General features: G+C 36.3%; 2 protein-coding genes and 1 pseudogene across 2 annotated transcripts; 1 reads left to right on the top strand and 2 right to left on the bottom strand.

Moving 5' to 3' along the window:
* Window positions 1–7249, bottom strand: part of LOC141693931 (CENP-B homolog protein 2-like) — an 8804-nt pseudogene extending 1555 nt beyond the window's left edge.
* A 33467-nt stretch (window positions 7250–40716) lies between these two features.
* On the bottom strand, window positions 40717–46567 carry LOC141693772 (GPN-loop GTPase QQT1-like). Its single transcript, XM_074498935.1, has 10 exons — window positions 46276–46567; window positions 45239–45283; window positions 45055–45134; window positions 44507–44581; window positions 43076–43179; window positions 42807–42963; window positions 42622–42709; window positions 41709–41781; window positions 41493–41623; window positions 40717–41067 (listed from the first exon to the last, which is right to left on the bottom strand). The coding sequence occupies exons 1-10, from the start codon at window positions 46365–46367 to the stop codon at window positions 41007–41009; spliced, it is 906 nt and encodes a 301-aa protein (XP_074355036.1). The 5' UTR covers window positions 46368–46567; the 3' UTR covers window positions 40717–41006.
* A 926-nt stretch (window positions 46568–47493) lies between these two features.
* LOC141691932 (uncharacterized) lies at window positions 47494–48186 on the top strand. The gene has a single exon (XM_074496680.1). It carries the CDS (start codon window positions 47494–47496, stop codon window positions 48184–48186), a length of 693 nt encoding a protein of 230 aa, XP_074352781.1.
* The last annotated feature ends 23903 nt before the right edge of the window (window positions 48187–72089 follow it).

Here is a 72089-nt window from a genome sequence, read left to right as displayed (position 1 = left end):
TGCTAAATTTTATATATAATTGCCTCTATGTTGCGATATTTGTTAGTGAAATTTACAACATTCTTGAAGAGAATATTAGTTATTTAGAATTTAGCATAATGGTTAACGAAAGTGAGGTTATCGTTGGTGGTGGTAGCGGTTCAGGTGCAACTGCTGGGGCCATTGATTGGACCACCTATAGTTTCCCACAAGCTATTGAAGTAACCGGTTTATCGCAGAAATTCAACGGTGGCATTGGCTTTTCTTGCTGGCTGAAAAGGATGAAGTTGTGGCTGACTATAAAGGGTCTGTGGCCGGTTGTGGAATATGAGAAACCAGTAGTGGATCAAGAGAAGGATGACACAGTTAAGGCTTTTGCGAAGTGGGCTGAGAAGGATGGAGTGGCTAGGGCGGCCATTCTGGCGTCACTAACAAACACTTTGTTTGATGTCTATTCTTCTGATGCCTACTCCGCAAAACTCTTATGGGAGAAGTTGGACCAGACACATAATACTGACTCACAAGGTCTAGAAAAGTATTATGTGGCAAGGTTCCTCGAGTTCAAGCTGGTGGACAATAAGTCCATGACTGAGCAGGTGCATGAGTTTGAGATGATAGTGCATGCTTTGAAGGAGTCTGGAATGAACCTCCCGGAGAAGTTCAAGGTTATGAATGTGATTGAAAAGCTCCCGAAGTCTTGGGAAGAGTTCTCTCTCTCCCTGAAAAGACAGAAGGGAGAGATCACCTGGACCAACCTTATGCTGGACATCTCAGTGCAGGAACAACACAAGTCCAAACAGGGACATGTGATGCCAACTGAACACGGTACCTCGAAGGTAAACATAGCAACTGTAGGACAGAAGAGGAAGGCTCTTGCTAAGAAATCTAATAGTAATCAACCTAAAAGTGACAAGGATAAGGCCAAGAAACCCAAGGCAAACAAACCATGCTGGTCTTGTGGGCAGGTTGGGCACTGGAGTAAGGACTGCCCTACGAAGAAAGCGAAGAAAACCGAGGTAGCGCAAGCGAATGTTCTGCTTGGAACCACAAGTGGGCCTGTAGTGAACATGGTCGTTGGTGAGGCTACGGCTTCTGAAATCGACGTTGACCGGTATGTATCCTACAACCCTGTAATATTTTCTACCTATCTGTCAAATGAATGGTTGATAGATACTGGAGCTAATGTACATATTTGTGCTGATATTAGTTTATTTGTATCTTATCAACAGAGTCATAGCCTGACTGTGAAGATGGGGAATGCTAGTGCTGCTCAAGTACATGGAGTTGGAAACGTGGATCTAAAGTTCCCTTCAGGACGTATTCTATCTCTGACGAGAGTGCATCATGTTCCCGACATGCGTAGAAATATAATATGTGGAAGCTATTTAGTTTCTAGTGGTTTTGAAATTTCGTTCAAATGTAATAAAGTAGTTCTTATTCACACTGGTACATTCTTTGGTAAGGGTTACTTGTCAAATGATTTATTTGTTATTAATGCGGATCCCGTTTTGGGAAATTTGAATAATAATGTTATTCCTTCTGTTCACTGTATTGAATCCTCGAATATATGGCATGCTAGACTAGGTCATTTAAACTTTGGTGCTCTTAAGAACATGATGAACTTAGAGTTGATACCAAAACATACCATAGAAAATAATTCTAAATGTCAAGTATGTGTGTCTGCTAAACAAATAAGAAAACCTTTTCATAACGTTGTTAGGGATCCAGACTTGTTAGATTTAGTACACACTGATATTTGTGAATTTGGTGGTGTGTTGACCAAGGACCAGTTTAGATACTTCATTACTTTTATAGATGATAGTAATAGATACTGTTATGTTTATTTACTTAGACATAAGGATGAAGCACTTAGTAAATTCATTATATATAAAATTGAAGTAGAAAAATAAACCAATAAGTTACTTAAAAGGTTGAGATCTGATAGAGGTGGTGAGTATACGAGTAATGCTTTTAATGAATTTTGTGCAAACAATGGTATAGTTCATGAAGTTACTCCACCATACACACCTGAGTCTAATGGGGTTGCTGAGTGAAAGAACAGAACATTTAAAGATATGATTAATAGTATGCTTATTAACTCTGGGTTGCCTAAATACATGTGGGGGGAGGCTCTAAATACGGCTTGCCATATTTTGAATAGAGTCCCTCTGAAACACATGGATAAGACACCCTTGGAGTTATGGAAAGGCAGGATGACTAGTCTTAAGTATCTTCGTGTGTGGGGGTGCCTTGCTAAGGTGCTTGTTCCTGAACACAAGAGAAAGAAACTAGGTCCAAAGACTTTTGACTGTATCTTTCTGGGCTATCTTGAAACCACTACAGCTATGAGATTTTTAGTGTTAAAATCTGACATAGATGGTATAGTGGCAAACACGATAGTTGAATTTCGAGATGCGACATTCTTTAAGGATGTTTACCCTATGAAGACTGGAATACCTGAAATGACTTCTGAGGAAGATCCTACTCACACATCAAGTTCTATTCCTGATCATGTGGAAAAGATGACAAATGTGGGGGCAGAACCTAGTAGTAGCTCTATTCCTAAGGAAACAGAGGAACCAAGGAGAAGTAAGCGTGCAAAGGTAGTCAAAAATTTTGGAGGTGATTTCATCACTTACAATATCGAGGACGAACCTTTAACTTTCCGACAAGCTATGGATTTTTATGAGTCAAGGCACTGGAAGGGCGCTGTAAAGAGTGAAATTGACTCTATTATTTCTAATGGAACATGGGAGTTGGTTGATCTCCCTCCTGGGTGTTCTACTATTGGGTACAAATGGGTTTTTAAAAGGAAGTTGAACCCTGACGGCTCAATAGACAAGTACAAAGCTAGACTGGTAGCTAAGGGTTTTAAGCAAAAGGAAGGAATTGATTACTTTGACACATACTCTCCGGTTGCAAGAATGGTAACAATCTGAATGCTTATAGCATCGGCTTCAGTCCATGGTCTTATCATCCATTAGATGGATGTAAAGACGGCTTTTCTTCATGGTGAACTTGAAGAAGAGATTTATATGGATCAGCCTGAGGGATTTGTTGCATCAGGCAATGAAAGGAAAGTATGTAAGTTGGTCAAGTCCATCTATGGCTTGAAACAAGCTCCCAGAGATTGGCATAAAAAGTTTGATGAAACTGTATTGCCTTTCAGTTATAAGATTAATGAAAGTGATAAGTGTGTCTACACTAAACTTAAAGGTAATGAGTGTGTTATTTTGTGCCTATATATGGATGGAATTTTACTGTTTGGAACCAATATTGAGATTATTAACGAGACTAAAGAATTCTTGAAAAGGCATTTTAAAATGAAGGATATGGGTGAGGCAAGTGTGATTCTTGGAATCAAACTGATTCAGTCCATTGAAGGAATAACCTTGACTCAATCTCATTATATAGAGAAATCTATACTTGAGAAATATGGCTATTCACAGTGTAGAATCGCCAGTACACCCTATGATTCGAAAGTTGCCCTTGTCAAGAATACTTCAGGAGTGCTTGTGTCTCAGTTAAGGTATTCTTAGATTATTGGGAGCTTGCAATATCTTGCTAACTGTACTAGACCAGATATTTCATATTCTGTGTCTAAATTGGCTAGATATACAAGTTGTCCAAACAGAACTCATCGGGATGCTCTTGATATAGTACTTAGATATCTAAAAGGCACAATGTACCTTAGTTTATACTATAGGAGATTTCCTAGTGTGCTTGAAGGGTACAGTGATGCAAGTTGGATAGCTAAGAAGTCTGGTTCCAATGGAGTGACTGGATACGTGTTCACCTTGGCTGGTAGAGCAATATCCTGGAAGTCAAGTAGACAGACTATAGTTACTCGGTCTACTTTTGAGGCTGAGTTGTGTGCACTTGATGCCACAGGGACGGAGGCTGAATGGTTACACGGACTTATGTCTGCAATACCTGTAGTAAGCAGACTGTTTCCTGCTATTGCTATTCACTGTGATAGTCGAACAATTATCGACAAAATTAGCAGTAAAAAGCATAATGCTAAAACCAAGAGACACATCCAAGTTAGACTTAAGTCTATAAGGGGTTTAGTGACTGATAGGATCATAGCTATAGAGTTCATAGGAACTCAGAATAATATAGCTGATCCTCTTACTAAAGGACTGGAACCTACAGTGGTCCTTAAGTCAAGGTTGGGGATGGGACTGTTAACCCATCATAATTCATCAACAGTGGGAACCCAATACACATGAGAGGAGATCCCTCGAAGTGTATTCAAGGGGTAATAACAAGCTGTAAGGATGAATTGGTAGTACCTTTGCTACATAGATGATATTATAGTATATGAGTCTATCCCCTGTAAACCTAGAAGGTACTGACACTGCTAGACTAGCAAGAGTGTTAAAACTCTGAATGGGGTCAAGTCATTTGACGAGATAGAGGCAGTATATCTCTGGAGATGCCCGGCTAAGTGAATATAATTGTGTGGTCGCAATTAAAGGATAGGGTTAATCCTTGAAGCATTCGACGAACAGGATCGAGACATGACCATTAATGTCTCAAAGCCGTAGATTGGCACCATAGCCTTTGACTTGTCGTCGTCTATGGAATATGGTTATACTAAACGGATTAAGATTCAAGGTGAAACATTCCATCTGAATCCGATAGCCATTGAAGTAGAGGAATTAGGAGGGTTCAAACCTGGAAGGGTACCGACTCTGAAAAACAAGTCATGATGGGAAATTAATCGCATTTCCATATGGATTTGTGGGGGATTGTTAGAAAATTAGGATTTTAGAGCTTAATTTAATTATGTTCTTGATGTTAATCCTAAAATCTAATGATTGGAAATTGTTCAATGATATTTGAACTTAAATTTTCATGTATGGTTTTAAGAATTTTCTTAATGAAATCCATATGAATTGAGAGTTGAAAGTAGCTTGGAAAAGCTTGGAATTTTGAGAATATTTGTCCCACATTGAAATAAATAAAGGGGGTTGTGTGCTTTATATGGTATTACCCACATGAGTAGTATACAACTACTAAGGTGTGTGATGATCCATTGTGTTGTTGTGTGCTTCACACGCACACACACGCGCGCCGCCGCTCCGCCATGCCACGCACCGCACCGGACAGGACCGGACCGGACCGGACCGGGTCAGGTCGAAGGGCGATTTGGGCGAATGTCTCGGTATCTCGCGTACGCGAGGCGACCTGGGCGAGGATTTTATTTATTTGAGAATTAATTTTAATTTGAATTTATTTATCGGTGACTGGATTATTATTATTATAATAAATTGCTGGGCTGGGTTTGATACTGAATTGGGCTAAGTCACTTTGTTAGTGGGCTTAGTCTAAATACATTGAACCTGGACAAATAATCTGATTTGTAACTGATGAATTAAAATTAAATCTGATAATAATGTGGGTGTTAAGTGAAAAAACTGTTACAAATAATTCAAATTCAAAATCTGATCAGTTTTGATTTTTTAAATTAATGGTGCAATTTAATTCAGACATTAAAGTGTGTGGAACAGTTTCATTTTTCCTCTCCTATAAATAGAGGCTAGAGTGAATGTATTTTCTACACCACACAACATTCTCTTCTCTTCTCCCTCTCTGCATTTCTCTCCCAAAAACACAAGTTCGAAGTGCTGTTGTTATTTTCCGGCGATGGAGGTGCTGGTCGAGGTGGAGGTTTTGTTGCTGCTGTTAACATCAACTCCGAGCTATTTTATCCTGGTGGAGATATTGCACGCATCCCAAACGCAGCAGGTATGGGGAAATATTCTCTTCGAGAACAGCCAGGGCTTCGAGCAAGGCCTGGTGACTCAGCTGTGATCGTATTTTCTTGGAATTTAGTATATGTGTACCTTTATTTTCAGACACGTTTGAAAGCTATGGTTTCGGGTACATCTTCGTTTTTCTCTTCGTTATTTCAGTTACTAATTTTGTTTACATGCATGCTTTATTTTGTTAACTGTGGTCTTTGCCTGGACTTGCTAAATTTTATATATACTTGCCTCTATGTTGCGATATTTGTTAGTGAAATTTACAACAGATTGATCATAGTCTCGAGGTCTTGAGTTTCTTCATCAAAAGTGGGTTCATCCAAATTTCTTGCAACGTCACTAGCTGAACGAATTTTATAGTGTCGAAAACAATTCGCTATTATTTCTTTCCGAACATCTATCGTCCAAGCTGGGATTGCCAAATTGATAACATCAAGGACATTTATCTTCCCTGGATCAGATTGTCCTACCTCATAACCTTCCAATATTTTACGATAAAACCTTCTACGATAATGCATCTTGAAAGCCCTTATTATCCCAACATCGCAAGGTTGAATCTTTGATGTCATGTTGGGTGGCAAGAAGAACAATTCAACATTTCTTAGCCCTTCAATATTTTTTGGATGTGCTGGACAATTATCCATAACAAGCAGAACTCTTCTACCATGCATCATTTGGTCAAATGAACGAACATATTCATCAAAAATCACACTAGTCATCCATGCTCTTTTGTTAGCTCGATACTGACAATCCAAGCTATTCATGTTGACATTCTTGAAGCAACGAGGCTTTGCATATTTCCCAATAATCCATAGAGGGATTTTTTCAGAGCCATCTTCATTGCAACAAATAACTATCATAAGCCTTTCTTTATCTTGTTTTCTTCCTTCAAGTTGTTTTGTTGCCAGTGAATGATCAGCTTGTAGCCTATAAAATAACCCAGTTTCATCCATATTGAAAACATCTTTTACAGGGAATTGATCAATTTTCTCCCGAATTGATACCAATTTCTGCTCCATGTCTTGTACATCAACAAACTCACTCTCACCAAAATGACGAAATGACTTTATGCCATGCCGCTGCTTGAATTTTCCAAGCCATCCTATAGAGAAGTTAAAATCTGAATCATCGTGAGGGTACAAGAGTTTCATTATTTCTCTTGCCTTCTGCAAAATTAATTTTCCTGTGATATTCACACGTTCTTGATGCCGGAGAAGCCACTAATAAACAACTTTCTTCATGTTAGGATATTTTGCTGGTTTGTGTCTTTTGATCTTTGCGCTTCCCTCTATTTCAGCAGAGAGATACTCATCTGATCGCTTAAGTGTGTTTAATATTGTTCCTTGACTAACTTTTAACTAAAACTTTCCTTCAAGCCATCTCTGCAAGTCTTTTTGGGTGCTTGCAGGAATATCTATCTTGTACCCACACAACTCCTTACGTATTTGATCTGACATAGTTGATTTTGCAACACCTTTTAGATGAGAAGCCATCTTGTGAGATATGTTTTAAATACTATAACACGTTCATGTAATTTATATATGCCAAACTTGTTTGAGAATACATTGAAAGCATTCATTAATCTTGTTTATATTAATTATACAGTACAATTTCAAAAGTCATTGTTAATTTCCCAAGGTTAGTAATTACGTTGAATCCCAAGGTTCGTTGATTTTAAGAGGTATGTACATTATAATAGGTTAAAAACTCTTTAAATTAATAATTATTAATTTATCGATAAATTAATAACTCTCTAAATTTATAAATTTCTTCGGTCCCGACATTATTAATTTATAGAGTTTTTACAGTAGAAGTAATGCAAAAACAACCAATTAAAAAGTAAGAAAAATAAGAGTAATGCCTTTAATCCCCTGGCTATCAACAAATGAACTATACTATTTAATCCCTAAAAATTATGTGTTCCGCTTTCTTCTTCTATGTTGGCTGGTGCAGAAGACATGCAATAGAGTTAGTAATTTATTGATTTCTTTGTTTGGGGGCATTCTCGTCATTTGGTTTTATGTCTTTTTAAGTATAATTTGACAGTATAATGTTTGCTTTGATTCGTTTAAAAAAATAATTGATGAGAAGAGGGGTTCGAGCTATTATTTTCGTGATTTGGAATTTAAGTATATAATACACTAAAATAATCGAGAATTCTAATCTAATTAGCAAGACACATGTCTTCATTAGTTGGCTCTGTTAATCCTGAATGAATGTGCATATTAAACTATTATACTTACTTTTCCAATTTTTTAGTTGCAGGTAATAACTTGGGCATGATAGTACAAAAAGCAGGTACATGCATAATGTCTCTGATATTTTTACAGAAATTCTAATTTTTTAAATTTTAGTTTCCCATCTTTTTTGTGGTTTGCGTGGTATAGTGAGATATTTTACACTTTCTTTTACCAAAATTTTTGTCTCTTGATTTAACAAATTTTTTATAGGACTAATTTTGATTTTGTTTACTTAGAACTTACGATCTTTTCATTTTCATATTATATTGTTATGATACTCAAAATTCTAAAATCTTATAGCATTCAACCCTTCTATTAGGGGTGTGCATGGTGCGGTTTTTAGCAATAACCGTAGCCAAACCAATACATGCAGTTCGGTTCGGTTAATTATTATTAACCACCGCCAAACCATTTTAAACGGTTTTTCGGTTTCGGTTAACCATTCATCGGTTTCAGTGTTTATTCGTTTTTTATTTGTACGATTTTTTGTAATGTGTTAGAAAAAAAATAACATCAACTTAAATGATAATATTACATTAATCACAAAAGATTTGTCACTTTAGAATTTTTTTAAATAAATTTGATATATTTCATAAAATTATTTTTTGGATGTATAATTCATATTATCTTAAATAGATACGAAATATATTGTGTGAGCCCGTAGGGTTTATCCTGTGCGCACCCGAAGGGTAGCGGCTGAGGGATACCTACGATAAAAAAAATTTCACGACAATGAAAAAAGAGTATATATCAAAAGATATGATAAAATCGATTATATAGATATTAAAAAAATTATGATTTAAGAGTATTTACATATTAATCTTAATTAATTTATGGTATTATACTGTACAATTATACTAATGTCAAGTAAATATTTATGGTATCTTATCATACTAATGTTAAGTAAATATTTCATTCATAAAATATTATAAACGGGTTATGATAATATATACATGTATATATACATAATATTATATATATATATAATATAGCAGTGCGGTTAATTTCGGTTCGGTTTTGATTGAAAATCGGAAATAATCAAAACTGAACCGCTAATTGGGTTTTTGTCGGTTCGGTTTTCTTTGGGTTTTTTAGTGGTTTGGTTTTTTTCGGTTTGGTTTATCGGGTTTTTTCGATTATTTTTTCTGTTCACCCCAACCCTCTATTGCTATTGTATTTTCTTCAGGGTTATAAAAATGTATCTTCAATTTTTTTATCAGTGACAGGTGAAAAAGTTTGCACTACCAGAAAAGAAACACTATTAGTATTGGCCACATAATGTGCTCATCCATCTCGCTTCTCTACCGATGACAAGTACTCGAGATAAAGAGTTCTTCTGAAAAAGAGATTTGGTCGAGAAGGCGGTTCAAATTATTTTTTATTTATATCGTAACGCTGCCTGAAGCGCGACACGGGATATTTTGCGGCGCTCTAAAGTCATTTCAATCTATTTTTTTAATTTTCTTAAAATTTTAGATTTTTAAATACTAAAACATAAAAAATATCATTTAATATAGAAGAAGTAGAATATATGTTGGAGTTTATAGGGAAGAGTAGTTAGAATTTATTGTGAATAGATATAAATAAAGTTTTATTTGAAGTATAATAGATATTTGAATTTATAGAAAAAGGAGAGTTTTGAATTTGTACACAAGATAAAAGTTCCTTCGGAATTAGAATAGGTATCCTAATTTTGTATAAAAAAATCGAATATCATATATAAAGTTTTTGGGTTTACGAGTGCACATTCAATTAATAAAACAAAAAGTAAAATACAATAACAATCTGATTCTAAAAGAATACACAACGTGTATCAATAAATCATCGTAGTTATTTCATTAATATGCTGAAAAAGGTACGTTTTATTTTTCCGGTCTATAGTACTCATCAATATATCACATATTATATATACATACATAAATACATTTTAACTCATTGATGATACCATCTATGGCTGATCATTATTCTAGCCCAATATTAGATATTTTTATTTATAAGGAGAGATATTTGAATTTATAGTAAAAGATAATAATTTTTATCTTAATTATGGTATTTTTTATAAATATTGTGTTTGATGGAGGGGTGGATCAAACTAATGCTTTTTAATTTATAATAATCTTTTATTAGTATTGTGTTTGACGGGATGAAGGCTCAAACTAATACTTATCTAAATTTTAATATTTTTTTATTACTAATGTATTTGACGGACGAAGGACTCGAACTAATTTTGATCTAAATTATAGTAAATTTTTACTTAGTATTGTGTTTGACAGGATGACGGCTCAAACTAGATTTTATGTAAATTATAAGAAATTTAGTATTGTGTTTGACAGGAGTGCGGCTCAAACTAATTATTTTTATTTAAATTATAATATTAGTTTATCTCAAACTTTTTAAAAGTTTCGTAACACCGCCTCGAAGCGCAGATTTATTTAGAGTCCGGATTTTAAAGAAAAAGTTATCATTATTTATAAATAAGAGAGGTTCATATCATTTTTTAACAAAATATAAGTCTGAAAAGATATGTATAATTAAATGCAGGTAGTTTGAATTTATAAAGAAAAATATATCACGATTTAAGAAAAATGAGATGTGAAAGTTTAGGTACCATCCTCTTTCAATTAGAAAACACATTCATATTTATCAGAAATTAGGTTTTCGATTTTATACTTGACAAGGATACGTATTTAAAGTAGACAATTTTATATCAATATTGTGTTTGTAGGGAGGGCGGCTCAAACATTTTTTTTAATTATAATATTAATTCATATCATAATTTTAAAAAATATGAGATATGAAAGATCTTAATCTGTGCAAAGCTGAAGCCGGTGAATGAAGCTGGTGAATAGATTATAGTTAGTGCTTACAAATACCATGCACGAATTGAAATCCATGTGCAAGTCAATTGTCACTCTTTTCATAAAATTCATGTATTCAATTAAAATTCACATGTTTCCTAATTTATAAATGAAAGAATTTTAAATTTAAAAAAAATGTATCATTATTTATTAAAAAAAAAGATTTCAAATTATTTTAACAAATTATAAATCTAAAAATACATGTATAATCAAAGTAGAATAGTTTAAGTTTATGAAGAAAAAATATATTACTCCCTCAATCTTATTTTTGTTGTCTACTATTATCATTTTTCTCTGTCCCAAAATAATTATCCAATTTGATTAATATGATAAAAGAGTGGTGAATAAAAGGTGTGTAAAAGATAAATAAAAGGTAAAAATTGTTGTTGTAGTTTTACTTTATGGCAACTATCATTCTACTTAATTTGATTGAATAAAATTTGAATTTAAGTTGATGGACAAAAAATAAGACGGAGGGAGTATTATTTAACAAGGATGAGATGTGAGAAATTATGTAACATCCTATAAAACTGGAAAACATATTCATATATCTATCTATCTGTACTATTATATTAAAGGCAAAACAATGAAAGTTTGGTTGTTAGTCGGGTTGTCACCGTAATTATAGTAATATTTAAAATAAAACACTCTCATAAATGAATTACTATTCATAACAGATTATAATATGTCTAATAATTTTCGTTATATATATATATATATATATATATATATATATATTCACCCGGTCGGGCTAAACAAAATTATACAGTAGAAACTCTTTAAATTAATACTCGTTAAATTAATAAACTCTCTAAAATAATAAATTTGTCCGGTCCCGTAAAGGTAGAGTTAGGCTACGAAATACGAGAACAGCCATTAAAGGCCTTGAGCTCTCGAACCTTAGTAAGAAATACAGTAATTAATAGACCCTAGTTTTTAATCCATAACATTTGGCGCCGTCTGTGGGAAAGCACAACAACAACCATGGCGAGAACACGGAGATGAAGCAACGCCCTTGAAGGAGGAACACCAGCGGGGACGACCCAAACAATTTCGTCAACAGTGGAGGTACCTCCGCATTCAACCTATGCCGCCACCCAAGGAGGAGCCCAGGTAGGGGCAACTGAATCTCAACTCCAAGGGACTTTCCCCCAGCTCCTCAAGGGACGAATCCCCAACTTCAACAGCTGCATACACCTGTGAATTCTCGACCCGTTGGGTATGAGTATTCGACTATTGTGACCAATAACCCCCCTTATGGGATGCCCCTTTACCCCGAGGTTGGAGGAAGTGGACATGCTGGACGGGGTGAAGCACGGGGGCAAACACCCCCTACATACAAGGTTTGGATCCTATCCCGGAGGATCAGGAATTTTCTGGTCCTTATACTGAGAGAGACTCCGAATCTTCGGATGATGAAGTGGCCTCAAGAAGGAGACGTGTTGGCAAAGAGTCGATGCCTGATGGTAACCAACGTCCCAGGAGCACCCGATGGACGAATTCCCAAGAAGAGCGGGAGAGAATCAGGGCTCATGAGGATAAGATTCAAAGGCTGAAGCGCGACTTGGAGGCGCACCAGACCCCCAGACCCCCACTACCACCTAGGGGGAGAAATCCTCCTCCAATCATAGACCTGGATGGTCCGTCACAAAGAAGGATTGTTGTCCCAAGAGCTGATCCAAGCAATCTTCTTCCCCTTGGAGATCCTGATGATCCTACTCCACCATTCACCGAAGAGATAATGAGTGCCCATATCTCAAGGAAGTTCAAGATGCCCACTATCAAAGCTTATGATGGCACTGGAGATCCCGCTAATCATGTCAGGACATTCTCTAATGCACTGTTGTTACAGCCCGTGAATGATGCTATTAAGTGTCGGGCCTTTCCTCAAACCCTGTCGGGAATGGCTCAAAGATGGTACAGTCGTTTGCCCCCGAACTCTATTGGGTCATTCAGAGAATTAAGTCAGGTTTTATTAAGCAATTCATCAGCGGGAGAGTGCATGAGAAAAGTTCAGCATTCCTCATGAGAATTGTGCAGGGAGCGTGCAGGGAGCGAAATAGTCCTTGAGAGACTATCTCAATCATTTCACCAAGGAAGCCTTGAAGGTCCCGGATCTTGATGACAAGGTGGCTATGATAGCACTGCAGCAGGGAACTAGGGATGAGTTCTTTAAGATGTCATTAGCCAAGCGCCCTCCTGAAAGTATGTTACATATCCAAGATAGGGCCGGGAAATACATCAAAGTGGAGGAGAGCATGAGGAAGACAATAGTGAATAACGAGCCCGCTGGTGGCAGGAAGCGAAAGACTGATATGGAGTATATTTCTAAGGACAAGTATCCTAGAACTAAGCAAAACACTGATTCGACCCCGAAGAAGGGAAGACCTGGGCAAAATTTCACTGAATATGCTAAATTGAATGCTCCTAGAAGCCATATCTTGATGGAAATTGAGAAAGATAGAGATATTCGTTGGCCTAAACGGGCCGATCCTACCAAACTAGATAAGAGCAAGTATTGTAGATTTCACAAGGATGCAGGTCATGACACTGTTGAGTGTAGACAATTGAAAGATGAAATTGAGTTCCTCATTCGAAAAGGAAAATTGAACAAGTACACTGGAGATGGAGGAGATAGGAACAACAATGTGAGAAAGAACTTCGATGATCGGAGGAGAGATCAAGACGATCAGGGGCGAAATCCCCATCCTAGGGGATCAGTGATAAATATGATCTTTGGAGGATCACGACCCCGAGGTCATGTGATAAATACAATCTTTGGGGGACCAACTGCTGCTAGTTTATCCAAGAACTCAAGGAAAGAATATACTAGAGAAGTCATGCATATTGTTGGGGAAGCCCCGAAGAGGGCTAGGACAGGAGTGACAATGGCATTTGATGATTCTGACTTGGAAGGTATGAAATTTCCTCATGACGACCCGCTTGTCATAACACCGATAATAGGGAACACCCCAGTGAAGAGGGTCCTTATAGATAATGGAGCCTCTGTGGATATCTTGCTTCATGATACCTTTTTAAGGATGAGTTACAATGATTCTCAATTGACCCCAACTGATATGCCAATATATGGATTTGCAGGAGTGGAGTGCCCCGTAGAAGGGATAATTAAGTTACCAACAACCATAGGTCAGGAACCAAGGCAAGCAACACAGATGTTGGACTTTATGGTGGTGAAGTCTAGTTTAACTTACAACGCGATCATGGGCAGAATAGGGATAGATGCCTTTAAGGCAGTCCCTTCCTCCTACCATTCAGTGATAAAGTTTCTCACCCGGAATGGGATTGGAGAAAAGAGAGAAGATCAAAAGATGGCAAGCAGTTGTTATGTGGCCTCTCTTAGGGCAGATGGAGTTGGGGGCAGCTTCTGCCTATTGAAGATCTGGATATCCGAGAGAATGATGAGAAAAGAGGGAAGCTAACAGAAGACTTGGTTTCGATTTCTTTGGCTCCCGAGGATCCTGAGAAAGTGACTTTCGTTGGAGCCACACTAGAGGATCCCCATAGAGGGAAGTTGGTAAAATTTTTGCAAGAAAATAGTGATGTGTTTGTATGGCCGGCAGCTGATATGCCAGGTATAGACCCGGAACTGATCACTCACAAGCTGAATGTGGATCCAAATCGGAAGACAGTGAAGCAAAAGTAAAGAAGCTTCGCTCCAGAGAGGCCAAAAGCTATTAAACAAGAAGTAGAGAAGCTCTTAGAGGCCGGTTTCATTGAAGAGATTCAGTTTTCGAAATGGTTAGCAAACCCTGTGATGGTGAAGAAGGCTAATGGAAAGTGGAGAATGTGTGTGGACTTCACTGATCTAAATGATGCATGCCCAAAGAATTGTTTCCCGTAACCGAGGATAGATACGTTGATAGATGCTACTGCTGGTCACGAGATGCTGAGTTTCATGGATGGATTCAGTGGATATAATCAGATCAAGATGTATAAGGATGACATCCCAAAGGTATCATTCATCACTGACCTTGGTATTTTTTGTTATCTTGTTATGGCGTTTGGTCTCAAGAATGCATGAGTCACCCATCATAGGTTGGTAAATAAGATTTTCAAGGATCTTATTGGCAAGACCATGGAAGTTTATGTTGATAACATGCTAGTCAAAAGTCTAGTAAAGACTGACCATATAACCCATATGAGGGAAGCTTTTGAGGTCCTGAGATACCACAAGATGATGTTAAATCCTGCAAAGTGTGCTTTCAGAGTGGGATCTGGAAAGTTTTTGGGATTGATGGTCTCCAAAAGAGAAATCGAGGCCAATCCAGATAAAATAAAGGCAATTCTGGACATGGAGCCACCAAAAACTATCAAAGATATTCAAAAGCTCACTGGAAGGGTTCCTGCATTGGGGTGATTCATCTCCAAGTCTGGGGACAAGTGCTTCAAGTCTTTGAAGAAGGATAATGAATTTGTATGGACTGAGGAAAGCCATAAGGCATTCGAAGAATTAAAGAAATATATGGTCCATGCCCCGTTGTTGGCCAAGCTAGCTCTGAATGAAGTTTTATATTTGTATCTGGCCGTTTCAGAAAATGCCTTGAGCGCTGTATTGGTTAAGGGAGAGCTTAAAGTCCAGAAACCCGTATACTATGTTAGCAAAATTCTGCATGGGGTTGAGTTGAATTATTCAACTATTGAGAAGTTTGCTTTACCTTGGTAATGGCTTCAAGAAAGTTGCGTCCTTATTTTCAGGCTCATCAGATTGAGGTGCTAACAAATCAGCCCTTAAGAAATATTATTCATAGTCCCAAGGCTAGTGGGAGGCTAATTAAGTAGGCAATAGAGTTGGGAGAATTTGACATCAAGTATAAGCCACGAACGACAATAAAACCCCAGGCATTGGCTGACTTCGTGGTGGAATATACCATACCCAACCAAGAAGTCGGGGGCAGGAAGATACTATACCTCCAAACACAGAAGGTGATAAAGGGGATAAAGAGAAGGAAGTCAAGAAAAAGGAATTGGGTCTTCTATTTTGATGGAGCATCAAAAACAAATTCAAGTGGAGCAGGGCTAGTTTTGCAAAGCCCCGATGGGTTCCTGATTGAATATGCTATGAAGTTAGAATTCCCAACCACAAACAATGAAGCAAAATATGAGGCTTTGATAGCTGGCCTCGACCTAGCAGGGATACTAAGAGTCAAAAACTTGAAAGTCTGTGGAGACTCGAAGTTGGTCATATCCCAGGTGAAGAAAGAGTTTGAGGCGAGGGATGATACGATGGCTAAGTATGTCCGCCTAGTAAGAGCTGTGATGACTCAATTCAATGAGTGTCATATCGAGCACATCCCAAGGGAGGAGAATGTTAAGGCGGATGCATTGTCAAAGTTTGCTTCATCTGAGATAGAGGAAAGTTCAGGAAGTGTATACTTCCGCGTTTTGAAGACACGAAGTATTGATGTTAAGCTTGTAGCTCTTATAGGGCTGGGGACGTCATGGATAGATCCCATTAAGGCCCATATTCAAACTGGTTGGCTGCCGAATGACGTGACTGAAGCACGGAAGTTGGCTGTTCGAGCACTGAGATACTCCTTGATCGATGGGATTTTATATAAAAGATCTTATGTGGTTCCTTACTTAAGATATCTGAGGCCCGATGAGGCACTCTTGGTTCTTGAAGAAGTACATGAAGGTATCTGTGGGCAACATGAAAGGAATATGTCCTAAGTCCAATCATGTATTAGGATTTAGGAATAACTTCCTGTGTAATCTGTTTTGATTTCATTGATATTAATAAAAGACTTGTTTTGTTTTTATTACGGGCTTTATCTATTTAAGTGTTTAAATAAGATATACCATAGTTTAGAATAAAGCTTTTTATGGATTATGATGAGATCATAATAGTGAGACCTAAAAGATGATAACTCTAAACTTAAATAGTTCCTGATCATAGGAGTACTAACTGGTAATTAATAATCCGCAAAGATCGGTACATACTATGCTTGCTTCATTATGAAGGATGTCTGTTCTCATAGACATTTGTGTGGTGACACTATAGCTAGTATGTAGGTGCTTATTATAGAATAAGTTCACTGAACATGACTCGCACAGTTGAACAACTGATGGAGTTCACTCACGTGTCAGCAGTTGTTCACATAGTGATAGTTGTACAAGTATCCTTAGACTTGAGGTCATCATAGTCATCTTGTGTACACTGAACTATGCTTTGGTTTAGTTCTTAGTCTCCGGGGACAATTATTAGGGCTCTTCTGGGTATAGGAATTTATACACGAAGATAGTGTATGATCAATAAAGGATCTACCCCTTCCAGTGAAGGAAGCGAATGTTCAAGGCTGATCCACTTATACTAGTTCAGGAATCTCTGGCCAGAGTGAATGAAATTAGAAAGGAGTTTCTAATTTGCATAGAACTACGCATAGTAAATGGTAAGCAAGTGATTAAATTAGATAGGCTTGACACGAGATCCATGCCTTGTATTTAATCGGGACATTGTAGGGTAGAAGGAGTTTATTGTACGGTAACTATTCACTGAATAGGTTCTTGGTATTCTAAGCAGTGAATTCATATTATCCGGATAATCGCGATATGCTGAGAAGTATCCCTCACGATGTAGAATAAATGTGATTAATTAATTAATCATATTTAATAAATTAGAGAATTTATATAAATAATGATAAAATAGTTTTATTATTATTTATTTCTACTACCGGCTTAATATTGAACCTACAGGGTCACACCATAAAAAGAGAATGATTTAATGGTGGAGGAATTAATTAATAATGGCTAATAATTATTTATTTGTGAAATAAATAATTAATTGGCAAATTTAATAATTGATTAAATGAGATTTAATTGATTATAAATTAATTAAGAAAAGTTCTTAATATTATTAATTAAGGATTTAATTTTTGGAAATTAAATCAAGAGAGAGAATTATTTCTAAAGTGTTTAAAAAAAGGATTAATAATTAAAAGGTGTTTTAATTATTAATGAGAATAATAAATGGGATAATAATAATAATAATATTTATGGGAAAATTTCAGCTGAAAATTTTGCCTATAAATATACTATTATAGACCCTATTTTTATTGGAACCCCAAAACCCAAAAAGTTTGGAAAATCCAATTCTCTCCACCTCCTTCCTCCTCCTTCACATCATTTTCTTGGTGGATACCGGTGGAGTGCTTCACACTTGAGGAGCAACTGCTAAGGATCTCTGATCATTGTCTCCGAATTATTTTAAAGGTTAGATTCGATCCCTATGTTTTTACCACGATTTATATGATTTTATTTGGATTTTATATGTGTAAAAGTGTTTTGCCATGCCCCGCTGCGATTAAAAATCCAACACAACACCTGGGGGGCAGAGCATTGGCTCACAAGATAACCTGTTTAGGCTTCTATTGGCTAGAGATGATGGCCGATGCCAATGAGTATGTGAAGAAGTGTGATCGTTGTCAGGAATATGCACCTGTCATTCGACAACCCCGCGAGATGTTAACCTCCATCAACTCTCCCATCCCATTTGCCATGTGGGGAATGGATATACTTGGACCTTTCCCCCTGGCCACGACACAAAGGAAGTACCTGATTGTAGCCATTGATTATTTTACTAAATGGATTGAAGCCAGACCTTTGGCCAAGATCACGACTAAGCAAGTTGCACAATTCCTGTGGGAAAACATCATGTGCCGATATGGAATTCCTCGTATCCTAGTCACTGATAATGGAACACAGTTCAACAATAAGGAATTTAAGAAGTATTGTGAGGAGAATGAAATTGAATTGCGATTTACCTCTGTGGCTCACCCGCAAGCCAATGGGCAAGCGGAAGTGGCAAATCGAATAATCCTGGATGGACTAAAGAAGAGGATCAAGAAGTCAAGGAATAACTGGGTGGATGAAATACTCCCGATTCTATGGAACTATAGGACTACTTGTAGAGTCACGACTGGAGCAACTCCCTTCATGTTAGCATATGGGACAGAGGCGGTTGTTTCTGTAGAGATATCACATTTGTTTCCCAGAATCCAAGCTTTTAATGTTGAAGAAAATGAGGAGGGGAAGAGATTAGCCCTGGATCTAATTGATGAAGTACGAGATGAGGCGCATGCAAAGATAGTGGAATATCAGAAAAAGGCTTCGTTCTACTACAACCTAAGGGTTAAGGAAAGGTTCTTCAAGCAAGGTGACTTGGTTCTAAGGAAGGTGGAAGCTTCCGGTCTTGGGTAGAAAGGGAAACTTGCCCCAAATTGGGAAGGACCATACAAGGTCAAGAGTGTTCAAGGAAGAGGAACCTACAAGCTGAAGACTATGGATGGTTTTGAAGTCCCAAGAACCTGGCACACACAGAACTTGAAGGTTTACTATGTGTAAAATGGTTGAGCACGATTCTCACTTGTCGAGATGACAAGTAGGTTTAAAAGCACCTTGAAGCTTTGCTTGCTTAGGATTTTTATAAATTTGATAGAAGATATGTTTAATTTTATCAGGGTTGAACCCATCTCATGTAAGGTGTCGAAAATACCAAGTTATAATGAAAAACATTCAGTTTGATCTAGCTTGTTGGATTGTTATATTATGAAAGACAAAACCAAGTTATAAACTTGAGTTCGGAAAGTTGGGCTATGTTTGAATCACTAAGCAAAATGAGTAAAAACATCCAAAGTCAATTACAAAGTTTGAAAATGTCTGAAGAAAAGAAAAATACACAATACAAAGAAGTTAGGCCTTAGAAGGCTCAGATTTTCAAAGCCACTGTCTAAAGTCTCCTCAGACGTCTCCTGAGTTGGTCCCTCGAAAGTTTCTTCAGAAGTCTCCGCAGAGGTCTCCTCAGAACTACCCTTAGACGCCTCAGATGCCTTTGGGGACTCTGGTTTTGGAGTCTCTTCCTCCCTGGTCTTCTTTACAATAGGCTCGGCCTCTTCCTCAGAAGAAAATTCATCCTCTCCAGAGCTAGATTCAGGCTCCTTCCTCTTCTGGCTTTGGACCTGGCTTCCTGATGGCGCTCTAACTGAGGACGCTGAAGTACTCTCCTTAATAAGTTCATCTAGCTTGTCAGCAACGCCTCCAAGTGTTGGGACCTTCATAGGACAAGGGGAGGGAGCTTGCTCAAGAATCTCAGGAAACTCATCCTGAATAGCTTCTACAACAGCATCCCAACCTTCCTTATAGATGACTGGGTGAAGGAGGGCATCATGCTCTACCATTAAGTCTTTGAACTCTTGTGTGTCCATCCAGCCATCGAAGGCTTTGTCCTTTTGAGCCTTAGGGATCACAATCTCAGCCCGGGCCGTTTCCAGATCAGAAGTTCAGGAGGCAAGTTGGGCTTTGAGAGTCTCTATTTGCTGGTTAGCCTCCTCCAGCTTCTTGGTTGTATCCTCCAAGCCAACCTTCCAAGCCTTAGCTTGGTGAAGCGCCCCTTGAAAATGGACGTTCGCTTATAAGAGATAAAGAGAAAGTAAGAAATAAGGAAAATCATGACGGAAAGCTATGGATAACAAAAGGAAAGAGACGTACCATTTCCAGGGCCTGAGCACCGAAAAGCTCGTTAGCCTCCAAGTCCTGTTGAAGGACAAGATCGTGATAGTCTATAGGGGAAATAGACTGGATGAACCATTCCTGGGCAAGTTTTGTATTGTCAACAATCGAGTCCTTTCCCCGGATTCCCTAGGTAGGCTGGAAGAAGGCCCTGGTTTCTATTTTGTACGCAAGGGTTGGCTGGGGCCTTCCTCATCTCCTTTTTTTGCCTGAAGAAGGAACTCCGGGAAGCGATTCCCAAGGTGCGATCCTTGAAGACCTTTCCGGCATGCTTCATCCTGGTCGTTTCCAGGTCTTAGGCTTGGTAGCCTCTTCGATCCTCTCAGCCACTGCAAGAATTAAATAAAAAGTGAATTGAGAAAATAGTAAAGTAAAAAGATGGGAAAACTGAAAATAACTAGAAAGGGAAGAAAACGTACCTTGTTTAGGAACGGGAGAAAGGCCACGCTCCACAAGAGCGGTCTCTCTGATGAGATCCCAAGAGTGTGATGTCCCATTATCCTGGGTAAGGAGGTTGAAGGCCCTGGTCTCCTCCTCAGTTAAAACAATGTCGTTCGGGCTCCCATCCACGGCTTTCCCAAAGGACGAGCGAAAGAGAGTCCCCCAGTCTCCGCCTTCCCAGAGAACATAAAGAAATTCTTTTTTCCACCCCAAGTTGTAGTCGGGGATGCATTTCCCATTCACTATGTGAGGGACGGTGGGGCGCTTGTTCAAAGAAACCCACCCCGGATTCTTGTCAGGGATGTTCTTGAACTAAAAAAATTTTCTGAACACAGCGGCCGAAGTAGGGACGTTATGCTTGGCGTATTGCGATAAATAGAAAAGAATCAACCTCCAAGAGTTTAGAGGGAGTTGGGAAGGGCTGATGCCCACATCAGCTAATAAAACCGGAATAAAAAGATGAAAAGAGAGTCTGATACCTGCCCATAAGGTGTCCCTGAAGACACATAAAGCGTCTTTCTTCCAGTGACAGGCCCTGTCGGCCGGACCCGCAAGAACCAACTTGAAGGGATCTTTGATCTTGAAGAAAGATCTCATCTTTTCCAACTCCTTTGGATCCCAGAAAATATTAACGTGATCATGCGCAGCCAGGTGAGTGTCGGACGTGTACTTGTCCCCTCGAGTGTTAATCATATCAATCAAGGAAGTGTACCTTGATCGAATGGGGAACTCATTGGACTTCTTGGCCACATTCATTTTAGCCAAACGGGTCATTCTCTTATTTGCCATCTAAGAAAGAGCAAAAAAAGCAGATTTAGGCATAAATCAAAACATATGAAAACGAGAAAAGCAAAAATAATGCAAGAAATATACCTGGGAATTTGTAAGAGCCGGAAGAGAAAGCGAGATAAGGCTTAGAAGACTTTGAAAAAGACCTTGGGTTTCTTTGAAGAAGAAGAGAGCTCAAGAAGCAAGAAATGATAAGTGAGGAAAAATGACTCACTTCACTTTCTTATATAGGCAGCCAAAGAGAAGATGAAAAGGTGAAAAGAGGCCCATTAGGTTGAAAGCCCAAAGACAAAGCCAAGTTCTAGGAACTTTCCAGAATATTCCAGAATATCCTTGATAAATCTTAAATAGGATTTGGAAAGATAGAGGCCCAAATCAAGGCCCAAATCTAAATAGGATTTGGAAAAATAGAGGCCCAAATCAAGGCCCAAATCCAAGTTGGATTAGGAAAATCCCAATAAAGCTAACTCATTCAAATAGACCAAGATTGAGGTTGAGTTTGAGCTCGTGAATCCTGTTCGAATTCTTTCGAGTAGGAGCCAGAAAAACACCCGCCTAATATACAAGGATTGAGGTCGTGTTTAAGGTCATGGATCCTGTTCGAATTCTTTCGAACAAGAGCCAGAAAAACACCCGCCTAATAGACAAAGATTGAGGTCGTGTTTGAGATCGTGAATCCTCCAGGAAAATACCCATCAAAAAGACCAGGATTCAGGTCGAAATCCTGGTCGTGGATCAAGCTCGAAATCTTTCGAAAAGGAACAAAAAAAGGTCATGAATTTCGACCAAGACCCAGGTCGTAAACTCGACTAAGATCCAGGTCAAAATCCTGGTCGTGAATCCTAGTCGAAGTTTCACGAGCAGGAGTCAAAAGGTGGCATGAAAATCGACCAAGACCCAGGTCGTCAACTCGACTAGGATCCAGGTCGAAATCCTGGTCGTGAATCCTAGTCGAAGTTTCACGAGCAGGAGTCAAAAAGTGGCATGAAAATCGACCAAGACACAGGTCGTCAACTCGACTAGTTACCAGGTCGAAATCCTGGCCGTGAATCCTAGTCAAAGTTTCACGAGCAGGAGTCAAAAGGTGGCATGAAGTTCAACCGAGACCCAGGTCGTCAACTCGACTAGGATCCAGGTCGAAATCCTGGTCGTGAATCCTAATCGAAATTCTTCGACCAGGATCCAGGAGCTGGCCCAAAATTCGACTAGGATCCAGGTCAAATTTTTGACTAGAATCCTAGTCGAAAAAGGGCTGAAAATTTCTGAAAAATTCTGAAAAATCCCCGAAAATTAGGGAAATTTTGAAAATAATTTCAAAAATTATTTTTTGATAAAAATATTCTTGAAAAATTAAAGAAGTAATATATGTGAGTATCAGAATATCCTTGAGAACTAGGAAAAAATTCCTGAAAATACCAGAAAGTTCTTAAAAAGAGGGAAAAATGTAAGAAAATAATAGGGAAATTCTAAATAGCAACCCTAAAGCCGTAAGCAAGGCAAACCGTTGTAAATGTGTAGGTGGCTCCACACTTTACGTAAAAATGATACCCTATAAGGGAATAACTTTACTTCTGCGAAATCTTTTTACGATTTCCCAGAAGTTGGGGGGCAAATAATAGGGAATAAAATAAATAACCCTGATTGCGTAATTAATATCGCATTAATTGGGCTGGTTGTTAAGCCCATTAGAAAAGGCCCAAGACCCTTGATAGGGGCCCAAAAATAGCCTAGGAATATAATAGGTTTTAAAATCAATTAGACCATATTACGGTCCAATAACAAAGCCCAATTAAAAAGGACCCAAAATCCTGAATATTAATCAATTTCGTAATTAATTAATAAGGGATAAATCAGCTGTCAAGATGAGTCCCAATGAGGGCATAAATCCTTGTAGACCAGCCTCCAAGGGACCTAATAGGATAAGGAATCAATTTTCTACTTCCTAGGACTCCAAAGTCCATTCTAATTATGAGACTTGCCCACCAAGTCTCCTAAATATAGTCCAATTCAAGGACTCCCCACATCTATATAAGGGGCCTTACCCCACAAATTGGAACTACATTTTTTGGCTTGATTCTCTAGATTATAGAGATACGTAGGCATCTCGTAAAGGCAGAGTTAAGCTACGAAACACGAGAGAAACTATTAAAGGCCTTGAGCTCCCGAACCTTAGTAATAAATACAGTGATTAATAGACCCTAGTTTTTAATCCATAAAATGATAGGAAATAAAATAAATAAACCCTGATTGCATAATTAATATCGCATTAATTGGGCTAGTTGTTAAGCCCATTAGAAGAGGCCCAAGACCCTTGATAGGGGCCCAAAAATAGCCTAGAAATATAATTGGTTTTAAAATCAATTAGACCAGATTACGGTCCAATAACGAAACCCAATTAGAAAGGGCCCAAAACCCTGAATATTAATTAATTTCGTAATTAATTAATAAGGGATAAATCATCTGTCAAGATGAGTCCCAGTGAGGGCATAAATCCTTGTAGACCAGCCTCCAATGGACCTAATAGGATAAGAATCAATTTTTTACTTCCTAGGACTCCAAAGTCCATTCTAATTCTGAGACTTGCTCACCAAGTCTCCTAGATCTAGTCCAATTCAAGGACTCCCCACATCTATATAAGGGGTCTTACCCCACAAATCAGAACTATGTTTTTTGGCTTGATTCTCTAGATTACAGAGATACGTAGGCATCTCGTAAAGGCAGAGTTAAGCTACGAAACACAAGAGCAACCATTAAAGGCCTTGAGCTCCCGAACCTTAGTAATAAATACAGTAATTAATAGACCTTAGTTTTTAATCCATAACAGTAAGATCGATCGAAAACTTATCCCAAGTTCTGACCAGATCTAAATTTACTCTTTTTGACCATCTAAACTATGTTTTCTTGAAAACCTCGAATCACAGAAGTTGAAAAAAATGAAAAGACCTTTCCGTAAAGTCCAGAATCAACGATTCCGACTTATGATAAATTTTATAATAATATTACAAGATTGCTGATTTTTATGGCTTTTTACCCTACGAATTTTAATATTAAAAATGAGAAAAACGAATGGAATGTATCTATAACGCTATAAAACCCTTTTTCTCAACCTATAAGTTATACATATTAAAATATGATTCAGATTTTAGGTCCATTAGTCTATACCAATTTTAAATTCTAATATTAATCAAATTTTAATCCTTTTTTCTCTATTATTCCTATTTTTAATCTAATTCTAAAAATTACGGGATATTACTTACAAACCTCCTTAAAAAGAACACGGTCCCCAAATTCACAACAAACTCATACATCTACGACTGCTAATCTCTTATAGGTCAAACTTAAACTATGGTCCACGGGATCGCATCTTAGGGAATGTACTAGTCTTATACATAATACTAGGGCTGAGCAGAAAACAGCATGCTCTTGATACCAACTGTAACATCCCAACTTTTCAGACTATTAAATCTAAATACAAAAACTTAAATAAAATAGATTCTTATCCGATAATTCAAATATATCACGAATGTCAAAGCAGCGGTCAAACTTTATTAAATCCAAAAACCATAAAACGGAGACGCAACTCCACAAATTTGATAATAATTGTCTAAACGGATATCAAATTTATTCTTATGGCATGAAAGTATTTATTCTAATCAAATAGCAGGAAACTAATCAGCACATATCTCCACAATGTTCTCATTCCTTATTCTTAATATGCTCCAAATATTCCAAACCTTAAATTTTAAAAGGTGTGAGTGTTATGGATAGAAAACTAGGGTGTATTAATTTTTGTATTTATTACTGGGGTTCATGAGCTTCGAGGCTCGATTTGACTGCTCTTGTGTCTCGTGACTCGATCTGCCTTAACAAGATGCCTACGTACATTGCCGATTGTCAAGGATCAAGTCAAAAAATATAGTTCTGATTGTGGGGGTGAGGACCCTTTATATAGGTGTGGAACACCTTGAATTAGATTAGATTTAGGAGACTTGGTGGGAAGTCTCAGAATTAGAATGGACTTTGAAGTCCTAGGAAGTAGGAATCTGATTCCTTATCCTATGAGACCTATTGGAGGCTAATACACAAGGTTGCATACCTTTATTAGGACTTTCCTCAATAGCTGATTTTTCTCATATTTACTAATTACGAAAATAATAAATATTCAGGGCTATTGGGCCTTCTTTGTTCCATCAGACCTGATCAATGTGTTTACCTTATTGGTCTAAATGTCATACATATGGCCTTCTTTTAATGGGCCTTATTCGTAATCCTAATCAAATATAATTAATGCTACAATTATGGCATAATCAAGGTTCATTTTATCCTTATCATTTGTCCCCCAACTTCTGGGAAATCATTTTAGATTTCGCTGAAGTTAAGCTCATTTAATCCCTTACATGGTTTTATTTTTAACGTAAAGTGTGGAGCGACCTACACATTTACAACAATCTTTGCCTTTTTTCAAGGCTTCAGGGTTTTTATTGGGGCTTCCCTGTTATTTTTTCACCTTATTCCTATTTTTAAGAATTTTCTGGTACTTTTGAGATTTTTCCCTTATTTCCTGGGATTTTTCCTTAATTTCTTGGATTTTTCCCTAATTTTCAGGAATTTTGATTTCAGGAATTATCCTAAATTTCCCAGGAATTTCCTGTAATTTTCCATAAAATCTGGAAATTATTCCTTAATTTTCAGGAATTTTTTATAATTTTTCTGAGACATTTTTGAACTTCTCAGGAAATTATCCCAGGATTTATTATTTTTTCTGAATTTTCCTGAAATTTCCATTTTTTCTCTCTTTTTTTCTTCTTTTTCCTTCTCTTTTTCTTCTTTTTTCTTATCTATTTTTTTAGACCTATTTTCGACCAGGAATCCGTTCGACTAGGATCCTGATCGAATTATGCTCCTCATGGCTCTGATCGACACTCCATTCGGTCAGGATCGTTCGATTAGGATCCTGATCGAATTCTGTCGAGAATTTAACCCTGATATTACAGTTCTGACCGAATTAAGCCAACCAAATTCCTGGTCGTGCCCCATTTCGATCAGGGTTGTTTGATCAGAATTCCTGACCGAAATTCGGTCAGGATTTATTTTGTTGACCTCAGTTTTGACCGAATTAAGGACCCTAAATTCTTTATCGAAGCTTCATTTGACCAAGACCTTTCGACCAAGATCTTGGTTGTAGTTCTAGGTCAGAATTCTTTATTTCTGACCGAATTATTGGCCAATAATTTCTGATCAAAGGTAACGTCGACTAGGATCGTTTGATCAAAATTCCTGACCGAATTTAGGTCAGGATATATATATATATATATTTAAATTTTTCATATCTTTTTGGCCTACCCTTTTTATCTGGGTTTCAGGATTAGGCTTTTTATCATGGGCCTTTTCCTTGGGCCCATGTTTATAGGCTTCCTTTTCGGGCCTAATTTTTCTAGGCTTTTTGTTGGGCTCGAACATACCTCCTTGGCCTATTATCCATGGGCTTTTTAGCCCAAAATCATCCAGAACATTCTGGAAACTTCATAACATATATTTATAAATCAACTTTTTATTTTCCAGGATTTTTTTATTTTCAAGGAATTTTCTAGATCCTTCTAGAGTTGTCCAGTATTTGGGCCAAATGGGATATTGCCGGTTAAAATTCATGTTTCACCGGCCCATAATCGGATAATGGGGGCTATATAAGGGGGGAGAGTGCAGTGAGAATTCATATTTCACATTCTCATTTCTCACTTTCACAAACTCTCATCCTCCCTCTTAACCTAAATATTTTCCGGTTAGAAACCGGCCTTTTCCGGCCTCCTTTCTCCTCCTCCCTCGGCCTCAAGTTTTCATCTACCTCCATTAATGGTAGATAAGAATTCTGAAAGGGAAGCTAAGATCGCTTCTGCTTCCAAACGAGGTAACGATATCAAAATTCGCTCTTCTTATATGTCGTTAATATACATAATTAACACTAGGGGGATGAATACCCATCTAATGTTCATTTAGATTCATTTGACTATTATAATAAATGGTACAATGTAGATGTTATCAATAAGCTTAACACACTCTATAACATTCATCCCCCTCTTAGGATAGTTCCTGCTGAAGGTGGCGATCGTGCATGTCACTGGAAGCCCGATACTTTGTTCATTTATGCAGATACCCTTACTGCGGGGATTAGGTTTCCTTTTCATGAGTTCATTCCTACTTTGTTAGCAGACTTACAAATTAATCCTTGTCAGCTTCCTCCTAATGCCTGGAGAAACATTTTATGTTTCATGGTTTTGTGTCTTAGAAGTGGTTTCCTTCTGTCAGTAGCTGTGTTTAGGAAAAAAATTCAGTGTTACAACAGTTCCCAAAACTCCTGTGGCTGGGATTATATTAGACAAATGCCCAAATATAAACAAATTTTTAACAGTGCTTTGATTCCTGATAATAACCAACACTGGAGGGATAGATTTGTCGGACTTAAGTGGGAGAATGGAGACTGGGGCACACTCTTTAGATCCTCATTTGGGAAGGTCAGCGATGGTAGCCTCAAATCCATTCACCTAACTCCCGAAGAGACTATCATATATAATGAGCTCATAAAGGATAACGGCAAAACTCCCAACTGGACTTTGTTAGATGAGTTTTCTCTGATCCATCCAGGGGCTTTCCTCAGTTTCTGTGCAGGGTAATTTTCTTCCCTTCTTATTTTCACTTTCTTTCATGCATTATTGAAACCACTTATTTTTATTTTCCTTCATTTTTGCAGCCGCCAAGGAAATCAATGAGGATAACTTGCCTGTCGTTGAGGAGACGGCGATAATGGAGAAGGCCCGGCTTGCTAAGTTGGATACACGGGGCAAGGCACTGGAGCCCAGTTTTCTTAGGAAGCATAAGGAGCCTATGGTGGAGGCTTCTTCCCAGGGGAACTGAAACCCCAGCTGCTCCTGGTTCCAAAGCTACTGGCTCTTTCCGACCTCTTTGGGGCTTCCGTTGAGGGGATACCGTGGTTGGATCCACGAACCATGCATAGGATTGGTCCTACCACTCCGTGACCCCTAAGGACTTCAATGATATTGTGGCGGGTCCAGATTTGGAGAGGATAAAGCTTATGGGTACTCAATCTTGGTCTCGGTATGGTCTTTCCTCTTAAACTCCTTTTTCTGTTATATATATTTGTAGCATTCTCTAGCCTTACGCTCTTTATTTATCGTTTTGTTTCAATCTAATGATTATTTTTAAGCGGCTGTGAGGCAAGACGAGTCGTGGAAAAAGGCCTCAGATAATGCGAATAATGCCCTCAGGAGGCAACAGAGGAAGTATGATGCGCTAGAAAAGAAGATGAAGCGCAGGGAGGAGGAGCTAGGAGAGGCAAATACCGAGCTGGTCACTCTGAGGGCCGAGAAGGATAGAGTGATTGATTCTTATCTGGACACGGAGGAGTTTACTCAGTCCATGCGGGTTAGGGACAACACAGTGTTCCCTGGGTTTTTTAGGATTGGCTGGGACACAACCCTTGGGACCGTGAACGAGGCTTGTCCCAATAGTAACCCAGCGAACTACGTGTGCCCCGATGATGAGATTCTACTACAGAAGTTTCATACCCGTGTAGTTGTCTCAGATGATATCCCTCAGGACTAGCTTCTCCCTCCTCCAGAGTCATCTTCTAGGCCTACAACAGTTGATCTCAGCTCTTCATCCTCTGAGATCGGCACTGCTGAGATGTCCAGTGAGAGCGAAAGAGATGACGACATGGATGCCGAGGGCACCTCTGCTCCTTAGAGTTTTTATTAGCCCTGCGTGGCTTTGTTATTTATTATTCATAACTTATATCAGTCTCTTTTATTTATCAAACTTTATGCTTTTTATTTGAATCCATGCACTTAGTTCATTTACCATAACTTTGTGTGAAGTAGAAACTTAATATCACATTTTGGAAATTTTATAAATTTCGTAAACTTTTAGGATTCATCCTTTACACAAGCCTTGGTAAAACTAAAACTTGAAAATAATAGTCTTATAAAACCTAAAATCCTAAGCATGCAAAGCTTTCAGGTGCTTTTAAACCTATTTGCCATATTGACAAATGAACATCTTTCCCATCATACTTATACATAATAGACTTTCAGGTTTTGAGCGTGCCAAGTTCTTGGGAATTCAAAGCCATCCATAGTCTCCAGCTTGTAGGATCCTCTTCCTTGAACACTTTTGATCTTGTATGGACCTTCCAAATTTGGGGCGAGTGGTAGAAGCTTCCACCTTCCTCAGAACCAAGTCACCTTGCTTGAAGAAGCTTTCTTTCACTCTTAAGTTATAGTAGAAAGGAGACTTTTTCTGGTATTCCACTATCTTGGCATGTGCCTCATCTCGTACTTCATCAATTAGGTCCAGGGCTAGCCTTTGCCCTTCTTCATTTTTTTTAGCATTGTACGCTTGGATTCTGGGAGACGAGTGCGATATTTCCAAAGGAACAACCGCCTCCGCTCTATATGCCAACATAAAGGGTGTTGCTCCAGTTGTGACTCTACAAGTAGTCTGATAAGCCCAAAGTATTGGGAGTATTTCATCCACCCAATTATTCCTGGATTTCTCGATCCTCTTCTTCAGCCCATCTAGAATTATACGATTTTCCACTTTCGCTTACCCATTGGCTTGCGGATAAGCTACGGAGGTAAACCGCAACTCGGTCCCATTCTCCTCGCAATACTTCCTGAACTCTTCATTGTTGAACTGTGTTCCATTATCGGTGACCAGGATATGGGAAATTCCATATCTGCACATGATATTTTCCCACAGGAATTGTGCAACCTACTTAGTTGTGATCTTGGCTTAAGGTTTAGCTTCAATCCACTTAGTAAAATAATCTATAGCTACAATCATGAACTTCCTTTGAGCAGTGGCTATGGGAAAAGGCCCAAGTATATCCATTCCCCACATAGAAAATGGGATGGGTGAATTGATGGAAGTCAACATCTCAGGGGGTTGTCGAATAATCGGTGCATGTTTCTGACAATGATCGCATTTCTTCACATATTCGTTGGCATCAGCCATCATATCTGGCCAATAAAAGCCTAAACGGGGTATCTTATGTGCCAGTGCTCTGCCCCCCATGTGTTGCCCACAAATACCTTCATGTACTTCTTAGAGAGCCAAATGTGCCTCATCAGGTCTGAGACATCTTAAGTAAGGAACCACATAAGATCTTTTGTACAGGATCCCATCGATCAAGGAATATCTCAGTGCTCGAACAGCCAATTTTCGTGCTTCAGTCACATTGTTTGGCAGCCAACCAGTTTGAATATGGGCCTTAATGGGATCTATCTATGATGTCCCCAGCCCTATAGGGGCTACAAGCTTAACATTAATGCTTCGGGTTTTCAAAACGCGGATGTATACATTTCCTAAACTTTCCTCTATCTCTGATGAAGCGAACTTAGATAATACATCTGCCTTAGCATTTTCCTCTCTTGGAATGTGCTTAACATGGCATTCATCGAATTGAGTCATCACATCCCTTACTAGGAAGACATACTTGGCCATTATTTCATCTCTTGCCTCGAACTCTCCCTTGACCTAGGATATGACAAGCTTTGAATCCCCACGGACTTTCAAGTTCTTGACCCTCAATGTTTATTCTAGGCCGAGCCCAGCTATCAGAGCTTCATACTCAGCTTCGTTATTTATGGTTGGGAAGTTTAACTTCATGGCATATTCAATCAAGAACCCATTTGGGCTTTGTAAAACAAGCCCTACTTCACTCGAATTTGTTTTTGATGCTCCATCAATATAGAGAACCCGGCATTCCTTCTCTTTAATGCCCTCTTCTTTGTCTCTTTTATCACCTTCTGTGTCTTGAGGTATAGTATCTTCCTGCCCACGACTTCTTGGTTGGGTATGGTACATTCCACCACGAAGTCAACCAATGCATGGGCTTTTATTGCCGTTCACGGCTTGTACTTGATGTCGAATTCTCCCAATTTTGTTGCCCATTTAATTAGTCTCCCACTGGCTTTAGGACTGTGAATGATGTTTCTCAAGGGCTGATTTGCTAGCACTTCAATTTTATGAGCTTGGAAGTAAGGACGCAATTTCCTTGAAGCCATCACTAGGACTAAAGCAAACTTTTCAATAGTCGAATAATTCAACTCAGCTCCGTGCAGAATCTTACTGACATAATATATGAGTTTCAGGACTTTAAGTTCCTCCTTAACCAATACAACGCTCAAGGCGTTTTCTGAAACGGCCAAATATAAGTACAAAACTTCATTCAGAGTTGGTTTAGCCAACAACGGGGCTTGAACCATATACTTCTTCAATCCTTCAAACGCCTCCTGACTTTCCTCGGTCCATATGAAATCTTTTACTTTCTTCAAGGATTTGAAGAATGGCAAGCACTTGTCTCCAGATTTGGAGATGAATCGTCCTAAAGCCGCAACTCTTCCAGTGAGTTTTTGAACGTCCTTTATGGAACGTGGTGGTTCTATATCCAGGATAGCTTTTATTTTATCGGGATTGGCCTCGATTCCTCTTTTGGAGATCATCAATCCCCAAAACTTTCCAGATCCCCCTATGAAAGCGCACTTTGCAGGATTTAACATCATTTTATGATATCTTGGCACCTTAAAAGCTTCCCCCAAATGGGTTATGTGATCAGTCTTCACCATACTTTTGACTAAAATGTCATCGACATACATTTGCATAGTTTTGCCAATAAGATCCTTGAAAATCTTATTTACCAACCATTGATAGGTAGCTCATGCATTCTTAAGGCCAAATGCCATAACAAGATAACAGAAAACACCAAAGTCAGTGATGAATGATACCTTTGGGATGTCATCCTTATGCTTTTTAATCTGATTATATCCACTGAATTAATCCATAAAACTCAGCATCTCATGACCAGCGGTTGCATCTATCAATGTATCTATTCTTGGTAGCGGGAAATAATCCTTCAAGGCATGCATCATTCAGATCAGTGAAATCTATACACATTCTCCATTTTTTATTAGCCTTTTTTACCATTACAGGGTTTGCTAACCATTCCGAAAATTGTATCTCTTCAATAAAACCAGCCTCTAAGAGCTTTTCTACTTCTTGCTTAATTGCCTCCTGTCTTTCAGGGGCAAAGCTCCTTTTCTTTTGCTTTACCGTCTTTCAATTTAAATCTACGTTCAATTTGTGAGTGATCAGTTCAGGGTCTATGTCAGGCATATCAGTTGCCGACCATGCAAATACATCATTGTTCTCTTGTAAAAACCTCACCAACTTCCCTCTAAGGGGCTCCTCTAGTGATGCTCAAATGAAAGTTACTTTCTCAGGATCTTCGGGAGCCAATGGGATCTGGACCAAGTCGTCTGCTGGATTTCCTCTTTTCTCGTCATTCTCACGAACATCCAGATCTTTAATACGCAGAACCCACCCCCCAACTCCATCAGCCCTAAGAGAGGCTACATAACAACTCATTGTCATCTTTTGATCTCCTCTCTCTTCTCCAATCCCGTTTCGGGTGGGAAACTTCATCAATGAATGATAAGAAGAGGGGACTGTTTTGAAAGCATGTATTCTCGTTCTTCCCATGATCGCATTGTAAGTTGATATGGCCTTTACTACTACAAAGTCCAACATCTGTGTTGCTTGCCTTGGTTCCTGACCTATAGTCAGGGGCAACTTAATTATTCCTTCCACGGGCACTCGACTCTAGTGAAACCATATATTGGCATATCAGTTGGGATTAATTGAGAATCATTGTAACTCATCCTTATAAAGGTGTCATAAGATGTCCACCGAGGCTCCATTGTCTAAAAGGACATTCTTCACCGGGTTGTTCCCTTTTATTGGTGTTATGACCAGAGGATCGTCATGAGAAAATTTCACACCCTCTAAATCAGAATCATCAAATGTCATTATAACTCTGTCCTAGCCCTCTTTGGGAATTCTCCGACAATATGCATACCTTCTCTAGTATATGTTTTCCTCAAATTTTTAGATGAACCAGCAGCAGTTGGTCCTCCGAAGATTGTATTTATCACTGGCCCTCGGGGTTGTGGTCCTCCAAAGATTGTGTTTATCACCGGTCCCCTGGGTTGGGGATTTTTCCCCTAATCATCCTGATCCCTTTTGCGATCATCGAAGTTCCTTCTTCCATCATTATTCCTATCTCCTCCATCTCCGGTATACTTGTTCAACCTTCTTTTTCAAATAAGGAATTTTATTTCATCTTTTAGTTGCCTACACTCATCGGTGTCATGACCAGAGTCCTTGTGAAATCTACAAAATTTGCTCTTATCTAGCTTCGTAGGATCAACTTTGAAGGGTTTAGGCCAACGGACTTCCCTATCTCTTTCAATTTCCATTAAGATTTGACTTCTGGGAGCATTCAGTTTAGCATATTCGGTGAACTTTTGTCCAGGTCCTCCCTTCTTCGGGGTTGAATCTGTATTTTCCTCAGTTCTAGGATACTTGTGCTTAGCATTATATTCTAGGTCAGTCTTTCGCTTCTTGTCACCAGCAGGCTCTTTATTCACTACCGTATTCCTCATGCTTTCCTCCACTTTGATATACTTCCCGGCCCTATCTTAGAGCTGTAACATACTTTCAGGGGGCGCTTGGCTAATGACATCTTGAAGAACTCATCCCTAGTTCCTTGATATAATGCTATCATGGCTACCTTATCATCAAGGTCTGGGACCTTCAAAGCTTCATTAGTGAAACGGTTCAGATAGTCTCTCAAAGACTCATTTGCTTCCTACACAATGCTCATGAGAGAAGCTGAACTCTTCTCATGCACTCTTCCACTGATGAAATGATAAATGAAAGCTTGACTCAAGTCTCTAAAGGACCCAATTAAATTTGGAGGCAAACGGCTGTACCACCTTTGACCCATTCCCGACAGAGTTTCAGGGAAGGCCCGACACTTAATAGCATCATTCACGGGCTGCAACAATAATGTATTAGAGAATGTCCTGACATTATTAGCGGGATCTCCAGTGCCATCATAGGCTTTAATGATGGGCATCTTAAACTTTCTTGAGATATGGGCATTCATTATCTCTTCAGTGAATGGTGGAGTTGGATCATCAGGATCTCCTAGAGGCAGAAGATCACTCGGGTCAGCCCTTGGGACAACAGCCCTTCTTGGTATTGGACCATCCAGGTCTATGATTGGAGGAGGATTTCTCCTCCTCGGGGGTAGTGGGGGTCTTTGGTGCACCTCCAGATCGCGTTTCAGCCTTTGGATCTCAGCTTCATGAGCCATGATCCTCTCTTGTACTTCATGGGCATTCGTCCCTTGTGCAGTTCTGGGGCGTTGATTAGCATCAGTCATAGGTTCTTTACCAGCACGCCTCCTTTTAGGAGCCAGATCGTCATCCGAATATTCGGAGTCTCTTTCAGTGTAAGGTCCAGAGAATTCTTGGTCCTTCGGAATAGGAGCCAAACTATGTATGTAGGGGGTGTATGTCCTTGTGCTTCACTCCGATTAGCATGTCCACTTCCTCTAACCTCGGGGTATAGGGGCATCCCGTAAGGGGGTTAGTGGTCACAATAGTTGAATATTCATACCTAACAAGTTGAGAATTCACAGGTGCATGTACCTGCTGAAATTGGGGATTCGTCCCTTGAGGAGCCGGGGGATTCGTCCCTTGTGGAGTCGGGGCATTCGTCCCTTGTGGCTGAGGCTCAGTTGCCCCTATCGGGGTTCCTCCTTGGGTGGAAGCGTAAGATGAGTGTGGGGGTATCTCCACCATTGACGAAATCATTTGAGTTATCCCGGCTGGTGTTCCTTCAGGGGCGCTTTTTCTACTCCGTGTTCTCGCTTTCCCACAGACGGCGCCCAATATTATCGATAGAAAACTATGGTGTATTAATTGTTGTATTTATTACTAGGGTTCGTGAGCTTCGAGGCTCGATTTAACTGCTCTTGTGTCTCGTGACTCGATCTGCCTTAACAAGATGCCTACGTACCTTGCTGATTGCCAAGGATCAAGTCAAAAAATGTAGTTCTAATTGTGGGGGTGAGGACCCTTTATATAGGTGTGGAACACCTTGAATTAAATTAGATTTAGGAGACTTGGTGGGCAAGTCTCAGAATTAAAATGGACTTTGAAGTCCTAGAAAGTAGAAATCTGATTCCTTATCCTATGAGACCTCTTGGAGGCTAATCCACAAGGTTTCGTAACTTTATTAGGACTTTCCTTAATATCTGATTTTTCCCATATTTACTAATTACGAAAATAGTAAATATTCAGGGCTATTGGGCCTTCTTTGTTCCATCAGGCCTGATCAATGTGTTAACCTTCTTGGTCTGAATGCCATACATATGGCCTTCTTTTAATGGGACTTATTCGTAATCCAAATCAAATATAATTAATGCAGCATTTATGGCACAATCAAGGTTCATATTATCCCTATCAGTGAGCTACAAAACTCAGCAAGTACAAATTGACCAACTTTTTAACAGAAAAATAATAGGTGTTCTAATAAAATAATTTTTTTCAAAACAATAATAACTTTGTAAAATAAATCCTACCAAAATTTTATATTTTAAAATTTAGAAGTTAAAGCATAACACAACAAAATTTAAAACAGAGCATAACAGAGTAAAACAGAACGAAATGATAATTCTTATAAATACCACAATTTTGATCTACGGCCACACTTTTCCAATAGCCGACATCTTATTCTTATTCTTAATCTTTATACCACATTTTGACAGTGGTCGGCATCTAAAGTTCAATAATTATGCACCCTTAATAGGTATCTAAAGTTGCACACTTGTGCTCCTAATAAGGGTATCTAAGACTAGTTCCGGAACTATAGCGTAAATTATGAACAGGTTCAAAAACGTAGAGACTACAATTCTAAAAATTCTTGAATCTTATTCTTATATAGTTTGAAACAGAATTCTTATATCTTATACGAAATTCGAAATCAAGTATCAAAATTTTTTCTCAAAAAAATATATAATATTATTATCACCACAAATAAAACATTTTATGAGTCATATCACTTGCATCATTCATACGGTTTAACTTAGATTTAAGTATTTGAATGTTACAAAAGATATTAAAATTTAGTGATTGTTGATATTTAAGTCCCTTCCATGGCCATCTAAGTTGATTAAAAGGAATGTAGCAGTGCTTCAATGGATGACACACATAACGCTAATAAAAGTCAGTGATAAACTCCAATGGATGACACATATTGCAACAAAGAAATGTAAGGCAGTGAAATCCCCACCGGTGTATCAAATTACACCTATGAAATCAGTGTTTGTCTCCTCCAGAATCTAACTCACATGTTCCACCAACAACAATAAGTCAATACTGCAAGGTAATAATGAGGAAGAAAGAGTACAACAAAAATATCACAAAATGGGTGCCTACTTTTTCAAAGTAAGCAGCCTCATCCTATTTAAACATTTTTAAACAACCAGGAGAAAGTACTTGAGTTCAAACCGTGTATAAAAATATATAATTTTATGCTTTTTCACTTCTATAATTGCGAATATAGATAACTCCATTAATATTGGTAGTGAACCATATTCTATATACAACAATGTATGAACATATATAGGCATGGTCCTTAAAATCAATAAAGGTTGAACAAACAAAATGTCAAATATATGTTTATGATATATTAAAGTTCGTAATTGCATGTGCAAAATAAAACTTCAAGACCCAAATGTGATAGACCTGTTAGGATTTGAGCCCGATGTGTAAAGGGGGAGATTGTTAGGATTTGTCCCACATCTGACAAGTGTTGAGTCTGATGTGTGAAGGGGGAGATTGTTAGGATTTTTCCCGCATCGTTTGTGTGAGGGCAGATTGCTAGAATATAAGTAACCGGATAACTCCATTAATATGAGGTCTTTTGGGAGTGATACAAAAATAAATTTGTACGAACTCGGCCCAAAGCGGACAATATCATACTAATGTGGAGTTAGGTCTGCTTAACAAGCCTAACAAGATCATATAATTTTATAAAAACTTACCGAGGATGGTAGATAGTACCAATGCACTGGTGAGGTGCTAATTAATAACGGTCCATGATCGCTTCAAAAAATAAGAAATAGTGGAACTCAAGATAGTGATGAAAGAGTCTAGGTGTACATGTGGACATGAGCGTCAATGACACCATCTAATGAAGTGGTCGTGGATGATAATGACGAGACGTGTGGCAAGCGAGATATAGTTATTGATAGTAAAAAAAATATTGTTCACACATGGTGAAGATGGATATCATAAAAAGATTTATTATGCGGATTATAATAGGTCCATTAAAAAAAGCGACAGAATATCAGTTCAAAGGATTCTCTTCACACAAAGATATGTTAACATTCAAAAAAAATTGTATTTGTGTCACCAATGATGACTTTTGTACCTATATAAGGGGTGCCATATATGATATATATGATGGTGTTTTGACCATTTATGTTGGTGTTATATGTCGTTGATAACATTTTTGTGTCACTTTATGTGACTTTTGAGTTGGAAACAAAACTATAGAGGCATGTTAATGGATATCTTCTTTACTCTCGTGAATATTTACTCTCGTGAATCAGATAAGTCTCTTTTTGCTATTAATGTTATCTTTAAGGCATTTTTTCTTATAATTTAATATTTTATTGTGTAGACTCGTCAAAAACTTAATTAGTTTTAATGATGTTTATCAAATTGCTGGGGAGCGAGGAAGCTTTCTAATGGAGGTGATTTCGTCATTGGGTATTATCTTCTTAATTATTTAAGTCTTATTTTCTAAATTTTTGGTAACATCATGCATGACCTTCGATTATAAAATATGTTAGAAAATATATTTTTTTTAGTGGAAGATATGTTAACATTATTTACTTACGATTTTTAATAAGTTCACCTATTATGTATTTCATATCAAAGGAGAAAAGAAGAATACTTTCAAGTAAAACTCATGCTGAGGCTTTAAGCTTTAAAACTGCTATAATAGTTTAATTATTTAAACTTTGTTTCATGTGTAACCATATATATTATTGTACAACGTTACCTTAACCTCATATAGTTGATAATTTCTCTATTGTAATTTGTCTTTTTAATACTAAACCCATGTCAATTTACATGCGTACTAACAAAAAACAGCTTTTCAATTTCTTTGCTAATATATTGGCTAGTAATAAAAAACTCTTTTTAATAAAATCTATAAAATAGTACAAGAAGCATTACTTTTTAAATTTTGACAAAAAAATATTCTCTAAATTCACACATACACCAAAATTAAATAATAAAATGCTCAAGTATTTGTCCAACTTTATATGCATATAAAAATCATTGAAAATTGAAAATAACATTATTTTCACAAAATATACTCATTTCAATCAAAACGTCACAAACTACTAACTTATTTTAATTAGAAAAACAACAATATTGCCCCCAAGATACCAACTCACCAATCTAGGCTACAACTAAACTAGATACATCTATTAAATATTAAATTTATTAAACTCAACTAACACCAAAACAATATAAATCTCCTGCCTTAACCTAAATAACCACCACAAGTTACAACCTTGCCTACAAATCTACAATAAATATCATCAACGCTATTGCATTATGTATCGATTATTTACCAAATCACCACCTTAAGGATTATTTACCAAATCACAACACTTAACATCCACACACTTAGCAAGATTATATTATATTTCATATTAGATTTATTCTTATTTGGCAAATCTTATAAGTTACTTTATTGGCTTATAAGCCCCAACTTATAAGTTGAATTTATAACTTATAATAAGTTGAATGTTGGTAATGATGTACTTTTTCTTAACTTATTTTTAATTTTTCATTTTTTTTATCAATTTTAATTTTAGAATATATTTTTATAAATGTTAATATAACTTAAAATATAAGAATTAAGATAATTATATATATAAATTATTTATTTTAATTCATTTAAATAAAAACAATTCTAACTTATAAGTTAAATTATCCAAACACTTTATATAACTTATAAGCATTTATTAACTTATCACACTTTAAGTTATAAGTTACTTATTTTAAAATTTCACAAACGGACACTAAGTTATATAAATATGTAATGTATATTAAAATTATTATTAAAGTTAAAAATATTAAATATAAAATAAGAATTTTAAAATATATATTAAATATAACATAAATATATGTATGTATTAAGTGTAGAGTTATTTTCAGGTTTAAATTAGGCAGGAAGTTGAGATATGTATGTTTTTAAATTTTAACTAATGGTTAAAAGATTAATAAATATAATAAATATGGAAGGCATAAGTAAAATTATTATTAATAGGTGACATGATTAGAGGGCTACATTTTCAATACTTCCACCCCAAACTTTTCACGTAACTTGTGGTCAAGATTGCACATGCTCAAATTAGCTTTTGTTGAGCGTTAATATTACTCCCCAGGTCCCTTTTACATGTTTATTTTATTTTTTAAGTCAAATCAATCACTTTTTGACTTAACATTAAAAATGATTGATTAATTATTTTTCAAATCTAAAATTTATATTTTAAAATAAACAAAATGACCTCTCCAATAATATATTTATTATTATTATTTTAGTTATATATTAAATATAAATTTTTGTTAAAATTTGATCAAATTGACCTATCAAAACTCAAATGGGACGTGATTGTGATTATTTTCTGGAGCACTTTAATGGTCTAGTCATTCAAATATGTTATTTTTATAGTTTAGGTGTATGCTGCTTTTCCTCAAGAGTCTGCTTGTAATTTCATCCTTCTTTCTTTCATTAGCTGGCGATCATTTTAAAATATATTCTAATTAATTATTATAAATAATCTCTTTATCTTTTTTCTTTTAATAAGTTCTTAAAATAAGTAAATATCTCTTATTACATGTTTTTTTAAAATGACATAATTTTGTATTTAATCTTGCAAAACATGCTCAATATCTTGACATTTCATTTTGACTCTTAAAACTTAAATTCTTATTTTACAATATAATAGAGGAACACTAGAAAAAATTATCTGCCCGTAGAAACACTTTCCTTCCAAAAATGTTGTAATTATCTGACAGTGAAGCCACCCGAGTTTATTAAATAATTATAATTTTTTTAAAAAAATGCTGTAAAGATTGTCAACAGAAATGCTACAAAATTGAGATGTAACACAAGTAGAAACACTTCCCTTCCAAAAAAAGGGCTCACGATGTGGTTTATGGCATATTAAGTTATAAACCAACCATTTCAGTTCTGGCCATTCCACCTGTCCTTATTAGACTCCATAGTCCATACTACCTCCATAACACTATATCCAAGTGCAGCTTCTGTGATTATAATTACACTAGTCTGATGTGCTAAGAAACTCAGGAAGAAGGTGAAAATTCAGTTGTAGATTCATCTGCAGAGTACATGTAATCATTAAAGATCCCGTAGATCAGTCCAGAGCAGCAGAGCTAGTCATTGACATCAAAATTGTCATCGTCTTTCACATACTTCTCCTGCACTGCTGCAACTGTGGCGAGCTATGTTAAGCAATACAATAGTGGACCAATGATGCAAGCCAAGTCACGAGCACATATGAAATGCAGAAGTAAAATAATAAACTGAAGTAGGCAAACATAATTGCAGTATATGAAGCCAACTAATAGTATAGCCATGTAACAAGGAACATAAAAGGATTGCAAAACTGGTTGTACCAGCTGATGCAAGTTGGCATGTTTTGATAGAAACAATTGCACAATTTTGTATTCTTTTGAAATATTAAGATTCACTTGTGAAACAATTGCACTATTTTCCATTCTTTTGAAATATTAAGACTCACTCATCAAACCACAGATATTGCAAACACGTGGCTGAATTTTATTCTAATCAATGATATAATCGGCACAAAAAACACAATAAGCAGGAATGCATTTATAAAATAACAGATAAAAGGATATCTGTAATAATCAAAATCAACAGGACCAACTGCAATTTTGCAGAACTCTGCAGCACTTGCATCTATGCCTGCAAATATATATCCATTGCACTTGTCAATCAGCTTAACCAGGTTCCCAACGCTCTCTTTATCCTGAAATACAGACGGTAACAAGAAAGTTTTCAATTAACATAAGTAAGAAAAAAGTAATAACTAAGCGAAAACAGACGATACAAACTTGAATGTCCAAAGTTGAAAAATTGACGAGACTAAAGTCTTCTATCACGTCACACAGCTCCTTTGTCAGCTTCCTGCAATAAGAAGAAAAGAACATTTACAAAATCGAGCTCATCCCACCAATAAAACTTTCTTATTAACTGCCTATATATAGGCTACAAAGTAGTTATTTTGCATTTATTATTTCCAATGAAGGAAATAGAAACTACCTCTGAACTTTTCAGCCACCAAGTGCTGATGACTAGGTTCACTAAATTTAAAACAAAATCTCAATTTTAGAAGAAAAAATATTGGCATATTCGCAAAACAAAATTGGTAGACTAAGGTAGACTAACTTAAATTTGGGGAAGGGGTGGGGGTGGGGGTGTTAAGCCCCACCCTCACCCTTACATTGGTCTCTCACTTTTTCTACCTGGGATAATTCAGAACTAGCTCTGGTACATCAAAAAATTAAATTTGGATGAGAGTTCTTGTTTAATCTTATTATCAAACAGCCTTTTCTTTTTTATTAGATAGAGAAAGATTTTAGCTACAAAATCTCCTAATTAACTCATAGAAAATATCTCAAATCTCAATTAAGTAATTAAGTCATGATACTTGTTTCTCATACTCATATCATCAACTCACGGTTTAACAAAAAGAAAATCATATTATGAGCATCTTGTGCACTTTTTTAGCTTTAAAAAAAATTAAGCATGCTTTAAAGCACGAGTAGAGGAATGTAGAGAGCATAACACCGCGTGTAACAATCAAATAGTAAATGTACTTGCTAAGAGTTCTTTAGCATTCATGTTTAAGTATACATGAGATAACATAGAGCTAAAACATAAAGCAAGAAACAGCTTCAAAGACTTAAGTTACTAAACTTATAGAAGAAGTGGATACAAATTCATGAAACATTTTGGTAAACTTACCTGTACTTGGCAGATCGAGGATCCTGAGCGAGTAGTTTCTGTAAGTAGGACAAATCTTCTACATCCGTATAAAAGTCAAGGTTAAAACCTGTGTGCAATGAAAATGGTTATAAATGAGGTGAGTAACACAAAATAAGCTTCACTAAATTTCTCAAATGATGTCAAGATAAATGCCATAATCTAACCTAGCTTTCCATAGCTTTCAATAAGATCCATTTTCGACAAAACATTGATATGTGGGAGTTCCAAGTGTAGCATGGTTGATAAGGAGAGAAGCAATGCACTGACATACTTTCCAGGATCAGCACAGAGATGGGAATCAATTAAATGAACTGCAGTCAGCTGCAATGAGATAAAGAATATTGCATCAGAAAAACAATTAGTCGACTATAATTTAAATTGTCTTCCAGTTATATGTTTCATATACAAAACCGTGTTGTACATAAGAGCATACCTGAAGATTCAGCTTCTTTATGAGCTTCATAATAACACTCTTGGCATTGTCGTGAAGAAAAAATAGCTCTACTTGGCCAGGAAAATCAAAAAGAAGATAGTGATCTGCAAAATGATAGTAGTCTTTCTCTTGTGAGATTTTTATGAAATGCATCATACAAATGACATGCTACTGGAGAAGTTCCATATTCAGGATATGATATACAAAATGTAGAAGCATAAAAACAATCACAGTACAAGATCAAACTCGTAAAATGAATATAAGAGCTCCGACTTCTACATAACACCTGCAAGCTATCTATAAAAATGAAAAAAAGCAGCAAATTAATTCCTTCCCTTGAAGAATGAAATCCTATGATAATCACAAATAAAGTATATGGTGTTGTTCTATATATGACTGTTAATTCTACACAATCCAGATATGCTTTGCTGATTTTAAAGCATAGAATATGACTGTCTGTGACTACTCATCAACAGAAAGGACTGCATGTCACAAAATATCTTTGATAAAACAGGAAGTTAACTGCAATTATCACTTCAGACACAACGGCAAACTGAAGTAAGACCACGTCAGAGGGTGCAGAGAGTGTGAATGTGATATATCCACTACTAAAAGTGCATACTAGTACCAGGTCTATTCCTTTATTTGTTCTTCAGGTTTTAATTTAGTATGTTTAAAGTGAGTTGGACTGCATTTAGAAAAAAAAAAGTGAGTTGGACTGCTAATTTGTCTGCTCAAATTTGTATTTAAACTATTGAAAAGAGCTTGATATCAATGATATTTGAATAATAAGGAAAATACCAAGTAGAAAGGCATTACACCAATTATAAAATTGTCACATTTGTGAACAAATGCATGAATTGAAGATTTACTTTTCTGATCCCGTTCGAATTTTGGCTGTTTCAAGCTATCAAGTATCTTTGTATAAATTAGGAATCAAATGTTTGTAATCATACTGAAAATACTTTCCAATAGTTTTAGATCTAGTTTTCTCTTTCACACAACTTGAAGGAATCACGTGAAAAAGGAAAAACAATTTATTAAATCTGTGACAGCACTTTGAGTTGTATCTCGCTTCCCTATATTCTCCATTTCAAGCAAAAGTTCTTATTACAACTTTGGTTTTCCTTGGAATTATGAAAAGCCAAATTTTCAAATTTTGGCTATATCATCATTGTATATCATATATCATTATATCTATAGTGAGGAACTTCTTTGATTGTAAATATAATTTCTTTACTATGTTCAGATATGTTTTGCATTTATCAGCAAGTAACTCTACACTAGTATATCAACCCAGTTGTATGATATATCCAAAAATAAAAAGATATATTAAAGTAGCGCTTCCGCTACAAATATAGTATACAATAAATAAACAGAAGCAGTTACATGGCCAATATTATATATAAGTAATGACAAAAGTTAGACAACCTTTTAGAAGAGGCTCCAATTTGGACTGCAACCAATCGATGTTTTTCGCCAAGTAATCCATGCAATATACAAGGCCTAAAACACATACAAAATTGATTAGGTATGCTAGATCAAGTAAGATTACATAAACATCTTGAGAAAAAAATTCGGTCTACAAACTCCATGTGTGTGTGATGTATCTAAAAGGCTGCAACAAATGTCTTTACAATGCAGCCATACATAAGCCATATACACAAACAAAAATACTACTCCCTAAATACAAGACCTATACAAAACTACAATTTTTGGATACTTGTGCAAGTAGGCGATTGGGATACTTGTAGAAGTCTCATGATGGACAATCGAACTCAACTCAGCCAAAAAAGCCTTATCCAAACCGGTTACATTAATAACTTCCCTCACACGGTGAGCTGGCATATGAGAATGCAAATAATACAAATAAAATCCAAAATAGGTGATTAAATGGTTTGTTTGTGCATTGATTGAGTGCGGAATCCTTGAAGAGACGTGGTTCCTCGTAATATATTCATTCATATAAACTACCTTACCTCCATTTGGGCCAAGAGAGTGCTCATTCATCACATCACTTAATTTTATTAAATCCTCAATGTTTACAGCACAATCATATCTGTAACCTTTAAGAAAAAACCTAAGTATCACTTTGATCGTAGTGAGCAACATAAAAGAAAACAGCTCATTTTAAAACTGAGAAAGTATATTTAAAAAGGATACGGTAAAGAATCATTTGCAGGATCCAAATTGATAACAGCAACCTTCCTGCATGCAAAAACACTATATAGTTACAACTGGAATAGCTTAAACTTGCATGCAATAATAATATTTTAGGTTATCATCTACTCATATATAATGTATTCATTTCGCAATCCAGAATTGTATAAACTGTCAAACTGATATTCACTGTCAATTCTCCGTTACCCCAAAATCCGGATCTAAATGATGTGAATATTAACATTCTATGTCTTTGTACTGTTAATTAAACTTGAAAAGGTTACCCGGAGAAGAAAAATTGAAAGGCCTCACGGTAATAAATTAACAGTGGCATCTTCAGATGATATACTTTTGTATTACAATACCAAAATACATAATGTAATGTAATATAGGCTGTACAATATCTTTTGCTTTCCAAATATTCATTTTTCTATCATAACTTGTACATATAATAAGCAAACTTCTTGAGTGTTGAACATGACCCCACCTTCCAGTGTACACTGAGTAAACAAGCATCGAAAATATCTATCAAAACAAGCATCGAAAATATCTATCAAATGCCTACTGGTCAAAAGGCTCGAGTTAATTTTAAACTTATAAATTAATGTAATTAATATATTTTTCAACCGCTGAGAAAATTATAAAATGACAAGAAATATCTTAAAGGTAGCCTGCGCCAAGGATAAAATTATTTGCTGCGTCCGGTCAAATTACAAGAGTTAAATAATTTGAAAGAATAATACTCAAGTCTTTCCTACTTGTTAAACTTAAACTCTCAAAATCGACTTCAAGCCCTAAATTGTAAATTGGAAAGACATGGCAAAGAAGAGTGTTTAACAAAGGTTTCCTTGTCATAGTTTAAACACTAGAAGTAGCTAAACAAACCCGATAAATAACTGGAGCTCGTGAGCTCGTGAGCTCGTGTACAATGCTGAAGCAAGCATAACTTCATTGAGACATGATATCAAACAGTTGGGGAGTCCAATTATAAACCAAGCAAAAAAACCTTAATAAAAAAATGGTATGAGGGGGATTTGTACCGGCCGATGAGAGACAGAAACTGAGACATGCCATTGCAATAAGTAGTCTTGCCTGAACCAGGTGGTCCTATTACTACTTGTCCGAACACCATCTCCCCCTTCTTCCTTTCCTTACAAAACCCTCGATTTCTTTGACTCAGCAATTTAATTGGTTCGATTTTTAATAAGACGGTTTCGTTCGATTTTTTACGGTTTCTGTTTTGATTTTGCTCATGTCATCATTGTGAGCAGTTTCAAGCCTTTCAAGTTTCGAGTAGGGATGGGCATTTCCCCGCCCCGCCCCGCCCGATCCCGATCCGATCCCCGCCATGAACGTGGTGGGAAACCGGAAATTTTTCGGGTATGGGAGGGGGATCGGAGAGATGTGTGTAAAAAAATCGGAGATAGGGGCGGGGATTAGTATTTCCCCGTCCCGATCCCCGACCCCGAATCATATTTTAAATAAAATTAATATAATAAATATATAAATATCTCAAATAAATATTGAAATATATATAATATATTATTATTTTTAATTTTTTATCTCCTAAATGGTTTAAATTTACTTATCGTGATATTAATTCATTATAATAATATTATTTTTGTTTATTATTATACTAGAAATAAATATTAATTCAAATTAAGGTTAAACATTAATATTAAATTTTAAAGAAAATCTATATATTATGATTTATTATGTGAATTTTTATGGGAAAATATTATTTAAAAATTATTTTTTATTAAACGAAAAAAATAAAGAAATTCCCCAAATCCCTGCAGGGATCCCCGCTCCCGTTTGGGGCGGGGAACGGGGAGTAAAATAATCTCCGTTCGGGAATCGGGACGAGTTCGGGGATCGATTTTGGGTTCGGGGATCGGGGACGGGGAGAGCACTCCCGACCCCGAAGTCGCCTGATCGTCATCCCCAGTTTCAATATATTTAGTCAGAGTAGTAGTACAAAAGAGGGTTGGGTTGGGTTGTCTGGTCTTAGCTACGTTGAATTACTGGGTCTAACATCTTATTAAGAAATCGTTCAGTGTTCCTCAGCATTTGTTGAATGGCTAGGCTGTACCTATTAAATTCACTGGCCAACTAGTCTTCTCTTATGACATGTTAGACTCTGTGAAGTGAATGTCACTTCTTCGTTGTTTTTGGTTTAAAGTTTCATTGAGCAATTCTTAAACCTAGTTTCAATCTTTCTTTACATTATGAGTAAGAGCAGATCCAATATTCAGGAAATGGAGGAGGCCTTTGCAAAAATCCAAATCGAAGAAGAGGAGCATGGTGGATTAAGTTATGAAAACGAGGCGGAAGAACTGAGTGAGATAAATACAAAATGGTGTCTTGTAGGTCGTTTTCTCACAAAATCTCCCATTGATTTCCAGGCCATGCAACACAAGATGGCCTCATTGTGGAGACCAGGCAGGGGAATGTATGTTAAACCTCTAGAGGAGAATAAGTTCTTATTTCAATTTTATCATGAAATTGATATTATGCGAGTTATCGAAGGAAGCCTGTGGACTTTTGGACGCTTTCATTTAGTTCCCAAACGGCTTAAGGAAGGAGAAGATCCTAGAATGATGGAGATTAAGAATATTGATATGTGGGTACAGCTGTCTGGGATGAGCTCTGGTTTTATATCACAACGTGTAGCAACGGATATTGGCAAATACATTGATGGGGACCCAAACAATTTTGTTGGAGTTTGGAGGGATTACTTGAGAATAAGGGTTTCGATATCATTAGATTTTCCCATTAAACGTAGAATGAAGCTTAAGAAATCCGAAAGAGATTGGTGTTGGGTGAATTTTCAGTATGAAGCAATTCCTACCTTTTGCTTCATATGTGGCATAATCGGGCACGGAGAACGTTTTTGTAGCAAAATATTCGATGCACCAATGAAAATTGTTGAGAAGTCATATGGAGCCTAGCTCCGTGCAGATCCTAAGAGAAGGAATCATACCATGGGGAACAAATGGTTAAGAAGCAGTGGTATTTCTCAGGCGAAATTTTCCGGTCCTGAGAGCGGAGAAGATGATCCTAAATCAGATCCCATGATTGTCGCACAGGTACAACAGAAACGAGATAATTCAGGGATAGAGCAGCTGGATAAAAATTCAGAGAAGCGAGATAATAGCAAATTTGTTAGCGCTAATGGGGGAATATCTTTTCGATAGGCGCCTAGTTTGAATTTAAATGCTGATATGGAGGGAGAGTTAAGTGGGCTGGATAATGCAGAGCTAATTGTGGTGGACTTAAAACGTCGCAGAATGGACCTGGACAAAACAGAAAAAGAAATGATACAAACTCAAGACACAAATATGGAAACACGGGATATTCAGGGTAAAGAATCAAAAAACATGTCATTGGCGGGTGCTGCTGTGGTGCAGGCCTGGGTGCCCCTGCCAGGGTCTGGGTGCCCCTGGGAAGATTCAGTTCCTTAAACATATAACCCTTACAGAGAAACCAACTTTTGTTTTCCTTTGTGAAACTATAAGTAGGTATTCGAAGATAGAAAGTTTATCTAGCAATTTGGGTTTTGATGGTTTTGTAGCTGTTGAGACACAGGGTCGGAGTGTAGGAGTTGCAATGCTTTGGAAGAATGCAGAACGTGTTACTCTGATGAGCTATTCCAGGTCTCATGTTGATGTAGTAATTAAAAATAATGAGAATAAAGAATGGAGACTAACAGGAGTTTACGGGGAGCCAGCAAGACATCAATGTCATAAAACTTGGGAGTTACTCAGAAATCTATCCCGTGATACAAACCTACCTTGGTGTCTAGTAGGAGACCTTAACAATGTCACTTTACAAGCAGATAAAAAAGGAGGGCCATTGTATCCAGAACACTTGATAGAAGGTTTTAATTCGTGTCTTCATGATGCAGACCTTCAAGACTTGGACATAATAGGCCATCAGTTCACTTGGGAGAGAGGGAGGAATACAGATCATTGGATGGAGATTAGACTGGATAGAGTACTGGCCGATCCTAGTTGGTTCAATATATTTCACACGGATAACGTTTACAACATGGAAGGCTCACCATCAGATCACAGCCCCCTTCTTTTGGTTCCAGAAACGATAAACACGGGTCAGAAACGGAGACAATTTAAGTTTGAAAATGCTTGGCTGACAGATCCAATGTGCTCTCAGATTATTAAAGGTTGCTGGGAGGATGAAGTTACAAGCGATGTGCTTCAGAAAATAAGGAACTGTGCTAATAGCTTAGAGATTTGGGGAAGGGAGATTACGAGCTGCTTTAGCAAGCTTATCAAGAGTTGTAAAACTAAACTACGTCTTCTCCGCAATAAAAGAGATAATCGTTCAGTGGTAGAGTATGAGGAGGCTAAAAAATAGTTATATCTTGTCCTGGACCAAAAGGAGATATTCTGGCGTCAACGTTCAAAGCAACTCTGGTTAAAGTGGGGGGAGAAGAATACTAAATATTTTCATGCAGCGTGTAATAAAAGAAGACGCAACAATTATATTCAGAGGTTGAGAAATGATACAGGTGAGTGGTTGGATTGGTACAGCGGAATGCCTGAGATGATAAAAGACTACTTTCAACAGCTATTCACGACAGATAACAACCCGGGGGGGAACAGTTTGCAGTGTACCATAAAACAAATTTCTGAACAGCAAAACGGTATTCTTTTGGAGCCAGTGACTGCAGGGGAAGTTAGAGAAGCAGTCTTCGGAATGCATCCGGAATGCATGACCCCGGCATTTTACCAGAAAAATTGGTTTGTAGTAGGAAATGATGTTGTGGCTATGGTGAGAGATTTCTTTAATACTGGAGAATTGTTAGGAGATATCAATAAAACCAACATTATTCTCATTCCCAAGAGAAAGAACCCTAGCAAATTGACTGAACTTCGACCGATTGCATTGTGTAATGTGGTAATGAAAGTTGTTACAAAAGTAATTGCAAATCGTCTGAAGAAAGTGTTGGAGTGTGTTATATCAGAAACACATGGTGCTTTTCTCCCAGGTAGGCTAATCTCTGATAATATCATGATTTCTTTTGAAGTTATGCATTATTTGAAGAGGAAAAAATTTGGAAAGGAGGGGTTCATGGCCCTCAAGCTTGACATGTCTAAGCCATACGATCGTATTGAGTGGAGGTTTTTGGAGGAAATGCTTCTCAAATTGGGGTTTAGTAGTTGGTGGACATATCCGGTACTACAATGTGTAAGTTCAGTGACATATAATATTATTTTGGATAAGGGAGATATAGGTCCTATTACTCCAAGTCGGGGCCTGAGACAGGGAGATCCTCTATCTCCCTATCTTTTCATTATATGTGCAGAAGGCTTGACAACTATGATTGAGGAGTATAAAGCTAAACGATGGTTGCAGGGGGTCAAAGTGTGTAGGATAGTACCTACCATTAGCTACATGATGTTTGCAAACGATGTTTACTTGTTCTGTAGGGCAGATAGTGACAATGCTAGCAAGGTGATGGAGCTCTTGTGTAAGTATGAACGAATGTCTGGACAAAAGGTAAACAAGGACAAATCTACCGTCTTTTTCAGTGCCAATATTATTGACTACAACAGAAATATATTATGCCAGGTGCTGCAAATAAAAAAAGCTGATGAGAACTCTAAATACTTAGGGTTACCAAACGTTTTGAGTATAAACAAGTCTGCTGTGTTTGGTTATTTGAAAGAGAAAGTACGGGCTCAAATTCGTAGTGGGAACGAGAAGAATATGTCCAAACCATCAAAAGAGATATTGATAAAGATGGTGACTCAAGCATTACCTTCTTTTGCCATGAATGTATTTTTACTACCCTTGGAGATAACCAGAGATTTGGAAAAGGAAATGACAAGATTTTTCTGGAATTCATCTCAGACGTCAAATTCAAAAATTCATTGGATGGCGTGGGATAAGATGGCAAGACACAAGCATGCAGGTGGGCTGGGGTTTAGGTGTCTTCGTGATTTTAATCTCGCAATGTTGGCTGAACAATGCTGGAGACTCATCACAAAACCTGATAGTTTGGTGGCCAAAGTTTATTATGCTAAATATTATGCAAATGCCAATTTTCTTGAGGCAAAGTTGGGGGGGGGAGTCCAAGTTTCATATGGAGAAGTATAATGGAAGCAAGAGCTGTTATTTTATCTGGATCTATTTGGCGTATAGGCACTGTCAAGGAGGCTAAAATACTTGATCAGCTGTGGTTAAATGACGTAAACAATGCTTTTGTCATAACCAGATCTCCAGCACTCACAAACCAGAAGGTGGTATCTTTATTTCAATCAAATTCTACTAACTGGGATTTGGATATCATCAATGATATTTTCGAAGAGAGGGACCGTAACTGTATTCTTAATACAGTGATAGAGCAAGACTTGAGTAGTGATGTGTTGCGTTGGAGATTGGAAACTTCAGGCCAGTTCTCGGTTAAAAGTGCTTATAAAATGTTACAAAATCAGAAAGGTTACTGGCAGCAGAGGTGCAATGGTGATCTTTGGAAAACTGTATGGAATATTCCAGCTCCTCCGAAGGTGCTAAGTTTTATTTGGAGGGCAATCAACTTAGTCCTGCCAACTAAAACACAGCTACAATCTAAACATGTTCAAATTAACAGCATCTGCCCAGTCTGCAATGAGGATGATGACTCAATTTTACATGCCCTGGTTCAATGCAGGATGGCATCTAACTGTTGGAGGTCGGTTGACAGTAACATGGAGGGGGATGAGAGCATGGATTTTAATTCATGGTTGAAGCACAGGCTAGAGGGGCAGGACAAAGGTAACAATACAAAGGTAATAACACTGTATTGTTCAATTTGGAGAGCTAGAAATGATTTAGTGTGGAATAATAAGAGGTGGAAAGATCTGAAAATTGTTGCAAAGGCGTGGGAGTATCTTTCGCAGTGGACAGTAGATCAAGGTAGATTTACAGGACCACCACTTCACCCTTCGTTTCCAGGTGATGGTGCAGTTCTTTGGGCAAAGCCACAAATGAATGAAGTAAAGATATCCGCAGACGCAACAATTTTTTAGGATCGTGGCCACTCTAATATGGGTCTTATTGCTAGAGACCATCACGGGCACCTTCTTTCAGCTCGCACCAGAAGCATTCCAGCAGTGTTGAACCCAAGTCTGGCTGAGGCAATGACGATTAAGGAAGCTTTAAGTTGGGCCAAGGAAATGCAGAGGAGGTCAGTTACTATTGAGTCTAATTGCTTGGTGGTAATTCAATTGATCTGTAGTGCTGCACCTATGAGATCAAGGTTAGGCCATGTGGTCGAGGAGTGTAGAAAATTGGTTGGTGATATTAACAACTTGAAGTTGTATTATGTAAAATAGTTTGCGAATATGTCAGCTCACTAGTTAGCACGTGGTTCACATATGTATCCTGATCGTACTTTTGATTGGGGTTCTGTTCCAATCAAAATCAATAAATGTATTTGGGATGATTTGAATTAATAAAAACCTACATTTTGTCAAAAAAAAATCACTGGCCAACTACTTCATTACTAGACGCTTGTTTGGCTATCTTAAAAACATCTACATTATATTAAAATAAAATACAGCTTACATCATCATATATTATACTAGACTAACTTTAAACCCGTGCAATGCACGGATGGTTCAATTTTTTTTTAATATTACATAATTTAAGAAAAAAATTGAATTCAATTCTTAATTTTGTTCATTTAAAACTTTAAATGATATGACTTCATGATAATTATATTAGTAGACGTATATGTTCAAAAAAATTAAAACATTTACACTTATTTAAAGTGATAGTATTTAAACATTTAAACATTTAAATAGCCGATCCATATTCGTTAAAATAAAATATTAAACTCGATTCTAGGATTCTTATTTCGAATTGGGGGTTTGATTTTCGGGCATTTTTCATTAAATTTGATATTACAAATAGTTTTTGCTTGTTATTTGCAAATGGGGTTGCGCATTCGGTCAGTTCGGTCCAAAATCGGACCGAACCAAATGGACCGAAAAACCGAATTATCATTTTTTCTTGGACCGAACCGGATTGAAATTGTATTATGGACCGGACTAACCGAAATGAACCGAAATAATTCGATTCGGTCTGGTTTTAGCTTGAATCAAACGAATTTTTTTTAAAAAAAAATTATATTAAATATTTCAAACCAAAAAATATGAAATCTAAAATATAATTAAATTAAGGTGATATATAGAGTTCTAAGAGTGTATAAATATAATTACAAATTAAAAATTATGATTATATTTTTTAAGATATATGTAAAATATATAATATAAAATTATAATATTTATGATTTGGTCTATTCGGTCTACTCGGTTTGTACCGAAATATATTTTAAAAGAACCGGACCGAACCGAATTTTATTTCGGTCTATTTGATCTGGACCGAATAGAACGAATTTTTGAAAAATTAGGACTGAACCGAACTGAATTAGTACGGTCCGGTTCGGTTTTTCGGTTTTGAATTCATTTTTGCTCGGCCCTACTTGCAATCGATTCATGTATTTATTTGTTGGTTTGGAATGAGAAATCTAAGGATCCGGCGATTTGTTCTTAGAGACCAGAAATTTCCGATTTTACCCGTGATATAAAAGTTAAAAACGGTTTAGGGGGTGCAAAACAAAGAGAAATTCAAAGTTAAAAGTGCAACTCGCAAGAAAATATAATATAGACCCGCATTGAAAAAACGCCCAAAAAAATGGGTTACAAAGTGCCAATTACTCTTATTTTCTTATGTTTTAATTAGTAATTTACTGAAATGCCCCTACTTCCATTAAAGTTAACGGTAATCTTGGATGAAAAGTCGGGCAAATAGAAGCGAAATTAATTTTATGGGTTGTATGTTGACAGGGAAAATAATGTAGACCCAAATCGTAAAAATAAAAATAAACGTGGGTTACAAACTGTCAATTACTCTAAATTTTAAAAGACCAGTTAAATTTAAATTTTATTATTTATTTTAAGTTTTCACGATAATTCAAATTTGAATTTATGTACAAATTTAAATAATTAATCGAAGGTGTAAACCGCGGTGAACTGCACCGTATTTTCGTGATGCGGTTTATGCGGCTTTAGAATTTCGCGTTGCGGTTGCGGTTTTAGAATTTAAAAAACCGCATACGCGGTTTGGTTAGCGATTTTGGTAAAAAATCGCACCGCCCGCACCGCGATCACCCTTAACAGAACCAATACATGATAATCTATGAAACATGATTACAACTAATAACTATTAAAATTATTATTACAAACTTAATGAACTTAAAGTTCAAAATTCCGATTTGGAATTGTCAGACAACTCGTCTGTATCTGAAATCGAAAAGATTTACATAAACAAAACTATAAGCGATCCTCACAGTTGTAATTTACCTTTGCTGGAACAACGAACCTAACAGTCTACAGGAGACCATTATAAACACTCTTACGTGTTGTGCGCCTAAGGATTGTCATCTTCTTACTTAACTTTCAAGGTTAGATCAAAGCAAAATAAATGAGTAAAATGACTCAACAAGTAATTACAAAAACAGTTGTATCCAATAATCTTGGTAGTAAAAAGTTTTCTTATTTGACTTCTTAATATATATTTTTTCAGATTTTTCTATGTTTACTTGATATTTAATAAAGGCAAAAATATTTCTACTATCCAACAAAATTTATTTGAAGAACCTTCGTTTTGATGCTCCTTTGAGAAAAGTTTTCAATATATATGGTCACATCTGAAGTACCTGAATTTTATGAATTAGTATTCTTCGTTGAAGATTAGTTATCTTGTCGATTTGTGTTGGTGGGCTGAGTGTGTATGTTGTATGTGATGCTAATTTATTTATTTTTGTTACTTTCATATATAGTGTATATTTCATAATTTATATATTGTATAAATCATATAACTTTTCATGTTATAAATGTGTACAATCGACAGAAAATTCAAGAAAAAATCATATTTGAGATCAATTGGGTGAATTATTCTAAATATTAGATACTCGCCATTTTGTTTTGTAGGTGATTTCAAGTGCATGAGGGATGATTCCAAAAGGGCAGGTATTTATAGGAGGAATGATACTGATAAAATTAACAACTTTATCAGCAATAATAATTTGATTGAATGAATGCCAAATACACCTGGTTTTAGTCGGTTGCTCATATAACTTTTTGCTCATATATTATTCGAAATTAATCTGCAATCGGGCTGACTCAACTCTCTTGACTTTATGAAACGAACATGAATCTATGGTTGTAATGACATGCTCCACGCTTTTAATTATGGATTCAATATTATTTTCTAACCTTCTTGACCATATTTTTATCACTCACCTAATATATCTTTCTCATCAATAACCGAACCATACCTCAATTTATGACCATAAACTTTAAAGACATATATTTCATATTTTGCATGTCACCGGACCCTAATTTCGAGCACATTGCCTTATGAGTATAGGCTTATGATCCGATTTCTTTCTACAACATGTATAAACCGACCACTGCCCTTATTCCACCAATTACCACTGAAAAGCATTCTATCAACCTGCTTCGGACCCCAATTTCGAACACATTACCTTATGAGTATAGGCTTATGATCCGACTTCTTTCTACAACATGTATAAACCAAGCACTGCCCTTATTCCACCAATTACCACTAACAAGTATTATATCAACCTACTTTTCTAAGCAACCGACCCAGATCACATGTATTTGGCATTCACCATGGCCAAATCCATCAAATTATTGTTGATAATAAACTTGTTAAATCCATCTGAGTCATTCCTCTTATTAACGAATCTTTCACTTTCGTTAGCATCTGTAATGCAGTTAAAATCACCTACCAAATAAAACGGTGAGTCTCTAATACTTCGAATAATTCCACTAAATTGATCCCAAATAAGATTTCTTCCTTGAATTTTCTGGCGACTGCATACGCTTATAACATGAAAAGTTATATTTTATAATAGACTCAACAACTCACACCAAATTCACATCCGTTTGTTGCAAAATCATGTATCGCATGAATGTGACGAATATCTCATTATGCACACTTTGGCACAAGGCTATCCGCATTTTTATACTCGCATATATGAATTTATCAAAATTAAATACTAATGGTTCTGTGCCCAAGAACCAATGCACCATTTGAAATATTTTTACTTTAATGGTATTTGTAATAATCTACTTACAGTGTTTGACCTGTGAGAGCGACAATCATAAAAAAATATTTATATATTTAAGTGCTTAGAAGCCAAACATGCTCATAATTTTCTATTGCCTCCTATTAAGCAGACAACATATTACGTCAGCTAAGAACCATGTGGTTTTGCGTTATATACTTATAATCGGCTTATTTATGAAGGGTGCACTTTGTCTTATATGCTTATCTTGTGTATAAATATTTGAAGACTATTAAAAGAATCCGGGTTTTAAGTATAGTTGTGACATAGTTGCGGGTGTGTTGCAAACAAATTCAAATTTTAAATAAGAAATGGGCGTTGATGAATTTCTCACCCCTTCTAAGGGAGTTAGATCTACTAGGTCGGTTGATCTTTTGATTAAAACTAGAATGCAAGAAAACACACTTGTATCGTCTTATAGAAATTTTCCCGCTAAGCGGTTTTGATAATAAAGTATTAATTATTGGTCAAAATACCACCAATATTGTTGAAGCGAAGTTAAATAAGTATGATCATACACATGTGATCATCAACATAACTACATAACTGTATACAATTTTCTTTTGACATATCCAGATTATTGACTTTTAATACTTTTAAATTTTATAAATAAAGCACAAAGAATTATGAATACGAACATAACGATAGTTCGTTCAACCGAACACGTATTTAAATGACTATGATTTGAAATTGAACTTATGTCATGACGCACATTTTTAACTTCATTGGTTCCATTATTACTATTTAAGAAAATAAAGAAAGCAATAAATTTCTAAAAGCTAACTTTCCTTTCAAGGGAAAAAACTATCTTTCAAAAATAAATATCTTAAATTATTATTATATATCATCAAGGCAGAAGAGCGGAATTTTTCTGCAAGACATACTCTTTTTGAGAAAAATTTCCCAAAAAAATTTCTAGTAGAAAAAATATATATAAAAAATATTTTTTTTGACTAATATTGTTCAACAATATTAATATCTGTTTTGAAAAAATTTCAGAATGATGCGAATTCGAAATAGAACCCGACAATGGTGCTCATATTATTTATGTTGAGACCGGCAATAGGACCGTATAAACCACATATTAAACATGTTTTTTTAGAGGTCATATTAAACATGTTAAGAAGTACTAGCTTTACAACCCGTGCGATGCACGAGTCTTCATTAATATTTATATATTATTTAAAATTATAATAATTTTTTTGAATCAGTACCTTATTAATATAATTATAAATAATAATATAAATATTTGTTATTGGCAGGATTCGATACCGAATCTCGGGTCGCGTATAAATAATAATATAAATATTTGTTATTGGCAGGGTTCGAACCTGAGAGTTTTAGTAGTGTATAAATAATAATATAAATAGTTGTTGGTGGTGGGGTTCGAACCTGAGAGTTTTAGTAGTGTATAAATAATAATATAAATAGTTGTTGTTGGCGGGGTTCGAACCTGGGAGCTTGATTAGTGTGCATTCTTTCAGTATTTAAATCTAACGCTCCTTATCACTTGATTAAAAAGATCGGACGGTTATAAATGGGGATAACCACACCAACCAAAAAAAGGCCTATCAAATTATACCCCATTCCGGTTATTATAATATAGTATATATAGTATAGATTACACCGTATATATGATCAATCCTCTCTAAAAAATAAATATAAATAACCAATTTTTAAATTAATTAATTATTATAATTAATTTTGAGACCCGTTCATTTTACGTGGCTCAACAGAATCACACCTAATATTAGTCGACCTCTATTGTTGGCCCTTTCTCATCGCCCAATTTGTGCGAGTTTTATTATGTTCCCTCTTTTCGGGGTTTTATATACTCCACAGGTTTGGGAACCTCTTTCGATTTGATTTTCATCTGCAACGCAAAACAATAATCAAAGCTGCGATCATAAGGTATTATTTCCGTTTATTTTAATTAAAAAATTATTTTTCCTTGGTTCTTGAATGTAAAGATTTGATTTTTCTTAGATTAAGCTCATATTATTGTCTTTTTCAATGACCCGTTTCGTTCTTTTGTGTAAATTAGTATGCTTTTTTTAATTTTTCATCAGTGTTAATTCAGGTTAGTTATTTGATTGTTTATGCTTGTTAAAGAACACATTTTTACAATGAAGTATTTTTTGTGATATTAGGTTTTAGGAGAGCTGATATATTATATATTTGAAAGAGAATGGTAAAGGAAGAAGTTGAATCAAAGGGGTTGCAAAATTTATGGATTGAGTCGGAGGCGAATAAATCTTCAGGAGTTAAATTTGATGGAAGTTGTGTCTCACTTATATCGGGTTCGGTGTTGGGGGCACAGGGAAGTGAAGAAGTTTGTGTGGCTCAGAATAAGGTTGTTAATGATAAAAGCAGTTCTGGTGGGAATTTAGGGTTGACTGAGAGAGCTTTTTCTGCTGCCGGGGCTGCTTTTCTTTCTGCGATTATTGTTAACCCGCTTAACTTGGCCAAGGTAATTTATGTTAGACAGTACTTTTTGTTACCTACTGTTGTAAGTTAATTTGCTTTGGCGTTCTATGCTTTATTTTCTAATGTTTTCAATTTGTTAATAATCCAAATATCTTAAACTAAAATATCATAATGTTGTCTCTAGGGCACAAACACTAACATACTTTGCACCTAAAGGTTTGGGATCACTTGTCCTGCAATCTGGTAGGGGATTCTTATCCGGGGGACAAGGATGTGTTCAATATTTGGGGTAAACCATGATTATACCTGCGTCTAAGGATCAGAGAAACAACTGGTAGAGGAGGGTTATCATCGGTCGGGTGGATGCCTTATTTGTGAAGTCTCGAAGCCGTGGATGAGTCTTGGGCCTTTGTGGTTAGGCCTTATCGACGGACATTCCAAAATCTAGTAGAAGAAAGATTCCAGTAGGTTTTCTACTGGGCCTTGGGATGAAAAATCTATGCGCATTAGGTTTCTTATTCCCCAAGAACTACGTTGACTCGATTCCTTATAAATAGGGATACGTAGGGAAATTACAAAGGGTCAGGAGTTGAGAGCACAAAGGAGCTACCACTAACCCTAAGCAATCCCAACCACCATTAAACACCACCCGACACCCTGTTCAAATTTCCAGCGAAGAACCACTATCACAGATCTTGTTTCCGGCTACGTACCTCGAATTTTATTGCTACCAAATTCCTCCGTCAACAAAATCATATTAAACACATATTAAAAATACATTAATCAAGTTAAATCATGGAAACAAAACAAAACAAATAATAAATATAATTAACTTCAATTTAGTAACAAAAAAATCAAAATTCGGGAACATGGTTGAATGCAGGTGTGAACAAGTAAATGAGAGGGATATCTGTTAATCTTCTTGCATCAGAGCACACCCATATTCAAATATAATTTAACACAACAACTTACACTTTTGAAAAGAAAATAAATATCAGGAACTCACATAATAGCTTAAATTAATATATCTACCGACTAGAAGAATATAATACTATACCACACCACAGAGAATTAAGAAACTAAGCTTCAGAAAGAACACACAAATAAATAAAATCGCATATGACTTGCAATATGAATAAGATGATACAAACCAATAATCCACCAAAATGAGGCATCACACACACATATAGTTACACATATCACAGAGTTAACAACATATTGATCATTTCTTTATACAAGTAGTGTCCAATATCTACACTTTTCAAAAAATAGTTTATCTAAACACTTACTTTTAAAATATCATTGAAGTATGCTTAATGATCATCAAATAATCACTCATAAAAAACTTAATATAACCGCATCAAGACTATAACCAATTGCTCATAAAATTGCCAATCTTGACAGTAACTGAAAAACACATCAATGACAATTTGAGTATACAATTGCTAGGTTATTCTGAGATTCTCTCACCTGATCCATGGCCTTAATTCTCATGGTCCTACCTATATTAACCCTTCAATGGGATAATAACCTAGCTAGAAGCATGAACTAAGCAAGGTACACTTGAGTCATCCAAGAAACTGAGTTAATTATTGAGTCAGAATTCCGAGTTGTTAAAATTGAGAGAACCACCATTGTCTTGAGATATGTCTTCACGAGAGGAGTACAGAATCGTCTCTCCTGACGGAAGTGACAACATTGAATAACATAGATTTTCTCGCACTGGCGAGCGTTGCTATGATTAAGCCACTGAAGAAGACAATCATGATGAATAAATTTAATACTTCCATTACACGCACAAGGATACCAGAGAGGATTATCCACATCCCCGTTTTTCGACAGATCCGACACACATCTTATTCTTCATCATCATCATCAAATCTATTCATCATACTACTATTAGTACACCACTAATTGTATTATTATTATTAATATCATTATTTATCTTTTGTACTGACGAAGACCCGTTTGAATCGGACGGTTTGAGAGAATCGTTGGAGGTAGAGATGATATCGTCGCCATCAACGCTGCCGCGAGTTGATATGTCAACATTTTAGAATCGTAAGTTTTTAGTTTTAATTATAAGGAGGTTTCTAGTGGAGTAAGATTATATATATACCCTTAATTCTATTATAGAACTTCATCAAATTCGTTGCTAATGTAGAATAATAATTATATTTAAATATAATAAAAATTTTAACAATGAAATTTGAAAAAAAAATTGATTTTAAATTTGATTCTGATGTGAAATAATTTTGGATAATTGTGATTTTTACCGTGTTTCTATTACAGAACCCCTTTAAACTATTTCAACAAATTTGAATGATTTTTTAATTAAAAAATTGTGCAACATCTTTGTTATTTCCTAACAATACAACAAGAATTACAGAAGGGGGGGGGTTGAATGTAATTCTGGCTACTTTTCAAGATTTTAAAAATGTTCTAACTTAATACGTATAACAGTGTTTGATTTGCAGAAGTGCGGAATGGAAAGATAGTTGAAATCAAAACACTAAGTAATAAAACACAAGGCTTTAAAACTTTCTGGTGGATTTGAATGAATCCACCAGATATATACATATATATATATATATCAAATTGAGAACTCTGTGAAGTTTTGAATAGCTCACAGCTGCTTACAAGTTTGAACAACTAGACTTCAGAGAAATACTTACAGAATACAACTTGATATGTTTCTCTGGAAAAATGTATTTGCTTAGTTAATTATTCTACTTGCTATACTTGGTTTATATATCACCGAGTTTACATGACAATAAGATAAGATAATAAAACAAAACATATCTAGTCTAACTCCATGCTACTTCATTACTCTATTCCAACATCTTTTAATATCTTCATAATTGCATGGAAATGGTAATGCTTCTTTGTTCTCAAAATCCTGCTTAACAGGCTGTCACATTCCTTTGGCAAACACCCAACGCATGTGACTGTGTTATCACTGTCAATAATTATTTGAATTTGATCATCCGTCGGGACTATATTTGTCATCCGTCGGGAGCTTTGTTGATCATCCGTCGGGAGTCTATTTGCCACTTGACTCTATTTTACTTATACATAATTACAAGACATATCATATATACAATTAGTCAACCTATTCTGCATATCAATCTAGTAGACAACATGACTTACAGAACCCTACACAATCTACTTGACTAAAACATGTTGTTTACATAAATATGCTACAGTTCTTAGTGTTACATAAGCTACACTCTTGATGGATGTCAAATAATCATTCATCGGGACTATAAAGTTCATCCGTCGGGACTATATTAGATCATCCGTCGGGAGCTACAAAATTCACTAAGTTAAATCTACTAAGGTGTTTTGTTTAATTTATCATCAAGTTCACAACATATTCCTAACAATCTCCCCCAATTTATGTCTACTAGAATTGTAGCCATAAATTAAGAGAAACTTGATGATAACAAAACACCCTAAAAATACAGATTAAAAAATAGTAGATAAAACTGATAAGTGCTACAAAATTTATTGAAAATTGAACAAAGCAAAGTGTACAAAGAGTTCTCACAATCATTTTCAAGGTGCTCCTCTAGCCTGAGCAGATGATTCTGATTCCTTGATTGTCTGGATTTCTTCCCAAGCTTCTTGTTATTTTCTTCTATTTGATTCTGGAGTTGTCTGTGGAATTTAAGTTCACCAGCTTCAGATAGATCCAACTTTTCTTGCATTTCCAGTAGAGTCTCATTGCTAGAGATACTCAATTGGTCATCCAGTCTGAAGAATCTTCTAACTCCCTTATCATCTATGAATTCCATTAGCCAATAAGGCCTCAAATGCACTCTCTTTCCTGTAATGGGAATTATAAGAGTTCTTGGAAGTGCATTCTTGGCTTTATCACTCCTTAGATCTCTTATCTTCTTTAGAACCAACTTCTTTGCAATTATATTGAAACCAAAGTTCTTCTTGAAGGATGAGAAGATCTTAATCAGTACAGAGCAGCTTTCTTGAAGAATCCTGTGAAGTGGCCATGTGATTTCTTTCCTTCCCTTGTACTTGAACACCGGCCTTTCAGGAAGATGTCTGTGAGCATTAATCCCTCTTACTTCTTCCAATTCATCCAAGTAGAAGTTTATTTCAGAAAACTTCTTGATGTCACATATGTATAAGAGATCCTCCTTATTGACTGTGGGTTGAGATTTGGTTAGGGTTTTGGATCTAATAGTCACAGGCTTCACTTTCTTGGTTGTTCTAATCTTTGTCTTCTTTGGCTTGATGAAGATAGATAAGTTGAATTCAGGAATTGGCAGACTTTCCCAGTCTAATGGCTCATCCTTGGGAATAATAGGCTCACCATGAAAATTCTTAGTTGGATCCACCTTGAATTCTTCATGTACCACTGAGGACTTGGATGACTGAGTTAAAGTTGTAGACTATTTGGGAATGTACTTCCATTTCCTCATCACTAAAGTCCAATTTTCTTTTTGAATGAAGCTTGTATCTGAATTTTCTTTTCTGTGGAGGTTCATTTTGCACTTGTTGATCTTGAGCTTCAGTAATCACAGGTGGTTTTACTGAAATCTCAGTTGTAGATTTTATAGCTTGAAGTTTGGCCAAGATAGCAGCTTGCTCCTTCTTTTGTTTGAGCTTCTTGGCATCTAAGGCAACCTGCTTCTTTTCTTGCTTGATCCTCTCTTTTTCTTCCTTCTTAGCTTCTACAAACAGAGGGTGTCCAGCCACCACATAGATTTCTTACCATTTCTGTAGATTTTGGCAACTCTTTTTTTTTGAACTAAATTAGATGGATCTTTATAAAATGCAATTGACCTTGCCAACACCTTCTTCTCATCTGGCCTATGTGTCTCAAACATAAGATCCACATGATTTTTATCTGAGAACTTTGAGTAGTTCCTTTTAGGCTTCAAAATAATATTAGCTTTTGGATATTTGATGCAGGTTGTTTGGCCTTTTTCCATGTTGCCTAGACTCATTTCATGCACTGAGATATGTTTGCCTTGAGAATGGTGATGAAAGGTCTTGTCTGGCTTCTGTAGCTGACCAAATTTCTCCTGAATAGCTGCATCAATCTTCTTCCATTTCTTATCTAGTTCCTTCTCAACAGCTACAACATCAAGCATCTTGGGATTTGTCTTTGACTCAAGTTTAGCAGCTGCTATTTGGATCAGATCAAAGCTGTCCAATACTGGTGGCTTTGGCAGAGTAATTTCTGGAACAATTACTTGACTGATCTGAACATTTATCACATGCTCCCCCTCACTTGTTGGCTCTCCTTGACTGACTTGAATTGTTGATTCTTTCTCCCCTTTTTGTTATCATCAAGTAGAGTGGAGGTAGAAGTTTGTGCAACCACCAGGTTTTATAACAACTGAGTTTGTTATGCTTGATGAAGATGAATGGATGTTAGAGAGGCTTCTACTGCCTGCAATCTAGTGTCCAAGGAATCCACTTTAGCTGCAAGATTTGAATTTCTTCTCAACTGTCTATTGATGTCAAGCATTGTTGTATTTAGAAATGTAGCATCCAATCTTTCAGAGACACTCTTATTGACTTGGTCAATCTCTATCTTGATTGAACTGACATCTTGGTTGTGTTGAAGAGATTGGATTTGATGTAGTTGCAGAGAGTTGAGATGTTCCTGTAGAAGCTTCTTAGTGCTAGCATTGGTAGTGGCCTGAAGAGCATTGTGTGTCTGCTGGATGATGTGAAAAATAGTTGTCTTGAAATGATGCTCATCACACTCTTTATAAAATACCCAAGAAGGAATGTTTGATCTAGAGCTAGGGCATGTTTCTCCCCCTATGTCCATGAGATCTTCACTATCATCACCATCATCTTCAAAGAAATCTGCAGATTCACCAGTAACATAGTCAATATCATCACCAGCTATGTGTGGCATGGCTGTGATGGAATTCTTTGCTCTTTGCATTGATTGAGTAGTATGCACCAAGTTCAGCATCTTTTCTGCATTTTCATTGCCCTGTCCAGCCAAAAGTTGATATGCTGGAACAGGATGATTAAATGTCTCAGCATCCAAAGAGATGGAATCTATGACAACTTGATCATGCTGAGATAGTTTATCTATGTCAACATTATTGATATTCATTGACTCACTAACAACGATGTTCATCCTTATTTCTCCTGTACCTGCATTTCTCTCATTTTCTCTCTATTTTTGCATCAAGGGCTCCCCTTGGCTCACCACCCTCACACCCTCACCTTCACCTACTAAGGTGGAACTCCCCACACTTACTTTTGCCAGACCTGAAGAAACGGTCTGCATTTGATCACTCATTTCCTCTCCTTTTTCCTGGGAGCAACCCAGCCTGTCACTCAATTCACTCCCTGCCCTTAGTCCTAAGAGTGATTGTACTACTACTAGGTCATCTGCACTTGTGACAATTGTTGGGATTTGAATTTGTGCAGAGAGTACCGACGGATGAGGAACATCCATCGGGATAGTAGTTTGGCTAGCTGACGGATGACTGCTGTTAGGCACATCCGTCAGGATACAATCACTACTCGATGGATGAACAATATCCACCGGGATAGAAGAAATGAATGAGTTTGGAGTGGAGAATATTGTAGACTCTGTACAGATTGATGAAAATTTGGACAGAGATGTCTCAATAGACTCAGAAAGAATTGGCAAGTGAGCCAACAAATCATCTAAAATATTATGCTCACTTGCTTGGATTTTTGGCTTCTCTAGTAGAGTTAAAGATGGAGAATTTGGAAGTGATGTATGAATCATGTCTACATTCAGTGAGTGTGTGGGTGAATTTGGTGTTTCAGGTGCTTCAATTATCAATGATTTTTGCTGTGACTCCATATTTATTGGAGTCACATCAAGCTGACTTTAAGATGGTGCAGTGACTGAGTCCTTAGCTCCAGTTTGCACTGTGTGTGTTCCCTGTGCATCCCCAAGGGTTTTAGATCTTTTATTTCTGGCATAAGTCTGTGGTGAACTTGTGTCCCTAACCCTCTTGGTATTTGCTCCTGGTTGGGAGCTTGTTTCAATAGTAACATCCTTTTGGGAGGATGAAACTAGAATTGAGCTGATTTCATTATTAACAACCACAGTTTGTTGGGAAATTGTGGTGTGTCTAGGATTGGGTACACTAATCTCACCAGCCTTATCCTTAGGGTTTCTTTGATTTTCACCCTGCCCCTCACCTAACTCACTCTCCTTCACACTCCCCTCTTTGTGTTTGATAGTTTTTGCAACTGATTATTTATGAAAGACACCAGAGGGGGCTTTCTTAGCTTTGGATTTTGAACTTGTTATTTTGGTAGCTTGGGTAGGCATTTGTTGGGTCATTGACACAGATGCCATAGCTACACTTGAAGGCAAAGAAATGTGTGAGGTTGGAAGAGTGGAGACAGTGGTACTTACCTCAGTTACCTGGGCCCCCCATGATTGGAAAGTAAAAGAGGGGCACCTCTTTCTGGTGAATCCATACTAGGACATGATTTTGACTACTTGTGCCATTGTTAAAGTATGGAAATTTGCAGAGAGAGTATTTGCTTTGGAGAAGAAAGGAGTTAAAGCAATTGATTTGAGAATGATAAAAGACTAGAATAAAAATGAATTCTGCTTTTATACTATCTCTGAAATAAACTATCAAAAGTAATAAAGTGAAATAAAGTAACCAATCAAAATAGCCCAAAATAGCCGTTTAAAATAAATAAACTGTTAAAATTCTGTCAATTATCCGTCGTGTTATACTTACAAACTGTAAGTATACCCGATGGATAATGTTCAGAGTTTTAACGGCTAAGATTGAGACAATTCGACGGATGAGAATAAAACAATTATCCGTCGGGTTATAAAATAATCCAAACAAGTAATTGATTTTTATTAATAATTACTATTCCGATGGATGATCAAACTCAATGGATAATGAGCATCCGTCAGGATGTAAATTTTGACTTAGCCAAAATTTCATCCAAAACAGAAAAATCAATTAAATTTCTGGCTGCATTATAACTTGCAAAAATATCTGGAATGATTCAAGAGTAATTAAGCATACCTAACTCACTTACCAACCTTGAAAAGGTGGATTCATCAAGTGGCTTGGTAAAGATATCTGCAAGCTGCTTTTCACTTGGAACAAAATGAAGTTCCACAGTACCATTCATCACATGTTCCCTAATGAAGTGGTACTTGATGTTTATGTGTTTTGTTCTTGAATGATGTACTGGATTTTCAGTGATGGCAATTGTACTTGTGTTATCACAGAAAATGGGAATTATGTCCACTTGTAGACCATAGTCCAACAATTGGTTTTTCATCCACAAAATCTGTGCACAGCAACTACCAGTAGCAATATATTCAGCTTCAGCTGTAGAAATAGAAACTGAATTTTACTTTTTACTGAACCAGGACACAAGCTTGTTCCCTAGAAATTGACAGGTTCATATTGTACTATTTCTGTCTATTTTACAACCTGCATAATATGCATCTGAATAACCAGTTAGATCAAAACCAAAATCTCTAGGGTACCAAATGCCAAGTTTTGGTGTTCCCTTGAGATATCTGAAAATTCTCTTTATAGCTACTAAGTGAGATTCTCTAGGATCAGCCTGAAATCTAGCACAAAGACAAGTAGCAAACATTATATCTGGCCTACTAGCTATTAAGTACAGAAGTGAGCCAACCATGCCTCTATAGCTTGAAATATCCACAGACTTTTCAGTAGTGTTTAATTCAATTTTAGTTGCAGTGGCCATGTGAGTTTTTGCAGATGTGCAATCCATTAAATCAAACTTCTTTAAAAGATCATAAATATATTTAGTTTGACTAATGAATATTTTATCACTAACTTGCTTAACTTGTAAACCAAGAAAGTAAGTTAGTTCTCCCATCATGCTCATTTCATACTTACTTTGCATTAATTTGGCAAACTTTTTACAAAGTTTTTCATCTGTAGAGCCAAATATAAAATTATCTACATAAATTTGAACAAGTATACTAGAGGCATTAACATTTCTAAAGAATAGAGTTTTATCAACAGTACCTCTTGTGAAGTGATTTTCCAGAAGAAACTTTGATAAAGTGTCATACCGGGCTCTAGGTGCTTGCTTCAGTTCATAAAGTGCTTTCAAAAGATAGTAGACATATTCTGGAAAATTTGGATATTCAAAACCAGGAGGCTGACTGTCATAGACTTCCTCCTCCAAATCTCCATTCAGAAAGGCACTTTTGACATCCATTTGATAGACCTTGAAATTGGCATGGGCTGCATAGGCTAAGAAAATTCTGATGGCTTCAAGTCTTGCAACAGGAGCAAAAGTTTCATCAAAATCTATTCCTTCTTATTGACAGTAGCCCTTAGCAACCAATCTAGCTTTGTTCTTGACCACTATGTCATTTTCATCCATCTTGTTTCTGAATACCCACTTGGTGTCAATTGGATTTTTTCCTTTAAGTTTGGGTACCAGCTTCCATACCTTGTTCCTTTCAAATGGTTTAGCTCCTCCTGCATAAATAAAATCTAATCAAGATCCAACAAAGCTTCTTCTACCTTCTTTGGTTCTTCCTTAGAAAGGAGGCTGCTATATAGACATTCTTCTTGAGTTGCTTTCCTTGTTTGAACTCTAGAAGATGCATCACCAATGATGAGCTCAAATGGGTGATCTTTAGTCCATTTTCTTTGTTGAGGTAGATTAGCTCTAGATGAAGAGGCCTCATTGTTGTATTGATGTGTGACTGAGTTTTGATTATGAGAAACTCCCCATGAATTTGTGAATCTTTGATTTGAGAAAAGGGGTACTTTCTGTAGGTGATCTATTATGACTCTCAGCTTCTCTTGTTATTTCGACGGATGATGCACTTTGTATCTCGACGGATGAAGCTGACTGTTTCCCGAATGATAAGCCAGATTGTCTCCCGACGGATGAGGCATTTTGTAACTCGACGGATGTTGAATTATGTGCTTCATTAGTTGTAGATTTTTCTGCATTATCCTTAGTCACTATTTCTTGATCACTTTCATCATCACTGTCATCACCAACCATCTCCACATTATCAAACTTGAGGCTTTCATGGAAATCTCCATCTTGCAGTCCTTCAATCTTTTTATCATCAAACACAATATGTACTGATTCCATAACAATTTTGGTTCTTAGATTGTAGACTCTATATGCTTTTCCCACAGCATATCCAACAAAAATTCCTTTATCTTCTTTAGCATCAAACTTTCCATGTTGATCAGTTTGATTCCTTAAGATATAACATTTGCAGCCAAAGACATGAAGAAAATTTAGAGTTGACTTCATATTCTTGAACAATTGGTAGGGTGTCATGCACTTTGCTTGATTAACCAAAGAGATATTCTGAGTGTAGCAGGCAGTATTCACAGCTTCAGCCCAAAAATATGTTGGTAACTTTGATTCTTCAAGCATTGTCCTTGCAGCTTCAATAAGAGATCTGTTCTTCCCTGCCACTACTCCATTTTATTGTGGAGTTCTTGCTGCATAAAACTCATGCATAATTCCATTATTTTCACAAAATGATCTCATCACAGAATTCTTGAACTCAGTTCCATTGTCACTCCTGATTCTTCATACTTTAAAGTCAGGATGATTGTTGACTTGCCTTAAGTGATTGATGATGATTTCACTAGCTTCATCTTCAGACTTTAGAAAATATGTCCAAGAGAACTTTGAGAGATCATCTACAATTGCTAGGCAATATTTTTTTCTTGAGATAGACAACACATTGACTGGTCCAAATAAATCCATGTACAACAGGTGCAAAGATTCTTCAATTGTTGAATCAAGCTTCTTTCTGAACGATGCTTTGATCTGCTTTCCTTTCTGGCAGGCATCACACAATCCATCCTTAATAAACTCCACTTGAGGAATACCTCTAACCAGTTCTTTCTTGACAAGCTCATTCATGGTCTTGAAGTTTAGATGGGACAGCTTCTTGTGCCATAGCCAACTTTTGTAACATCTGGAAAATTTACGTCTGTATCATATCATATTTATAATGAATTATGTGTGTTAATGTGTCATTTATATGGAATTAACTGTCAAACCCTAATGGCTATGTGTTACGTGTATTCTGTGTCGTCCATGTATTTTTAGGATATTTTACAGATATTTTATTTTTCATTTATAGCTTTCATTTTAAAAGTTTTACAACCTGAATCATGATTTTAAAGCAGGTATTTCAAATAAAAAATAGGTCTTATTTTTCATCAAACGGCTTTTACCATCGCATTATTTTGAACATGTAGGTATTTTATAAATTTTCTCGTTTTGCGAAAAATGACTTTTCCGGGCCCCATTGGGTGTTAAAACCCCCCACAAAAATCACATTTTTATTTTAATAAAATTATAGGACTTTTGTTTATACCATTTCTTTGTATTTTTGCTTTATTCACAATTTTTGGGAAATTTTGACAGATATATTGTATATATAAAATATTTATAAATTAAATTTTAATACTCAAAAATTATAAAAATTGGGGCCAAATATTTTTATTAGATGTGTAATTAGCCACTTAATTTTATTTAGGAATATTATTTTCAGTACTATAAATACCTGATTAATTATTAATTAATTAGTTAATTATAATTAAAAATCAGAAATTCAAGAAATAATTTGTGTGGGTGAAGAACAACTGCAGAGATTCAATCACAGATTTCATAGTGTTTCTGTTCACCAAATCGATCATGTGAGTAACCAAAATGATCCTCTCGATCTCTATTTCTATTCATATCATCAATTTGATGTGTTGTTGAGTTGATTTTCAATTCGTTTTTTTAGGATTTATGTTCGATTTAGGTGTTTTTGATACATGAATCGTTTGGTTGTTTTGATGATTCCAGTAGCTTTATATCAAGTTGAGGAATGATTTTGTGAGTTCAATTGATTCGTATAACCCCGGGAAGATAGTTCCCGAGTTCTTGGTTTTTAGTAATTTTTGAATTCATTTTTGATTAATTATAGATGATGTTGATTGTTGTTGATTGTGGGGTTTGATTTTAGAAGTTCGTAGCTTCGATTTTAGGGGGGGTGATTTTCCGATGAACTCGACGGAAAAAGCTTGAAATCCGCCGGAGTTCATCGGGGAAGAACGACGGGACGTCGTGAACGGGGCGGAAGGACGGCTGTTGCAGGGAGGAGTTGATCTGGGCAGAAAAATGAACGAAATGGTAGTGTTTTTCTGCAAACGGAGCTCGCCGTTGTTTCGCCGGAATCGGCCGCCGGCGTCGGGTTTTCTGGGTTGTTCTTCATGACCCGTGGTCGACCCGGGTTTGATCCTCTCAACCCTGAATTCAATATCTGATTTCTGTTTTTGAATAATTAATTAATTTGTTATATTTAAGAAAGTTAAAAAATCAGTTTTTATTAATTCTAAAAATTAAACAAAAAATTAGTTTTAAATTCTGAAAATTATTGTAATTAATTTCTAAATTATTTTATTAATTTAGAATTTCGAATTTAGTTATTTAATATTTAATTATTTATCTAATAATTTATTTAGTTATTTATTATTTAATAATTAAGAAATTAATTAATAAATAGGATTAAAAATAATCGAATAATATGATTAAACACTCGATAATTAGTTAAATAATACGAGTAACTCGTACCTATACGAGTAAGTGAACGATAAGTTGGATTATTATTATTATTATTCGAGCGATAGTTATTTATTCGAAGAATATCGTAATAACTATTCGTATCGAATAATTAAATGCAGATGACTAATTAATCGTATAAGTTATAATAATTTATAATTAATAGTAGTAAATTGTTAATCAAACGAGGGATGCGAATAGTCCGTACTAATACGAGTCTTTGATCGATGAGCTGGATCCTTATTCGAATAATAATTATTTATTCGATGAATATCGTAATGGTTAATTGTATTGATTATTTATTTATAAATAATCAATCTAATCGAATAATTGATAATAATTTGCGAATAATTGTAATAAATTGTAATTAATCCTAATAATTAAGGATTAATTATTTTAAAATACAATAATTATTAAAAATATAATTAAGGATTATTTAATTATAATCAATTATGTATAATTGATTACTAATTAATTAAATTTTGTTTAATTTGTAGTAATTAAACCGTTAGTCCGATTTGAGTGAAACGAAAGCCCTTTGACTTAGAAAAATGAGATAATTTCATTAAAAATAATATTAAGACCTAATTTTTTCTAGAAATTAGTTGGCTCTGTTATTCGTTTGATTATCAGTTGAATCGCGTACCGAGACGAATCCGAAAAATTCCG

Source organism: Apium graveolens, chromosome 10, assembly GCF_009905375.1.
Source record: "Apium graveolens cultivar Ventura chromosome 10, ASM990537v1, whole genome shotgun sequence".
Lineage (NCBI taxonomy): Eukaryota > Viridiplantae > Streptophyta > Magnoliopsida > Apiales > Apiaceae > Apium > Apium graveolens.
The sequence above is the reverse complement of the archived record's forward strand: the minus strand, read 5'-3'. Positions and strand labels throughout refer to the sequence as shown.

Bases quoted from the DNA above. Each gene is read 5' to 3' on its own strand.
- LOC141693772 (XM_074498935.1), bottom strand. From the start codon at position 46,367: ATGGTGTTCGGACAAGTAGTAATAGGACCACCTGGTTCAGGCAAGACT. The intron at 41,782-42,621 runs GTAAGTTTACCA...TTCTTATTGCAG, and splicing joins CCTCGATCTGCCAAGTACAG to GAAGCTGACAAAGGAGCTGT. The intron at 41,068-41,492 runs ATATCCTTTTAT...ATAGCTCGCCAC, and splicing joins GTTGATTTTGATTATTACAG to AGTTGCAGCAGTGCAGGAGA.
- LOC141691932 (XM_074496680.1), top strand. From the start codon at position 47,494: ATGGAGGAGGCCTTTGCAAAAATCCAAATCGAAGAAGAGGAGCATGGT.